The sequence below is a fragment of the Rousettus aegyptiacus genome, unplaced genomic scaffold (genome assembly GCF_014176215.1).
Source record: "Rousettus aegyptiacus isolate mRouAeg1 unplaced genomic scaffold, mRouAeg1.p scaffold_m13_p_15, whole genome shotgun sequence".
In the NCBI taxonomy this organism is placed as follows: domain Eukaryota; kingdom Metazoa; phylum Chordata; class Mammalia; order Chiroptera; family Pteropodidae; genus Rousettus; species Rousettus aegyptiacus.
In genome coordinates, this window is record NW_023416290.1 from 23,321,207 (window position 1) to 23,393,295 (window position 72,089).

Consider the following 72,089-nt stretch of genomic DNA (forward strand, 5'->3'; position numbering starts at 1 on the left):
CCCCTTTTACCTGCTTAAAAGAACTCAGAAAAATCTGTTTCAGGAAGGCAGACTTAGCATACTTAGTATATGAATTAACTGTGGCAGACAGAAGGAAAGTGAACAAAACTTGTGTGTTGGACTCCCCTCTGTGTCCCATTGTTTTTTGTGACCCTGCAAAAGTTTGTTTTACCACATGTTTGCCTTTTCTCATTGTCTACTTTGCCTTTGGAACCTAAGGCCCCTAATTTCTTCTCCTTTGTCCAGAGCAGCATGTAAACCTCAGCTGCCTAATGTGTCCTAGAGTCTCATATTTTTATGGAAACTTCATTATATACATATGTAATAAATTTGCCATTTCTCATTTTGGTCATTATCTTAGATGCCATGGCAGGTCTCAACAAGTCTCTATAGAGGAACCAAGATAATCTAGTCAATAACATTTTTGGATGGTTGCCAGCAGAGATAAGTTTGTTATTTAGAAAAATATTAATAATTTGACTTTATCTCTTTTTGGTAGTTATATGGTGTTGTGCCTGTTGCTTCTCCCAATTACATAAATCTATACAGCAAACTCCAGTTAACATTATGCTTGCTCAACAAATTGAACTACCCACCTATACCTTTCCATAAGAAGTTACTCTTCAAAGAAATTAAAGATCCTTCTCAGTGGTTGACTGATGACTCTCTCTCTCTCACCCTTTTGTTGTCTATAATTGGTCTAAAACATCTCATCATATGATGCAATCCCTGGACTTCCCTCCTCTGTGAGGCATTATCTCCTAGAAATAACCCTTTGTAGCAAGGTAGAATGCCCTGAACATATAGGCCATGTGAGCATAATTAAAATCATGCAGACATTAATCAGGGGTGTTTCTACAAAAGATTTCACTGAAAAGGTTTATAGTAGGCTGAAAAATGAGAAAAAGAGATGAATAATTAAACAGTTAATAACTATGGGCCAGTGAACAATAGAATGCTTATAATCCTGACTGTATGTTAGAGCTTAGACTCAACTTCTGGGCAGCTATTAGCCGACCACTAGATACCACCAAATCCTGCATTCAGGACTATTTACTACAGACAATCTAAAGTAGTACATATTGACCTGGTAAAATGGCCTAGATGATAGAGGCTTTGTTCATCTCCTCTTGCAACTGTATCAAGGTTATGATGGAGACACAGAGCAAACAGCAAGCAGAGTCACTTGGGTTCTGGATTAACAAAGTCCTACAACTAGGGAGAGAAATAAGAAATCACCTTGTAATGGTAGGAGGTAGGAGGGGGTGAAGATGTGATGCTGCCTACTCCCGCAGTTGAGTAGGACAGAGGCTACGGCAGCAGCAGCCAGCAGCTGCGTGCATTCCTCTTAAAGGGGCCGTGTTCATGAGCAGATTTCCATGGTGACAGTTCACTTTTTCTGAGCACCAGCACTGGATCAGCTGCTCATGGGGCACCAGGGACATACGGGAAGACATTGAGTTGTTGGAGAACAGCTGGAGGCAAGACTCTCCTGGGCACAAGTGCTGGTGATATCCATTGTTCTTCCGTTGAGCCTTCCTCCTTCCAGTATGCAGATGCAGTGCTGCCATAGCTGAAACGTCATCAAACTGAATAACAGAGGTCATTCTGCACAAAGGATTCCCTGACACTCCATCCCCTTCAATCTGTGGCCCTACCCAAGCCACAACCAGGTGTGTCCTCAGGAGTCCTATGCCTCTTGCTGACCTCAATTTCTAGCAAGGCCTCTTGAGGCAACTATAAGCACAGCATCTGTGGATTGCTTGCTGAATCTAAACAGGTAGCCCAAGAGGGGCACAAGCTGGAGTTAAACTTGGCCTGCAGCTGAACCCATCTCAGGACTGTGCCACTGGATACCTACTACACGAAGCCATGCTAATAAGACTGAGAGACTTAGGAGTTTTGCTTAGTACATAAAAGCAGACACAGAAAGACAGCCAAAATGAGAAGACAAAGAAGCAGAATTCATAGGAAAGAACAGATCAGAGCTCCAGGGAAAATGGAGTGGAATAATCTAACAGATGTAGAGTGCAAAAACTGGTTATAAGAATGCTCCATGAACTTAGTGGAAGAGTAGATGAACTCAGTGAGAACTTTAAAAAAGAAATAAAAAATATAAAAATACAAATGGAAATTATAAAAGAGAACCAGTTAGAAATGAAGAATATATTATTTGAGATGAAGAGTATATTAGAGGGAATCAGCAGAGTGGATGAAGAAGAGGATTGAACAACTGATGTAAAAAATGGAGAAGCCAAGGACACCAAATCAGAATGTCAAGAAAAAAAAGATACAAATATGATAATAACTTAAGGAGATTATGGGACAAAATTAAATATAAGAGCTTCTGGGTCATAGAGGTTCCTGAAGGAGAAGAGGGAGAACTAAAAGTTGAAAATCTATTTGAAGAAATGATGATGGAAAACTTCCCTAACTTGTTGAAGGAAATAGACATACAACCCCAGGAACCTCAGGGAGTCCCAAACAAGATGAATCCAAAGAGGCCTACACCAAGACACATTATAATTAAATGCCAAAGGTTAAATACAAAGAGAGAATATTAAAAGCAGCAAGAGAAAAGCAGTTATTTATCTACTAGGGAGCACCTATAAGACTGGCAGCTGATTTCTCAAAAGAAACTATGCAAGACAGTAGGGCTTGGCACAAAATATCTAAAGTGATGAAAACCCAGGATCTACAAGCAAGAATACTTTATCCAGCAAGGGAAATAAAAGCAAAAATAAATAAATAGGACTTTATCAAACTAAAAAGCTTCTGCACAGCAAAAGAAACCATCAACAAAGGCAAAGAGGGAAACATTGAATGGGAGAACATATTTTCAAACATTTCCGATAAGGGCCAAATAGCCAAAATATATAAAGACCTCATACAAGTCAACAATAAGAAAAATCCGATAAATAAATGGACTGAGGACCTAAACAGACACTTCTATCAAGAAGACATACAAATGACCAACAGACATATGAAAAGATACTCAATTTCACTAGCTATTAGAGATATGCAAATTAAAACCACAATAAGACATCACATCACACCTGTCTCTGTTTATTCTGAGAAACATGATTGCTCCCAGTTTATACCAGACAGTTTTTACTATGTATGTATATATGTCTTTATTTATTACTAAATATTGATCTCAGCTTTGGAAAGCTCATTTAAAACCATATAAAATGTTATTTTTCCAATAATATATAAAGTAAATTAAATATACCAGAGAGCTCAATATTATAAAATATTAACATCTGTTTAGACTAAGATAACTCCTGTATTTGAAACATTTCATTTGAAATCCTTTCTGAAACAATAATGCTCTAATATGCTCTAAATTACTCTACTTTGAATTGCTTTTAGTCATTATCAATCAGATTTTGAAGCAACAACTACAAAAAATTTTAAAATGTCAAGACCACAATCTTTCTTATTTTTAAAGTCATTTTTGTCACATCTGAATTCAGGTTTTTAATGTATTCAATAATCAGCATGTCTGATTTTAGTTTCAAGTATTATGGGAAATTAATAGAATATTAAAATACTCTCATAAACACAAGTACATATATCAAGGTTGAGAACGTTAAAATTTGAACTTCAATTAATTTACATGTTTATGTCAAAGAGGAACGTTGTATCCATAGTTTAGATTAAATAATTGCTCTTAAAATCACTGAAGAATGAATAGCTTCCTTTCAGTCATAAACAATCAATATGTGTACAAAAATAAACATGCTTTTAATTCTTCTATCATTCTCTATTTTCCCCTTTTTCTTCCATCACTTCACACAAAATATTTCATGGTTTTCAGTGTAAAGTTTTGCAATTCTTTTGTAATTTATACTCTCAAGTATTTTTTTTATTGTTGACACTATTATAAATTGAATCATTTTCTTTTCTTAATATTGGATTGCTCATTAAAGTTGTACAAACATACAATTCATTTTTATAAACTAAGTATCCTACACCCTTGATGAACTTGTTTATTGGCTCTAATAGACTTGTGTGTGTGTGTGTGTGTGTCTACCCTAGGATTTTATAGGTACAGGATTATAGCAGCTTCAAATATAGTTTTACTTTTTTCTTTCCAATAAAGGTGACTTAAAATATGTTTTTATAAAGTAATCTGTTTGCTCCGGTCTTGTTTTTGTAGCATTAATATATGCAATATATATTTAAGTCACAGTATCTGTAACATCCAATTATACTACTTATTTATACACCTTATTATCTTAGCAATTCAAGTTATGTGACACATCATAGATATTGAATAAATATCCATTATATGGTTGAATTACAATGTTCCAAAGAAAATTAAAAATTAGAACACTTTGTATTTTGCAGTATATGTTAAATAAATACAAATAACGAATTGACAATTTTGTAATTTTGAAGCTACCCAGCAATATGGAATCAAATAATAAAATTTTCTATTCCACTAGGCTTAATATAAATTTTTTAAACCAGCTCTGGTCTAAAAAATTTAACAATTTACCCATAAAACGAAGGTCTCTTAATTTAAACTTATTTAAAGACAGAGTAATAGCAAATAGGTCTATAAATCCAGGTTGTCATATATAGCATAAGGACACAGCTGTTCAATGCAGTCAGTTTACAGAATGTAGTGTTCAGCTTCACAGAGCAGAAGCTCATGCAGTATATGATGAAGCAGTTTCTCCTGGATCTTTAATTTCCATTGAGAACCAGTGATGCTTCCTGTAATATAGCTAACACTCACCAGGGCAGGGGAAACCACCACATTCCTACTATGTCAGTGATCTTTCACACTCAGCTGAACACATCATTTTAGAGGATTATAATATCTGCTTTAAATTTTATAAAATGTCATCTAGTGACACGTTTCATTTTTTAGTAAGGCTTCTCTTTATGCACTCATTAATTATTTAAAAATAATTGAAGGTTGGAAGAATAAATTGTTATGACATGAGCAAGTCTCAATCGATCACCACAACCATCATAACAGTAATATAGCCAAAGAACACAGTTTAAACATTTTAAAATTTGACTTTTTATCAGAAAGCAGCAAGGTTACAAAAGGAGAATTTCTACAATTTATCAAGGATGGAAAATATGCATGTTTATTTTTAAAGAACATAATATGTATCTATATACTATAGTTTGAATTAAAGCCATTTAAATATCTCGATTCTTGCAAATGTGGCTATTATTTGAATATAAAATACAGTACTCCCCCTTATCTACTCCTTTGCTTTCTAAACTTTCATTTACCTGCTGTCAGCCATGGTCTGAAAATATCATTGTTAATCTCTTATTTTGTTTAATTTATAAGATAAACTTTATCATAGGTATGTAGGTATAGGAAAAAACATAGTATATAAATGTTTTGATATAATCTGTGTTTTTAAACATCTGCTGGGGTGTTTTGAAATGTATCTCCCAAGGTAACGGGAGGACTACTGTATATGTTAAGAAAATAATGTTGCAATTTAGAGCATCAATTCAGGAAATAACTCTTATACTTTAGCTAGAGTATCTAAAATATATCCAATAAAAAGCCAGCCTGCAAAAAGATCCCTATCTACACTCTTACTTTTAAATGGATATAGCTTACTTAAAAACTGGCTGGTTTTAAACAGCCATCATAATCTTTTATTCCAAAAGATGTTGTTAGTGCCCATGTGACTCTATTACATCATTTTATTATTTAAAAATTTTTTTCTTCTATAACATTGGTTTGTATATATTTTTTTATATTAGAGCAGCAGTCCCTAACCATTTTGGCACCAAGGACCAGTGCTCCTATGAGAATCTAATGCCTGATGATCTGAGGTGAAGCTGAGGAGGTGATGTTAGTGCTGGAGAACAGCTGCAAATACAGATAAAGCTCCACTCACTGGCCTGCTGCTTACCTCCTGCTATGGGACCCAGTTCCTAACAGGCCACAGACCAGTACCATTCCTAGCCAGGGGTTTGGGGACCCCTGCTCTAGAGTATAAGGTCAGTGAGAATAATGAGTGTTGTCCTAATTTTGTTTTTTAAAATCTTTCTGGTATATGCTATATTTTTATGCATAAGGTAAATACCCAATCCACCTTCGATTACTTGATGACAGGCAAGTTAAAAGAAATTTTTCCCCCTAAATTTAACAGGAGCCATCTTCCGGAGGCATCTAAGATTTTACCTGTTACTACTCAGGACTTTAGGGGCATAAACTCCCTCCAGTCTTCTCCAGCATGACTATAATCTTAGGTCACCTCCACCATTAGCTCCTCCATTTTCACAGTCTCCATTATCTTATAGGTGTGTTGCCTTTATTTTGATTCTTCCTCCCATTGTAACCATTCTCAACCACTCCACTGTAGACTTTGTAATTCTTTATTTATGGCACATAAATATTCCCTAACTCAAAGCCTGTTGATTGAACACAAACACTTTAACTCTTTGCTTTAACATCAGCAAGTCCCCACCTCTACTTTTAAGGCAAAGCTTCTCAATAAAAATACTTCACTTATTGTTTACTCCCATGGCTACATTCAAACAATCAGTCTCTACTAAAATGCCAGAGAGCCTCTTTCTTCCAGTCTTACAAAATCCAGTTAATGTCCTTCTGTTACCCTAGTTATTATCATTTATTAATCCCCTAGGCTCTCATAATCACTAACGGATTTGACAATTACTTCAAAGTTTGTATTCTATTTCATTATATTAAGCCTATACTGTAACTTCAAAGCTTCTTATTCTTCAGAAATAAAATAAACCATCATTCATTCTAGTAAAAAAAAATCCATTGTCAAACTCATATTATCGCCTAAAATTCTACCATCTCAGAAATGTGAAACTCTAATTACTAAATTCTGTTCAACTTAATTTGTCAACATCTTACACTCTGTTATTCTTACTGCACCTATTTTTCCATCAAAACTGAAATATTTAATTGTTGTAGAATTTCTATCATTCACATTTACGCTATATGTCCAAGCAGTATTTCCATAATGATACCTCATTTTAGTCATTTTCTTGCCAGTTATGCTAAAATACTTTATTTTAATCTGCAGTTGGGAATTCACATATATGGAGAGCCAATTTAAGTTATACACAGAATTTTAACTAACCCCTAACCCTTGCGTTGTTCAAGGGTCAACTGTACTTAGTTCTTTAAATCTGATTTTTAAATCAGCCCATAAAACTTTAAGTTTTATTACCTAATTTCTGGTTTTCTCTTATACTATACTAGAGATGCTGTTTCTCTATAAATTCATGGTCTCTGATACCAGCTAGATCCTCAGCACAATAAACAATACTTTTTGAATCTCCCTTGTCACTTTCTTCCTCAAATGCCTATAATAGATGTTTCACACCTTTACCATTCTTCTATAACCACCCATTATGCTATCTATATTCCAGTTCTTTTCTCTATACATCATATTTTGTTAAGAAAATTGAACATGTCAATAAGAAAATTGACTTACCCATATCTTCTCAGAATCCTTCTTATTTTATCTGTTATTATAATTTCTGTATTTTGAAAAGTATATAATATTAATTTCTTTTCCACAGATTATAGGTATGCATTATTTCCTATACTAGAAAATTTGAAATAACAGTAACAAAACATTTCACTAGGAATCTTCTTCAAGTTGCTATCAGATTCTTATTATTTATTCACAGAATTTCAAAGAATAATATTCTCACTGGTTTCACTTAGTAATTTTATCTTCCTGAATCTAGTACGATTCAACTTCTCCCTTTAAAATTCTGCAAATGATATTATAAAGAGATCATCAGTGCTTTCTTAATAGTTAAATCTAAGAGATTTTTTCGGTCATTTTTTTTTTTTCTTTACCATCTTGGATTTTTGTCTTTTGGACCATTTTCTTCTTTGAGACACTCTTTATATTCTCTTAGTTCTTTATTTTAATAGGTAGCATACAGTTGGATCTTATTTATCTACTCTAATATTCTTTGTCTTTTAATTGGTATTTTTAAACCTTTCGCATTTAGAGTAATATTAGCATAGTTGGATTAACACCTAACATCTTTGTAACTGTTTTCTATTCATTGCAGTTGGGCTTGTTTTTCCCATCCCTTTTTCTTATCCTTTTCTGCCTTCTTTGGTTGTAATAGATCATTTAAAATGATTCCATTTAACCTTATCTTTTACTATATAATTTGTACTTTGTTTTTTAATAATAGTTTTAGTGACACTTTAGAAATGATTAATATATATATATACATTTAATTTGTATGTTTGCATTAATTTATTTTAACACAAGAAATACAGAGCTGATATCAGAACAGAGTCTTAAATCTGTGGGTAATTTTCTCTCTTGTATCATTTTTCTGCAACAAAGGCAAAAAAACATGTTTTACATTTATAAAATATGAAAGAAAATTCTTTAGTATTTTTTTGGAAACGTTGAAAAATATAACCTTTAAATTTTATTAGAATAGTATATAAACAAATGATAAATAAAAGAAAAAAATTATTCCAAAGTAAATCTTAAAACAGTTACCTAAACATTCAATTCATATCAATTATTCCCATAAATATTTTTAACATGTAAAATAATTTTTACTAAGAAACATGGGCTTATTAATCATTTTAAAATGAAAGCAATCTTATATTATCTATCAAATTTTAAGATGTTAATCTCTATTTACTGAAATTTATTTTGTGTTAATAAATGTAATATTTTAAAACATTTTTAGATTTACCCAAAGTCTGAAAAATCTCCATTATAGCTCATGCAATTTTCTCTTTTAGCATATTATTATTATTCATTTGTCACAAATGAACTAACATTAGTACAGTATTTTTAACTATCCATATTTTATTCAGATTTCTTAAATTTCCCCTAATCTTTTCCATTCTAGGATTTTATTCAGAATATCACATTATATTTAGTTAACATTTTTTTAAAGTTTTCCCTGTAGATTCTTTACTTTCTCAATCTTTCCATTTTTTGATGATCTGACAGTCTTGAAGAGTATAGGTAAGATATTTTGTAGAATGTTTCATAATTGATATTTGTCTAATTATTTTTCACATGATCAGTTTGGGTCTCTGAGTCTCTGGGAAGAAGGCCAAAGAGGTAAAATGCCATTCTCAAACCTCACATCAAGAGAATAAACTAACAAAATGACTTATTATTGTCCATGTTGACCTTGATCACCTGGCTAAGATGGTGTTTGTCAGATTTCTGCACTGTAGGTTACTTTTAATACCCCTCCTATATTGTACACATTGGCACCAAGTAACCATGTGCAGCCAACAATTAATGGGGAAGTTATGCTCCATCTCTTTGAAAACAGAGTTATCTACATATATTATTTGGAATTCTGCATTGGAGATAATATGTTCTCTTCCATCAATTAATTAATTGTATAAATGTATCTATGTATGCATGTGCACAAGTAAAAAAAATAGTATTTATTTTATTCTATGGATTATAATCCAATATTGTGCTACTTATTTTTGTTCAAATTTTCTCAGTTTTGGCCACTAGGAGCTCTTTCAGTTGACTCCTATGCCTCTTTGACATACTACTGTTATTTTATGCATGTATATGTGTGTTTTGTCAGTACATTTGTGTGCTATACTTTCTTACTTCCTATCACCACAAAATGCTCCAGGCTTATCTTGTATATATTGTGCCTCAGTCTAGAAATCAGCCATTTCACCAACTATGGTTCCTTAAATTGGTGAATGCTGTTAGAAACCAAGATATGAGTACTAAGTGTGCTAGCGCTACTGGCACATAATTGTTTTCAGGCTCCCTTAAACTGACAGTACAAGGAAATATTTGTGTGTATGAATATTATTATATGTATACATCTGTATTTATATTATGATATATATAGGTTTATATTGATATCTTTGGCTCTAATGGATTACCACATGAATCATTCTAGCTTTCTACTTTGCTTGTTACTAACCTCCCACTCCAACAGTGAGAAACCTGTCTCCTGTCTTCTCCATCCATTTAAATAGTTGTTCAACTCCAGCATACATATATAGTGGTTTCAGAATTGTTAACCTAGATCCCATGAAAAACAAGTCTATCAACTAGAGTACAGTAATTAAGTACAGTTTCTTATGCCTTTTATCTTACAGACTTTACTCATTTACCAATGAACTTAAGTCAGCATCCTTTCCTCCATTCCCTTTAATGAGATTGTTTCATAAATTTTAATAAATCCTTTTATCACATTCTGCATTTTATTTTAGGATCCCACTATCCTTTAATGTTTTCTTTTTAAATTTGAATACATTAAAGTTTACTCTTCGTGCTACAAATTTATCCACCATTATAGTATCATGCAGAATAATTCCACTATGATAAAACAAACAAACAAACAAACAAACAAAAACAAGGGTTTCTGGTCAAGATGGTGGAGTAGGCAAATGCTGTGCTTACCTCCTCCTGTGATGATATTAAATTTACAACTAAATTATAGAACAATCAATCTGAGAACCATTCAATGATTAGCTGAAAAAAAGTCACAACAAGACTGGTAGGAGAGGCAGAGATGCGAAATGAGCTTGCCCCATACCCACATGTAGTGGTCAAGAATTGGAAGGAATATTTTGCCTGCAGAGGTTACTCCCTGAAGACGGAGGAGTTCCAGCCCCACACAAGGCTTCCAGCTCCCTACAACATCTGGCTATGAAATTCAGTGAGGATTCTGTCCTTCTGAATGAGACAAATGGTGGCTTGAAACCTAGGCATCCTCTTAAAGGGCTCATGCTCTTTCACGGTCACTCCGAGGCACTCACTTTAGGCTTTAGCAGAGGGACTTCAGCTCGAGGGGATGGAAAGGAGTACCAGAGACATACAAGGAGAGACTGAGTTGTGTGGCTTCAAGGCAAGGGCTGGCAGGAAAACCACCATTGCCCTTAAGTTCTTAATTTTTTTCTTTAGGTTTGGAATTTCTTTTGTTGGCAAAATTTGAGAATGTTTGAACTAAGCAAAATAACTTTTGGACTGGCCTAAACCAACATTGTCCAACAAATAGTTATAAAGCCAACAAGAAAGCAGACATTGTGACCACAAAGACTGATGATTATAAACATTTTCTTTTTTAGAATTAGTAAATAGCCAATTAGCTAAAGAGTAACTCAGTTGGTTAGCACCAATAGAAATCCCTTTCTTCTATTCATGTAATCATCTTTTTTTCTTTTTTCATGAAAAACAAACAAATAAAAACAAAACAAAAACAAAAATACTTTGCCTTCACCCTGTAATTGGGACACTATTTGGGTTTTTGCCTGAATCTGTGCTTCCTCATTTGTATTTTTTTTATCCTCAATAAGCACGTGTTGCCTCTCATTTTGCCTTTCTTTTTTAGGTTCACATTTGTTACCATTGTAATATAATACATGGAATTCAGAATTGCTATAGATTGTATAGCTAGTAATTGATAAAGCTGTATTTGGGTATGGTTGCCTCCAAAAACAGAATGCCCTTCACTTTACCACGCTGACACTAGTTTCATGACAATGTTAGTGAAAACTCATTACCACATGAGGTTTTATATAAAGAATGGGGAAACATGTTTTTATTCCTACTGGTTTCCAATTAGATTTATATGCCTCGTTTAGTTGCTAGGAAGATCAAAGAATATATGGAACTACCTCTGCAAATAATAAAGCACAATTGCTATCCTTCAGATATTCAGATTACTTTATGGCTAGAACCCCCATAGCTAAAGACTTCTTTAGCTACTTAATTCACTGGGTTAGAACATATATTTATTATGTATATTTTACGTATATTAAAATAGCTAACTATACAGCAGTTAGTATCTTTTTTATTATATGCCAGCCACTGTGTTGGAAGCTTTTGAAAATCATTAAAATAAACCCGAATGATAGTTATTGGTTGTGTTTTTATTTATTTCTATCCTGAATTTTAGAAAAATGAGATTTAGATTTCAGTTAATAGCTCCAAGTTACACAGATAGTGTAACGTAAAGGTGAGATTTCAACCCATACATTCTAAGTTTATAGCTACAAAGTAAAATTATAGGGTTAGGTTTATATATTTTATCTTCATGTAAACCACTTAATGTTTAATTATTGTCTTAAACTGCAGCCCAGAAAATATATTATATAAATAGTTATAACAAGTCTTGAGAGGAAAAAAAATGTGGTGTAGATGATAGAGGCTCCATTCATCCCCCTTTTGACCAAATCAAAGTTGTGATGAAAACAAGGAGCAGCAACAAGGAAATATTGCCTGGGATCTAGATGAACAAGCAACACAACTAGGGAGACATCCAAGAAATCACCCTGCAATGGCAGAAGGTAGAATGAGGTGAGGACATGGGGGTGCCTGGTCCCAAGCAGCTGAGTGACACGGTGGCTGTGGCAGTAGCAGATGCCTCTTAAAGAGATCTAGCAGATTTTTGCAGTGACAGATCTGCTTGCTCTGAGCACCAGCGCCGATTCGGTCGCTCGCAGGGGACACCAGGGACTTATAGAGAGACATTATCTGAGTGAGGGCTGAGGCAAGACTCACTATGCACAGAAGTGCTGGCAGTATCCATTGTTCCTTATTGAGCCCTCCCCTTTTCCAGTGATCCAGACACAGCGCTGCCATAGCTCAGACATCATCAAACTGGATAACAGAGGATTCCCTGAAACCCGCCTCCTCTAACTTGCAGCCCTGCCCAAGCTATATCCAGGTATATCCTCAGCTGAGCAGCATCTAGACTCACATTGGAGCTGGCCTTGGTTTCTAGTGTGGCCTTTTGAGGCAACTATAATCACAACATCTGTGGATTGCTTGCTGAATCTTAACAGTTGGCCCCAGAGGGGCACAGGCTGGGGCTAAACTTAGTCTGCAGCTGAACCCCTCTCAGGACTGTGTCACTGGACACCTACTTCACAAATCCACACTAAGACCAGGAGACCTAGGAGCTTTGCTTAGTATGTAGAAACAGACATGGAAAGGCAGGCAAGATGGGAAGACAAAGAAGCAGAAACCATATGAGAGAACAGAACAGAGATCCAGATATAATGGAGTCAAGTAATCTAACAGATGCAGAGTTCAAAACACTGGCTATAAAGATGCTCAATGAACTTTTGGGAAGTGTAAATAAGTTCAGTGAAAACTTCGAAGAAAACATAAAAATGGAAATAGAAATTTTAAAAGGGAACCAGTCTGAAATGAAGAACACATTATCTGAGATGAGAAGTATATTAAGTAGAATAAACAAAGAAATGAACAAAGTGAATAAAGAAAAGGATCAAATTCCCTATCTAGAGGATGGGAAAACCAAGAACATGCAATCGGAATGGCAAGGAGCTTATGGGACACTATTAAGAGTCAAATATTTGTCTGGTCGGCATAACTGAAGAAAATCAAGATGTTGAACAACTGTTTGAAGAAATAATGATGGAAAACTTCCCTAACCTGGTGAAGGAAATGGACATAAACCCCCAGGAAGCTCAGAGTGTTCCAAGAAAGAGAAACCCAAAGAAGCCCACATCAAGACATATCATAATTAAAATGCTAAAGGTTAAATACAAAGAAAGAATATTAAAAGCAGCAAGAGAAAAACAAATAATTACTTATAAGGGAACACCTATAAGACTGGCAGCTTATTTCTCAAAAGAAATTATACAGAACAGAAGGGATTGGCAAAAAAATATTCAATAGGATGAAGACCCAAGATCTACAACCAAGAATACTTTATCCAGCATAACTATCATTTAGAGTTGAAGGACAGATAAAGAGTTTCCCAGACAGAAATAAGCTAAAGAAATTTATCAGCACCAAGCCAGTATTAGAGAAAATGTTGGAAGGATTTCTTTAAGAATAATAAAAAAAAGTATAAAAACAAAAATAAAGAAAGATAACAACTACATTTATCAAATATCTTAAATGGAAAAGAATCCAACTAAAAGATAGAGTGGCTGAAAGGATAAAAAAAAACAAGACTGTTACATATGCTGCCTATAAAAGACTCACTTCAGATTAAAAGACACACAAAAACTAAAAGGAAGGGAATGTAAAAAGATATTACTTTGATGGACCTAGAGGTATATAAGTCAGATAGAGAAAGATAAACACTGTATGATTTCACTTATATGCAGAATCTAAGAAATAAAAAGAACAAACTAATCAAAAATAGACTCAAAAATATAGTGGACAATTTGGTAATGGACAGAGGGGAGGGTGGTTGGGGGGCTGGGAGAATGGGGTGAAGAGTTAAAGAAGTACAAATTAGTAACTGATGGATTGGGGGCATGCCCTAGGAAATGCAGTTAGCATTATTATGTTGGCTAGGTGGAGGGTCAGGGGAAGGAGGAAGCAATTGTGGGGATGGTTTTACAAACTATATAGATGTCTAATCAATGTCCTGTATATTTGAAACTACTTAAAATAAATAAATTTTTAAAATAAAAAAATAGAAAATAAATAATTGTAACAGGTCTCAAAGGACTTAGCACAATATTTTATGCAAGTAGTTTAAATTAATTAATTTTGTAATTAATAAAATTCAAAGCACTCATTCTACTGTGATGGTATTGCATATGTTTATTGAAAATGCTAAAAGTTATTATTCTTTCTATTGCTGTATATAAAATTAACAGAAGCTAAAACTAGAAGTACCCATTTAAAAAATTATTGGAGTGACATTGGTTAATAAAATCATATAATTTTCAGATGTTCAATAATACATCATCCATATATTAATTACATTGCATGTTTACCACCCAAAATCAAATCTTCTGTCACCATATATTTGAGTCCCTTTACCTTTATCTGCTTTGTTCCTCCTGCCTTTGCCAGTTTTAATATGGCAACTTAAAGTCATGCTTTTACATTACTTCCCAAAATTAAGAAATTTTTAAAACAGGAAACGCAGAATATAAGGAAAGAAAAGATAAAAATATTAAAAATAGTGAAGATGAAATAGAAGTGCATGGAGACATTCAGAGAAAATACTCATGATGATGGCTTTCAGAAAAAGTCAAAATATCACCTTATTCATAGGAAGTGGTGCAGTTTAAGTTTCAAAACCATCAACACATTATAATAATGACAAGTATGAGGCTGGTGAGGAACAATTTCCTGATTTCTATTTAATTTGGAATTTTAAAAAGCAGAGAAAATAGACAAATGAAAATTCACAAAGAAAAGTCATCTTTTGAAAGAGCAATACATCTATAAAACACTGGTACAGGAGAAATACTTTGTGTTGCAAAGAATGCTGTATAATTGGGAGAATATGGCTTTAAGAACATATACACATACACTGGACCCGATGAATTAAAAATTATTGTTTGTCTAGAACACATAACTCTGACTCATTCTACATACAAGCTCTTCCAAAAAAATATTTTTAGAAATAATTTATTTAAAAATGATTAAAAATAGAAAAAGGAAAATACAGACTATGTTAAATATTTTATAAGAAACAAAGGAGTATTGATAGACAAATTATAGGCTGAGCATACACAACAAAAACTAAAATGTTACCAAAGAGCAGGAGAAAATTTTGACTAAATATATTCACATAAATACGAAAAGCAAGAAAAATAATAAAGTATAGCTTTTATAAAACATAATTAAAAGGCACAAATGAAACAGCTGAGGGCACTACAGAGATTTAACAAAAACAAAACAAAATCAGCACAAGTAAAAAAAGTAAAATCATGATGGCAATCAAGACCAAATTAGTTACAATTTAAAACAGAGTAAAAATCATAAAAACAGCAAGAAGAGTGTAAAGAGAGAAGCAAGCAAACAAAATGAAAATAAATACATTAAACAAACCAGGAAAGCAATGTCAGTGAAAATGACAGATTAATGATTTCAGAATTATCAGAATAAACTTTTTCAGAACTTTGAAAATTAATGTTTTTAACAATCAAGAATACTTATTAAAAATAAAAAAAACACTGACTATTGGTAAAAACAATAAGCGTTGTGGCAGTTAAACTTCTATTTTCATTTCTCCTTCTAGTTCCATAGTTGTCATGAAAACAATCAGACTGCCATTATAACAAAAACCAGCCATTTTGCAGTGACTAGAGAGGATACAGTATGAGCTCCTTCAAGCTCAGCTTCTAAAGACTTGTAATTATTTGAATTGTCTGATGATTATGTATAGGACACTACTCACAAGGGTGTTATTATTTGATCTAATTCAGAGCTTGTCCTGTAGGAGTTCACCTAGTCACCTAGTGTGAACAGCTTTACTTTGAAGGTATTTGACAAAAAAAAAAAAAAAAGAAAGAAAGAAAGAAAAAGTCAGAAACAATTGTTTAATATTGCAGCCTCCATAGGCAGTGATTTAATAGTTAGGGAAAAACTAGAGTAACCAAAAAGCTTCAAAGAAAAAGCTGGGGAAAGACATCCAAAGATGACTGGAAAATTTCGATATATTCCTGGGAATCTATAAGGTCATATGCATCTTCCCAGTAAATAACCTGAGAAGATACTGAGCTCTTAGAAGAAGCACAAGTATAAACATTCATTAAGCAATGATTTCTTAGATATGACACCATAACCACAAACTCAAAAAATTTTATTAAATATAAATTGGTCTTTACTACAATAAAAACTTGTGTGCTTCAAAGGATATTATCAATAAAGTAAAAAAACAACTCACAGAATGAGAGAATATATTTGTAAATTATATACTTAATAAGGGCCTAATAGCCAAAATATATAAAGAACACATAACTCAAAAACAAAAAAAATAAATAAGCCAATTTAAAAAGGTATAAAACATTTGAACATTTCTCAACAAAAAGATATAAAAATGGCAAATAAACATGTGAAAAAATGCTCAACATCATTAATATTTAGGGAAATGCAAATCAAAACTTAAGTGAGGTACCACTTCACATCCACTAATTTGACTAAAAAAAAAATAAACAATAACAAATGTCAGATGTGAAAAAATTGAAACTCGCATAAATTTCTAATGGAATATAAAATGATGCAGTACTTTAGAAAACAGTTTCTCATTTTCTTAAAAAGTTAAACATATTGTTACTATATGACCCAGCAATTCTATTCTTAGGTATATAATCAAGAGAAATAAAAGCACATTCACACAAAATTTGTACATGTATGATCATAATTGTGTTGTTCATATTAGCCGAAAAGTGGAAACAACCCAAATGTGCATCGACTGATAAAAGAATAAACAAATCGTGATATATTTATGAATAAAATAATATTTGGATATAAAAAAGAAAAAAGTATACATTTAACAGAATGAATGAATTTTTTAAACCATCATGATAAGTAAAAGAAACTAGACACAAAAATTTATATATTGTATGATTTTATTCATATGAAATATCCAAAATAAACAAATCCATAGAAGCAGAAGGTAAATTTGAAATTGCCAGAGTCTAGTGAGAAAGGGGTAAGGAAAGGTGAGTGCTAATATATATGAAGTTTCTTTTTGGGGTGATAAAATTGGAATTATATAGTGGTGATGGTTACACAACTTTTCAAATATACTAAAATCCACTGTATTGTACAGTTTAAAAGAGTAGATTTAAAAAATTTATTATGAAAAATGTGAAAATATAAGGAAAAATGAAACTCAGATATACAATGAATGTGTCCAAGGAAAGAACTAGAATAGTAAAACAGAAAAACAAAATATTATATCTACTATTACAGAAAAATTTCCAGATATAAAGAATTATTTGAATTTTTATATTTAAAAGAAACACTATATGTGTAGGAAAGAAAAATGACACTAAACAAGGAACACTAAAATATAAACTCATGAATTCGCTTAAAAAATAATAATTTGGATAGCTATATAAGATATTATACTTCTTATCAAAAGGCAGGAGTCAGCTATACCTACATTCTTCAAGGTTAGAATACTTTAGAGCAAGGTTTACAAAGTTCTCTGGGAAAGACATAATGGTTCAAGAATTCCATATGTAGTTAAACAATAGTACAAAGGCAATGTCAAAATTGAAACAAAACAAAATAAAACAAATACCTAAAATATGAGTGCCCAGGGAGCATTATTCATATAAATTTTTCTTTAGAAAGCTATTAGAGAATGAACATCAGCCAACCAATTAGTGAATTAAATTACTATAGCAAAATTCCAGCATTGAGTTCCAGCATACATAATTATTTGACTGAAGTAAGAAATAATTATGGGAATTTTGATTACAGAAAAATGTAAAAATTGTTAACATTGATGATGTAAAAATGACAGAAAATTTCTAAAATTAGAGGGGAAAGAAGGTAGAAGTTTCTGTACATCTTTGTTTTTTTTTCATTTTTTAAAAAATAGCTGGTTTACAGAGATATAATTAAAAGCTGCTAAGCTATATGATAAATTGTACATATATTAAAGTCATAAAGATAAAAAATAATGTAAGCAGTTAAGTATGTTGGTGGAGAAAATAATAAAAACATTGTACAGAAGCTTACAATCTTTTTTTCTGAAATTCTTATATCCTAACATTTCTGAAGACTGTAATTATTTAAATTATCATTCAGTTCAAAACTTGATCTGAATGTGAGGCTGTGTGAATAATCATATATTTACTATAGCAATATTAATGTGCCTAATTCTGTATATTGATATGTAATAAATACATGGTATCGACACTATGTTATCTTCCTAAAATTGTAAAAATTTAATTCTGGACATGTGGCTCCAAGGGTTTTGGCTAAGAAAGGTTTATATTAATTCCATCATTTTACACAATATGAAACAAACAGATATCATATAAAAAGGTGTAAAAATATTTTTAAAGTAGTGATCACCTTAGGTAGCCAGTAGGGTAAGTAGTAATACATAGCAACATTTTAAAGGAGAAAATCCAGAAAGCCAAATGTATGCAAAATATATTTTAAAAACTATAAAAATAGAAGTCACAGAAGAACATATTAGCAAACACATAAATCAAACACACTTATATATAAATTAATATAAATAAGGTAAATTTATATACTAAAATAAAAAAATAAAAATTGAAATTTAAAATGATATCTAACTTTAAGTTGTAGATAAGAAATAGCCATAAAACAAACAAAAAGTATACAAAAAACATTCCGGACAATAAAAATGACAAAAAAGAACCCACATGTATCATAACCTTAGTAAGGTAAGTGATTGAATTCAGGATTATAAATAAACAAGTAAATATCTGATATAAAGAAGAGTACTTTACAATGATAAGTTTTGTAATCCACAATGCAGATCTAACAGTTATGATTTTGTGAGAATAACATAGTATCGACATTATAAAGTGACAGCTACAGGGAATACAGAGAAAGACAGACTATATCAGCTATAGGAGATAAATTCACCTTTCTAAATTTGTGGCAGATAAAATTGATTAAAAATAAATAAGGTTAGATGCCATGCTAAAAGCCAAAATGGCTGCCCCCAGGAAGCCAGCACTGCACAGCTAGTGAGGGTTGAGAAAGAAGCTTCTGTGGGAAAGGGGGAGGAGGACTCTGGAAGAGCCACGGGTAGGACCAATGCCCCCTGAGCAGCACAGTCTTCATAGGAAATCAGATATCCAACAAGAATTAACAAAATTAAGAAATACAGGATCTATGGAAACATGGCGGAGTGAGAGACATCCCCAGGTCTCTATACTTAAACAATAAGCCGAATATCTAAAACTCAACAAAAAATGCCCAAAACTCATGCCAGCATGTCTGAGTGTAGGATCTGTGTATAAGAGCTACCATAGCTCAGAACCCTGGGTATTGGGCGGTGGATAGGGAGAAATAAAGAAGCTGCCTCTCGCAGCTGCTGGAGCTCCTTGCAGGAGGAGGGGGAGGGGTGAAGGTGCAGCAAGTTCATGCACCAAGTTCCCTGAACATTCCTGCCTGGAATAGCTGTGAGCTCCCCGTGGCTGGCTGGCTGGCTGCAGGGCCCAGTCATCAGGGCAGAAAGCGGAAAAGTAGGACAGGACCACAGAGAAACAACAGCTGGTTTTTGCCGGCCGTGGTTGCAAAACCAAGTCTGAGCTGCAGCTCCAACTCCCAACCCAGAAGGCCTTTCCTGCCATGGCCTCTGAGACCAATCACCGCAGAGCCCCAGGGGAATCTGAGCAAACGCTGTCAAGATTGTCTCTGACACGGACAGGGACTGAAACTGAGGGTAGCGACTGTGATTAAATATCTACAAGAAAATTTAAAAGCATTAGTAAGACTTTATATAAAGCAGGGATCCAAGAGGCTTAGACACCACCTACTGTAAACCAAAAGAAAAGCACCTTCTTTGCAACAGGCTAAAGAGAGACCTTTATATAATAAATCTTCTTTCTGGAAAAACAACAGAATACATTTCCATTAATGCCCATGCCGAGAAATAGTCCATTAAACACCATGAACAACCAAAGTGACAAGGCATCTCAGAAAGAAAGAGAAAAATCTCTGGAAAATGAGCTCACAGATATAGAAATATGTGACTTAAATGGCAGAGAATTCAAGATGGTACTTCTGAAAAAAACTCATCAAGATCCAAAACAACTCAAATCAACAATTTCAGGAATTGAAAAACAACTAGATGAGCAGAGCAAGGAGATTGAACCCCTTAAAAAAAAAAAAAAAACAAATAGAACTTCTGGAGATGAAGAACACACTGCAAGCTTGGAAAATAGAGTTGACCAAATGAAGGACAGGATCAGTGATATCAAAGACAGAAATCTAGAAATAAATTAGAAGGAAGAGACAGAAACCGAAGAATAAAAATTAATGAAAGAGAAATTCAAGAACTAGCTGATACCATCAGAAGAGGAAACATAAGAGTAATGGACATCACGCAAGTCAAGGAAAAGGAGCAGGGAGTAGAAAGTATTTTTAGACAAATAGTGGATGAGAATTTCCCAAATGTAAGGAATGAGCTGGAGCGTGGAATTCAAAAAGTCAACAGAATACCCAAATATCTCACTCCAAAAAAGGCCTTCATCGAGACACATTGTATAAAAATTATCAAAAATCAACAACAAAGACAGAATTCTCAAGGCAGCCAGGGAGAAGAAAATGGTAACTTATAAAGGTAAATCCATTAGATTGTCATCGGACATCTCCGCACAAACCTTATAAGCCAGAAAAGAATCAAATATTTAAACTATTAAATGAAAATAACTACCAGCCTAGAATAATGTATCCAGTTAAGCTTTCTTTTAGATATAAAGGGGAAATTAAGACTTTTCCAAACACACAAATCTTGAGGGAATTCTCTACTACGAGGCCTGCACCACAGGAAATATTGAAAGGGGTCAGTTCACCTAAAACAAAATGAAAAAAAAAAACCATAATTAGGAGTAAAGTGAGTATTGAGCAAATAGAAACAGAGTCACTTGTGAGTCACTGTCACAAGACAATGGGATTAATAAATTTTATTTCTTTACAATAAAAAGGGTCATCCCTTCTGCAAGATATAACCTCTATATAAGTGACATTTCCGAGACTGTCAACCTCCTGCTGAACCTACAATTTGCTATTCTCGGATTCAATGCAGATCCACAGCACTGATGTAGTACATGGTACATAATAGGTGTTTAGTAAAATTACTTGAAGAATCAAAAGAAAACACATAACCCATGACTACAACTTAGCTGATAGTTTTGCAAAACAAACCCTATTTACTAAAATAGCCTGAAATTGCTTTCCCTTACTTATTTCAAGGCCATGTTATAAAATTTCACAAACAAGGAAATTGATAGGACTTAAACAGCATATAAAATTTATAATGAAATGTTCTGTAAATGTCTTTAGATATAAAATTGAGTTTTCTGTTTACTTAACCAGTATTTGGATTTCCACCTCCAGTTACATTTTAAAATCTTGTGATAGACTATTTCTCCCATTATAACATCTCATTAGACATGCTTAAAATAAATACACATGTATTAAAAGTGACAAAAATATGAAACAATAGGTAACTCCAACAGTGACTCACTTGTGTATGTCAGCAACCCTTACTAAGAACAGGGCATTATAAGCTTAAATAATAAGAGAATTGCTATAGCAAGATAGTAATAAATGTTCAACATATATAGGGACAAATTGAGATAATGACTGAAAAAGAGGGGATTCAAAGACCCAATTTCACAAAGGGAAATAGAGATAAGGCATGCACAGAAGAAAATAGACGACTGTATATATAACTATCCTTTACATATATATAATGGCAATCATACACAAAAGATTCAGAACTGTTATATATAACATAAAACAAGAAGGGCCAGAGAGAAAACCCACAAAAGCCAACCAAAATAAAGAAAACAGAAGCACGAGGACAGGGAAGCAATGAAAACACTGAGCCACCAGAAAGCAAAAGATAAAATGGCTATAAGAAGAGCTCATTATTCAATAATCACTCTAAATGTAAATGGACTGAACTCACCAATAAAAAAGGCACAGAGTTGCAGAATGGATCAAAAAACAAAACCCAACCAAATGCTGCCTTCAGGAGACACATCTCAGCTCCAAAGATAAATATGGACTCAAAGTGAAAGGTGGAAAATGATATTACAAGCAAATGGCATTCAGAGAAAAGCAGGAGTAGTGGTACTAATATCAGACGAAATAGACTTCAAACTAAAAAAAGTAAAGAAAGATACCGAGAGACACTTCGTAATGATACAGAGAATCATGCACCAAAAAGACATTACACTTATTAATATCTATGGTCCCAATCAGCTCTGAAATATGTAAAGCAATTACTAACAGAACTAAAGGAAGAAGCAGACCAAAACACTATCATAGTAGGGAACTTACGTACTTCACTGTCAGATATGGACAGATTATCCAAACAGAAAATCAATAAGGAAATAACATTCTTAAATGACACATTAGACCAACTGGATAAAAATTGATATTTACAGAGCCTTCTATCCCAAAACAACCACTTATACATTCTTCTCTAGTGCCCATGGAACATTCTTAAAAATCACCCACATAGTGGGACACAGAGAAAGACTCGACAAATATCAGAGGGTTGAAATCATACCAACAAGGATGTTGTACTATAGTGTAGGAGTTAGCACATCTGCTTTACATGTAGAAGGTCCTGGGTTCGCACCACAGTGGGGCTATAGTCCATGGTCTACAGCCATGCCACTCTCGACAAGCCTAATGTCTGATCTCGGAAGCTAAGCAGGGTCAGGCCTGGTTAGTACTTGGATGAGAGACCACTTAGAAAGACCAGGTGCTATTGACATAAATAATAATAAATAATAACAAAAAAAATCATACCAACCATATTCTCTGATCATAATGCTTTGAAACTAGAGGTCAACTGCAGAAAGAAAGCAGAAAGAAGCACAAATATATGACTATTAAACAACGTGCTACTGAAGAATAATAGGGTCAGAGAAGAAATAAAAAGAGAGATCAAGAGATACATAGAAATGAATGATAATGATAGTACAACATATCAAAACTTTTGGAACACAGCGAAAGCGGTCATAAGAGGGAAGTTCATATCATTACAGCCCTTTCTCTAAAAATAAGAAACAGCGCAAATGAACAACCTAATGTTTCATCTTAAAAAACTAGAAAGGGAAAAACGAATGAGGCCTAAAGTCAGCAGAAGGAAAAAAATAATCAGCATTAGAGCAGAAATAAATGAAATTGAAAACAACAACAACAACAACAACAACAACAAAAAACAGGAAAAATAAATGCAACAAAGAGCTGGTTCTTTGCGAAGGTGAATAAAGTTGATAAACTCACTAAAGAAAAAAGAGAAAGGACACAAAAGACAAAATCAGGAATGAAAGAGGGGAAATTACAACTGACATTGCAAAAATACAAAGGATCATACAAGAATATGATCCTTGAAAATGTATTTAACATTAAATTTAATAACCTAGAAGAAATGGACAAGTACTTAGGAAAATACATCCTTTCTAGACTTAATCAAGAAGATCTAGAAAATCTAAATAGACCAATCAGCAGCATGGAAATTAAAACAATCATCAAAAATCCATCAAAAGTAAAAGTCCAAGACCAGATAGTTTCACCACTAAATTCTACCAAACATTCAAAGATTTAATGCCTATTCTCCTCAAACTCTTCCAAAAATTCAAAGAGGAGGCAATACTTCCCAGCATATTTTATGAGGCCAATATTATTCTGATATCAAAACCTGGTAAAGATAACACAAAAATATCTGTCATGAATACAGATGCAAAAATCCTAAATAGATACTAGTGTACTGAATACAGTAACATATTGAAAAGAGTATACACCATGATCAAGTAGGCTTCATCCCAGAGGCACAACGATGTTTCAACATGTGCAAATCGATTAATGTGATACACCACATAAACAAGTTAAAAAATAAGAATCGTATGATCATATAAATAGATGCAGAAAAAGCATTTGGCAAGATACAACATCCATTTATGATCAAAATACTGAACAAAATCGGTATAGAAGGAAATTACCTTAACATAATAAAGGCCGTCTATGACAAACCCTCAGCCAACATTATACTTAATGGTGAAAAACTAAAAAACTTCCCTCTAAGATCAGGAACAAGGCAAGACTGTCGACTATCACCACTCTTATTCAATACAACACTGGAGGTACTAGCGAAGGCAATCAGACAAGAGAAAGATATAAAAGGCATCCAACTAGAAAATGAAGAAGTCAAACTGTCACTATTTGCAGATGGTTCTGTATATAGTAAACCCTAAAGAATCCACAAGAACACTACTGGAAACAATAAGCGAATACATCAAAGTCTCTGGATACAAAATTAACGTTCAAAAATCCATAGTATTCCTATACTCTAATAACGAAGCATCAGAAAAAGTGAAAAAAATAATAATTCCTTTTGCAATTGCAACAAAATGAAAAAAAAATAGCTAGGAAAAATTTAACAAAACAAGTGAAAGATCTACATAATGAAAACTATAAGAACCTGTTAAAAGAAATTGAAGAGGATACAAAGAAATGGAAAGATATTCCGTGTTCTTGGATTGGAAGAATCAGCATAGTTAAATGACCATATTACCTAAAGCATTATATAGATTTAATGAAATCCCAATCAAAATCTCATCAACATTTTTTAAAGAAATAGAACAAAAAATCATCAAATTTGTATGGGAGCACGAAAGACCCCGAATTGCCAAAGCCATCCTGAGGAAAAAAAAAAAAAACAAGGCTGGAGGCATCACTCTACCTGACTTCAAATTATACTATAAAGTGACAGTAATCAAAATGGCATGGGATTGGCAGCGGAACAGATACATGAACCAGTGGAACAGAATTGAGAGTCTAGAAGTAAACCCATATTTATATGGGCAAATAATTTTCAACAAAGAAGCCAAAAACATACAGTGTAGAAAGGAAAGCCTCTTCAATAAATGGTGCTGGGAAAACTAGAAAGCTACCTGCAAAAGAATGAAACTAGACTGCTGTCTATCACCACACACCAAAATTAGCTCAAAATGGATTAAAGGCCTAAATATGAAACCTGGAACAATAAAACACATAGAAAAAAAACACATAGGAATGAAACTCAAGGACCTTGGAGAGGATGCAGAGAAAAAGGAACACTTGTGCACTGCTGGCAGGCCTGCAAATTGGTACAGCCACTATGGAAAACAGTATGGAGTTTCTTCGAAAAACTACAAATTGATCTACCATATGATCCAGCAATCCCTCTATTGGATATTAACCCTAAAGACTTGAAAACCCATATCTGACAAGATATTTGCACACTGATGTTTATAGCAGCATTATTTATAGTGGCCAGGACATGGAAGCAGCCGAAGTGTCCTATGGTAGATGATTGGCTAAAGAATCTGTGGTACTTATATACAATGGAACATTACTCAGCCATAAGAATAGATGAAATACTGTCATTTGTGACCACATGATGGACTTTGAGATAATCATTCTAAGTGAAATAAGGCAGACAGAAAAAGTTGAAAATCACATGATATCACTTATATGTGAAATATAAACCTAAAAACAACAAATGAACAGGACAAACAAACAGAGACTCATGAACATGGATTATAGGCTAGTGGTTATCAGAGGACTATAGACTAGTGGTTACTAGTAGGGTGGGGGAGAGGGTGGGAAGTAGATGGATTAAAGGGGTCAAATATAGGGTTTAGGGGAGGGTGAAGTGGGTAAAGAGGATCAAATATATAATAGCCGAACAGAACTGGACTTTGGGTGATAAACACACAATAGAATATACAGATGTCAAATGATAATGTACACCTGAAAATTACATAATTGTATTAAGCAATGTTACCTCAATAAACTTCATCAAAATAAATAAATAGATAGATAAATAAATGAATAAATAAATAAAGTTATAGAAAACCAAGGTTGATAATTGAATAACTCAATAATTCAATAATTGAGTCTTTATGGTAAGAGAAGTATGAACCTCTCATACTGATCCAAAAATGGCTTGAGAGAACAAGGAATGGAGATTCCCTTGAGGATTTTTTTACTATGGTTAGAGGATGGAGCCAGCATGAGGGTTCCTATTTGCAAGAAGAGACTGGCGTGGTTCAAACTTTTCACTGATAGCAAAAGAGGAAATACATAGGATCTTTTTTTAGCTTTCCCAGATGTAGGGACAAAGAGAAAGAAGAAGTGAATCTTAAAATTTGTCTGCAAACAAACAAAAAAAAATGGAGTAGGACTCTACTAAAATTCACCTCTGATGTTTAAAAAATAACAGAAACATGACACTATTCATGTGATTAAAATTAAAGCTGGTTAAGTAGATCATTATGCTGCTCTAAGAGGCCCATAACCTGATGCTAGGAAGGAAAGTAAAATTTCATTGAATGTCTTATTTAAGAGCCCAATATTGTATATTCTTAGAAGTGACATAAACATCTTGATCAATAATGCCTATCACTCTGGAGGAGATAAGGAATTCCTTGTTGAGGCCTTGCATTGTGGTTTTAGTGGGTACAGAGATGTGTGACCTTGTTTATATTTGGGGTATCTATGAGGCAAAAGATTCTCAGAATTCTTTAACTCAGAGAGTGAAACTCTTAGGTAATTGCTCGAAAGTCTGAAAATATTTTCAGATGAGGCCATATGTTGGTTTGGGCATCTAATGCTAAGATGGCTACCTGAAGTTTGGCCATTTGTGCTGATCCTTGGTACCTGTTCTTTATTAGGAACTTCCTGGTTAAGGGATAAGAAGCAGGAACCCCACCCTGTGCAGTGAAGTGTGTAAACACCCAAAGTTATTTATTCCATTAATACTAAGGGGTTCCCCAGGAACCCAAGGATTCTGAGAGAGGGGTGACAACCTCTTAGCATGTGGCAACTGGCAAGGGACTGAGGATAGGAGAAGACATCCCTTCCTGTTGATGGAATATTTTAGATATCTCAGGTTTGGCTCCATTCTTTATTAAGGAGGACATAGCAGCTTAGCTTGCAGGGTGCACCTTCCATGACCTAAGGTATATGGGCAGTCAGGTACAGAGGGTCTCAAGTTTAGGGTCTGTGAGAGCCTATATTTAGAAAACTTAGTATACAGCCAGCAATTACACTCTAATGGTGTGTAGCAAGGGATTAAAGACTACTGCTTCTTTTATCAGATGCCTTTGAACAACTTGTGCTCATCATGGGATGTCTAAAGAGCCCAGAAGTCATGAGAGGAAGTTGCTAACACCTCTACTGTGAAGGTTGTTGTTTTTTTGTTGTTGTTGTTTGTTTGTTTGCTTTTTGGCAGAGAGACTAATGGGAGTGTTTGCTGTATTATAATTTGGACAGATTCTAAAATGTTTTGTTGGAGGAGTTTTCCATTTAATGTGGGGTGATTTGTAAATAGCAGCATAAAGAGGCTTAAGCAAAATTTGTAAATATGAGGAATATGTTCCCTCCAGAGACCAAATGCCTAAAAGGAGTTGCAGTAGGTGATGATAGAGTCAGTAGCTGTTTCTTAACAGTATCAGAGATGGAGCAGACCCTGACTTACCAGATAATTTTCAGAAATTTAACCGACACATGTGGGACAATGGCCCACTTCCTTTTTGTGAGATCCTTTTTATTACTGTATCTGAAAGGTAAGATCTTGCCTGCAAATACTGTTTGTGATGGTAAGGCTGCTGCTGCTACTGCTGCTGCTGGTCATTGACTCAGCATCCTGATAAAACAGTGCCTATTATTGTAACTACCTGGACTAGTAAGTTGGACCATCCACCCAAATTTGATTTGTATGTCAAGACTGATGACACAATCTTGTCATCAGTCACAAGATGACACTTACATAACCAGGAGAGGTCGAAGAGATTTATTAACTTTCTCAACAGGGTGAGCATCCCAAGCTGATTGGAAAATGGCTTTAGAGAGCAAGGAAAGGAGAAAGACTTAACATTTTTATTGTGATTATGACTGAAGTAGGAATGAGGGTTCTTTTGTACTCATACGGGTTTGGATAGGTTGAATCTCTCATCGACACCAGAAGCGGGCAACACTTGGGCTCCCTAATCAGCTATCAGAAGTCAAGCATCAAAAAATGGAGTCAGGTTCATTCTTGCAGGAGGCCTCTAGAAGCTGAGGACCTCAGTGCTATAGCCATAGGAATCTAATTTTTCTGACAATCTGAATCAGCTTGGAAGAGAACTGCTACATCCAGAAGTGAAGACAACTCAGCCAAACCCTTGCTTATAATATGTAATATGTAATTTGTAAGACCCTAAGCACTGGACCCAGCTAAACTGCCCACATTTCTGATCCATAAACACTATGAGATCATAAGATTGTATTGCTATTGTTGCCAAACCTGTAATAAGTTTTATGTAGTAATAAAAAAAAAATAAATGCAATATGTTACACAATTCTTTAGGGGGAAAAAAAAGTTAAACCTTCCTCCCCCCCAAACATTTATAGAGTGGTTTCAAAAAGTGATGAAGTATTAATTCACAACATTATCTAGCAAAAGTAGAATGTAATTAGAAATTTATAACAAAAGTAGAAAATAAACCAGTAACAACAAATACCCTTTTAACTAAAAATTTAAAAGTTCCTTAAACAACTTTTGAGTTAGAAAAGAAATAAAATCAAAATTACAGACAATATAAAAAGTAACTGAAATTAGAATACTATATATCAGAGCTTTTGTTTTATAGCTAAAGGTAAGAAAAATTTGGAACCATAAATACTCATTATTAAAAATTTTCAAATGGAATAAAAGTTAAATGAAAAATTAAAAAACGATAACAGAACAATATAATAAATCTTGGAAAGTAAAATGATAGATAACAAGGTAAATATAAATTTTACAAATACAAAATTTTCAAAAAAGAGTAGAACTAAAAAAATGTAAGCTGGTTATTTGTGACAAATAAATATACAAATATTTACCACTTAGCAAAGCAAAAAAGGCTAAAATATTTAAAAACAAAAAATACGATTATGGGAAGATCATGACAACACAGAAAATCATAAGAATTCCAAGAGATTATTTTGATCAATTACATGCAAATAAATTTGATAACTGTATAATAGGTAATGATAACATGAGAGAGATAGAAAATATTTAAAGAGCTACCCTCTTGTAACTTCACATTGTTTCTAAAATGCTACATTGGCAGGTGGCTTTTCTAAATAATTATACCAAATAGTTAAGGTACTGAAATGCTAATGTTTCTAACCTTTTCTAGAAATTAGAAAAAAATAAAATATCGGAATTTTTTTAAAGACACAGAGCCAGTATTGAAGCTAAACTTCAAAATGATATTACAGGGAAAGTAAATTACAAATCAGTTTTGTAATTAAATAAACCGAGTCGTATGCTCAACTCCATAGATATTTAAAATGTACTTAAAACATCACTATCCATCTTTTTAAAAAAGCACTTAAATATAGGAATAGATATATACTTTCTTAAAAGGTTGCATCATGATGAATCCAAAAGCAAAATACTTAATGGAAAAGCATTTAAATATTTCGATTATAGCCAAAAATAAGACAAGGGTTTTGGATCACCACTCTAAGGGTCATTGCAATGCAAGTCATGGGTACTTTTTCAAGGAATACAATGTGAATGATGTCCCCTTCCCAAGTAGTACAGTTCAGGCATGTTGGCTATTTTTATTTGTCATTGCTCTAGATATACTGGTCAACACAGTTAGAAGAGAGGAAGAAATGAGATGTAAAATACAGAAAGTATAAGTAAAACAATTTTTTAGCAGATGATATAATTATTCATTTTGTAATTACCAAAAAATCAACTGAAAAGCTATTATAAATGACATGATAATTCATAACACATCTAGGTTAATTTTATATATATATATATATATATATATATAAAATCATTAGTCTGAAGGATGCAATCAAGCAATTGTAAGAGGAGATGGAAGGAAATACAAAATATCTAGGAATATAATCACCACTGCCTGAAACACAAATCAGTACGAGTCAAATTTTGAAACACTACTGTAGACACGAATGAAGCCCTGAGCAATGAAAAAGCACACTTAATTTTGGGAGAAAATAATAAAGTAAAAATGAAAATATCCGAAGATAACCTTGAAAGTTAATTAGTCACAATAAAATAACATATCTTGGGGGGGAAGAAAAAAAAAGCAATGTTTTCAAACCTCATATGGAAAAATAAGCAAAAATAGAAAGGACAATTTTGAAGAAAAAATAAAGAAAAGACTGCTTTTGGCAAAATGGAGTAGATGTATTTCTTCCATTAAAATTAAAACTCTGGACATTATATGTAAAACAAGTATAAGAAATCTCTAAAAGATAAACGGCTAGTGTCTTTAAGAGCCAAGATGGTAAGTTTTCTGGATTCAGAATCTCATAATATAATACTCAAAATAGCCAAGGTTCTATCAAAAACCACTCCTAATTCCAAGAAACAGGAGGTCCCAAAAAGAATGAGAAAAAAAAAGTCAATAAATGTCAAAACTAAAATGAAACAGAAGTTGGAATTACCTGACAAAGATTTTAAAGCAATTGTAAAAATGCTTCAATGAACAATTACAAACATGACTGAAACAAATTAAAGAAAAAAAAAAACAGAAAGTTTCAACAAAGATAGAAAATACAAAGAATCAAATGAAAATTTTAGAATGGAATGAAATAAGCAAAATAAAAGATCAAATGGTAAGCTAAACAGTAAGATGAAGGGAACAGAGGAAAGCATCAGTGAATTTGAAGACTGAACTATAGAAATTACCACTCATAAAAAGAGAGAAAATTGACTTAAAAAAATATAGACTCTCAAGGCCTTGTTGCACTACAACAGAAATTTAAAATTTGAGTCATTGGAATTATAGAAGGAAAGGAGAAAGTATGTTTGCTAAACTTTCTCTTGAAATTTCTAAGTTATGATTGACAGTTATAGCAAAAATTAGATATTACTACACATTTAACAAAAAAACTATAATAAGAACAAAAAAGTGACAACATCAAATCTTTGGGAGAATGTGGAAAAACTGAATCACTCATACTTTGTTGGTGGAAATGTAAAATGGTACAGCCCATCTGGAAATCAGTTTGTCAGTTGACCCAGAAATTATACTGGAATATTTAAAAAGTTATGTTCAAACAAATTCTAGAGAAATGAAGAGTTATGTTGACACGAAAACAGGTGCACTAATGTTCTTATCAAGTTTATTTAAAATAACCCTTTCTGGAAAAATATCTTCAAATGAGTGAATGGTGAAACATACTATGGTGCATTTGTCTCATGGAATGCTACTCAGAAATAAAAAGGAATAAACTAGGGTTCCCGTCAAGATGGCAGAGTAGGAAATACGGTGCTAACCTCCTTCCATGTCTTCAAATTTACAACTAAACTACAGAATAATCATTGAAAATCACCTAAAGTCTACCTGAACAGAGGTCTATAAATAAGGACATACAGAAGAAGCCACATGGAAGAAGAACCACATACAGAAGAAGCCACATACAGAAATGCAAAATGAGCTGGTCCCACACTCACATGTGGTGGTTAAGGGATGTCTCGGCTATGGAGGTACCCCCTAAGGGGTGAGGGGTCCCAGCCCTTCATCAGGCTCCCCCGCCCCCGGTTTCAGTATTGGAAAGAGAGTTCCTTACAACTTCTGGGACCCCACGCATTCCTCTTAAAGGGACCATGCATGGATTCGCTCGCTGACAGATTCCAACTCTAAGCTCCAGCACCAGGGCAGCTACTCCACAAAAGGCTCCAGGAACATATAGGAGGAAACCAAATTGTCTGGCTTCAGGATGAAGGCTGGAGGGACAGCCTTCTCTGAAACGAAAGTTCTCTCCAAGGTCATTGTTCCTTTGCTGAGCCCTCCCCCTCCCCATTGTGCAGATTTAAACCTGTGCTATATATAAATCTCCATCAACATAGCTAACAGTGGTTGCCCTGCCCTAGTGATTCCTTGAGACCCCTCTCTATCCAATTTGCTGGCCCACTCAAGCTGGTTCCAGTGGCTTTCCATACGAACAGCCTGTTTTAGTTCGTGCTGTGGACTTTCCTAAAATCTCTCAAAGGTTCACAAGCCCCAAATAAGCAGTATCTGTTCTCAGTATGCTCCGTACCTCTTGCTAAGCACCCCCAAGTTTAGCCCCAAATTGAGCAGTGGTTGGCCTCAGTTTGTAGCTTAGCCTATCCCAGGCATCTCCAAGTTCAACATAAGTGGCAACCATCTGCGGATCACTTTGTAGCCCATACCAAGTGGCCCAATGGCAGTGGCTGAACTTGGCTTGCAACAGAGCATCTCCCAAGAGGCCCAAGAAGAAACCTACCTGGATTCCTACTTCGGACCACATCAGAGGACCACTCAACCACCTTCACAAATGACACACCCAAAGGGCAGACTGGGCAGGCACCAGAGCCCTGCCAAAAGGAATCCTGCTCCATAGGGCCAGAACCTGGATAACAGTTCCTCCACTGTAATCATGGCCAGTCCTCACAAGCAAATAGCCCAAGCGTCAAGCCCTCCCACTGATGTACAAACAGAAACCAAGGCTCAACTACAAAAGGGGGACACATACAAACCATGCGAAGGACACACAGAGAGCACCAGCTTCAGGTGACTAGGGAGACTGCACCACTAAGCTCCACAGGACACTTACTGCATAAGGCCACTTTCCAAGACAGGGTGACATAGCAGCTTCTCCTAATGCACAGAAACAAACATAAGAAGGCAGCCAAAATGAGAAGACAAAAAAACATGTCTCAAAAGAACAGAACAAAACTCCAGAAAAAGAACCAAACAAAATAGATACAAAAAAATCTACCAAATGTAGAGTTTAAAACACTGGTTATAAGGATACTCGATGATCTCTGTGAGAATTTCAACTAAGGAATAGGAAACATAAAAATGAAAATAGAAAACAAAAAGAATCAGTAAGAAATGAAAAATGCAATAACTGAAATGAAGAATAAATTAGAGGGAATCAATAGTAGATTTGATGAAGCAGAGGATCAAATCAGTGATTTAGAAGATAAGGCACCAGCAAATATCCAATCAGAAGAGCAAACAAAAAATCTAATAAAATGAGGATAGTTTAAGCAGCCTCTGAGACAACATCAAGTATACCAAAATTCATGTCATAGGGTTATCAGAAAGCAAAGACAGAGAGCAAGGAACTGAAAATCCATTTGAAGAAATAATGACTGAAAACTTTCCTAACCTGGCAAAGGAAATAGAAATAGAAGCCCATTAAACTCAGAGTCCCAAACAAGATGAACCCATAAAGGACCACACCAAGACACATCAAAATTAAAATGTCGAAGCTTAAAGACAAAGAGAGAATCTTAAAAGCAGCAAGACAAAAGCAACACTTTTCTATAGGTAAGCTCTCATAAGACTGTTAGGTGATTACTCAACAGAGACTTTGCAAGCCAGAAAGAACTGGCACAAAATATTCAAAGTGATGGAAAGTAAGAACCTACAATCAAGATTACTCTATCCAACAAAGCTATCATTTACAATCAAAGAATAGATAAAGAGCTTCCCAGATGAGAAAAGGCTAAAAGAGTTCATCACCACCAAATCATTGTTATAAGAAATGTTAAAGGACTTCTAGAAGGAGGAGGAGGAGGAAGAGGAGGAGGAAGAGAAAAAAGATAAAAAACATAAGTAATAAAATAGCAATAACTACATATTTATAAACAATTACTTTAAATGTAAATGCTTTAAATACTCCAATCAAAGGCATAGGGTGGCTGAATGGATAAGGAAAACCCTTATAGAGACTCACTTCAGATAAAAAGATACAAACAGACTGAAGTAATAAGATGGAAAAGATTATTGCATAAAAATGGAAACAACAAAATAGCTGGCATAGCAATACTTATACCAGATTAAATAAACTTTAAAATAAAGATTATAACAAGAGACAAAGAAGGACCCAGTAACAACATGGATGGACCTAGAGGTTATTATGGTAAGTAAAATAAGTCAGACAGAGAAAGACAAATATCATATGATTTTATTTATATGTAGAATCTAAGGAACAAAATAAATGAACAAGCAAAATGAAAACAGATTCGTAGATGCAAAGAACAAATTGGTGATTGTCAGATTGGAGATGGTTTGGGAAAATGAATAATAAAGAGAATGAGATTAAAAATATATAAATTTGTAGTTAAAATAGTCATGGAGATGTAAAGTATAGCATTGGAAATATAGTCAATAATACTGTAATAACTATGTATGGTATCAGATGGGTACTATATTTATCAGAGTGACCACTTTGTAAGTTATATAAATGTCTAATCACTATGCTGTACACCTAAAACCAATATAACATTGTATGTCAACCGTAATTAAAATATAAAAATTATTTTAAAAAAAGAAATGCATTGTTGACACATGCAACAACTTTGAAGAACTCAAGGCAATTAGGCTGTGAAAAAATAATCCAATCCCAAAAGTTTATATAATTTATATAATGTGTGGCTCCATTTACATATAGTTCTCAAAATGACAAAATTATAGAGATGAAAACAGGTCAGTGGTTGCCAGGTGTTAAGGATGGTAGAAAGGACAAAGTATGGGTATAACTACAAAGGAGCAGCAGGAGAGAGACCTTCCTGGTGATGGACTAGTTCTGTATCTTTGAATGTGGGATGATCACACGAATCTACATGTTATAAAATTGCATAAAATTATAAACATATATTATACCAATGTCAAATTCTTTCTTTTTATATTGTTCTATAATTTTGTAAGATAAAATCATTAGAGGAAGCTGGGAGAATGTCACTCAGAACCCCTGTGTATTATCTTTACAACGTTCTGTGAATCTATAAATATTTCGGAATGAAATGTTAAACAAACAAACAAAAAATAATGAGGAAAAACTAGCTCCTCTAAATATTGGTATAGATGATATAATTATGATAATCACTGACATGTGAAGAGCCAGACAAATCAAGAAAACCAAAAATAATGTCCAAAGACAGATACAATAAATTGAGAAAAAAATGTTTCATTTTAAATCATTGGAGAAATAACATATTAATCATCAAATTATGTTAAAACATCAGAATAACTGAGAATAGAAAATGTTGAAAATATTATATCTCTTGCCAAAATAAAGTGCAGATAGACAAAAATAATATGCAAAAATTGAAACTACAAAAATTCTAGAAATATGGGGAGAATTAAAAAATATTATAAGTGGAAAAGGATTTCTAAAACTTCTGAATATTATGAAATAATATATATATGTAGTTAAATTTTTCCACATAGAAAAAATTTCTTCACGACAAAGCTCCATTAACAAAATTAATTTCAAGCAATAACCTGAGAAATCAATATGACACATCAGATAAAAAGATTTACTGTCCATTCTTAAAATATAAAGTATTCTTATAAAAGCTATGAATGTGTTCAAAGTAAAGGAAACGCAGATTCCCTCTTAAATGAAAAACAAATGTATATTGTTGTTTATAATAAAACTTTCAGTAGAAACTATTGAGATATGACTTTCCTAGGAGGTTAAAAAGGATCTACATTTGCTTACACATTATGTTAGCTGAGATAGGGAGCAACAAGCTCTTGCATGTATTAATACAGGGATTATAAATTGGTAAAAATTTTATAGAGAGAATTTGAAGACTGACTATTAAAATCTAAAACCAACCCTTTGACCAAAAATTTTATTTTTAAGCATGTATTCTACAGGCTAATTATTGTACATGTATGAAATGAAATGTATGAAATAATGTTTTGGTAATAATAAAAGATTGTGAGAAAAAACTAAAACTCTGTTTATAAGAGATTATTTTTAAACATTAGAAGCCACTTATAACCATGAGTATCTCTAGTAAGGCTGATGTAGAAAGTTAACTATTTTCAATAAAAAATTCAAAGCACAGAACGGTTTGGTAGGCATGTCACCATAAAAAATGCCCATGTTTATAGCTATATCTATATGTCTTTTGTAATTTTGGTAAAGTATCTAAAATAATGTGAATCTGACTTACAATTGTTTATTCAGAAAATGCAAACTGGATTTAGGGGTAAAACGAAGGGGGAGTCATACCTTTCAAATTCCTTTCTTTGTTTCATTTGAAATGTATACTGTATGCACATGGTGCTTATTCTAAATAAATTATTTTTTCACAAAATGCATGGTCTGTTTTCTGATTGTTAGAGGTCCCTGACAGACAAGAATCTTGTTTTATCTCCTGTTGAACCACAGGTAGCTAAAACAGTGTTATACACTTAATATAGTAATATAGAGGTATACTTGTTTAGGAATGAGTGATCCTTGACCATGCATGTGAGTTAGGGGAAACTTCAGTCTCATGTCATGTATTGGGTTGCTGCACATCTTCACAAACACACACACACACACACACACTTCTCCTCATCCCTGACCTATGGAAATGACCACTGAGTCCCACATAAGTAGTCATGGGCCTTAAGGTGAGCATAGAATTTTAACTAATTCTAATAATAGGACGTGTCACCTATGCAATTCTTAGCACTGATGAAGAATTTTCAACTCTATAATGTTTTTATACTATTTTCTATAATTTAAAAAAATTTATTAAAAATAAGATTTACCTCAACCTGTGAGCACAACACAGCCTTGGATACAGTACACGGAAACAATGAGAACAAATGAAATAAATTGAATAAGGGCAATTAATATAAATATGAAAACTTTGTATGAACACTTTCCAACATAAAAAGCTTTAAATATGAGTTTTCTATAACTGCTGCTAAATTTTATCCCATTTTTAGAAACCTTCGGGTAGGCATGGAATGTTTTAAACATTATACGTTTTAAAAGAATGTGAGACATTGAATTCTTTCTTAAAAGATCATTCTTAAAATATAAAATACATTGTATTAAACTGCATGTAATAACAAAACTCACAAATAAATGTTTTCCTTTTCTTCTTCCTTAAATCCAGTTTAAATATTTCTGTTGTTTCACTTTCTTAAAGTTACAGCCTCAGTGGTTATTTTTAACTTCAGTTTACTAATTGTTCTTCCCTTCTACCTACCTGGCCAATTTGCAAGCTTCTTTAGCAGGCATTTAGTATGCTTTAATTCTCTCAGCTCTTTCATTGCGGAACAAATGTGATTATCTGCTTGCCCTCTAGTCATTGGTGGAAAATTCTTCCTCCTTATACTTATGCGAAATGAGCATATGTGAGACTAGAGTTCAGCTGAGTATCTAGCACATGGCCAATATATAATCGCTGAATGAATAAAACAGATATTGCCATTAGGATATCCTTAGCAAAGTCAGCACACATCTCCACTCTCAGTGATTCTCTTAATCTACAATGATTTAATTCACTACTGCTATTTTTGAAAATTAAAAAAAGTATGTTATAGGCCAGTTTTTTATATTTATTTTAACACCCATAGTATCACAGAATCTATGTATTTATATCTATATCGATGTATTTTTTAATTACATATATATTCAGATAAGCATAATATGTGTTTTATATGATAGTTGGGCAATGGAGATAAATTGAGAAAAATTATCATTCTTTTAGATTGAACTTAACTCTAACATAGGTCATGAGTGAATTAAGAACTGAAAAACAGGTAGTATATTTTAATTTAAAACAAGCGATTTTCTGTAAACATTAACATTTGAGGGTGTAGAAGTGAGGCAGACAGGTAGTGCAGGAACACTGCCTCCCCATCCAGGATATGGCTCTATAAATCTTTCCTTTCTTTAGACCTCCCCCCTTGTTTTCGTCCCAGCAGGATAAATAAGCCAAAACCAGCTTTTCCAGCCTAGACTCCATCTTTGTCTAAGGCATGACCTTTGGCTAATTATAATATCATTATTATCTAATATGCATTGCAAATACTGCCATTCCCATTATGCAGCTGACACCGTGGGAGTTCCAGAAATACCATATGAGGAAGGAAAAGCAGGAACCCAAGCTCCCCGCCTACTGGGAAGAGACAACAAGGCTACATCAACACTATGTTTTCTGGTCTCCACATTCAGGGAAAACAAAAAATTAATAACCAGCTATCTTGGTGTGACTTGCATGCTCCCTCTCTTTCTCCTGAGTAAACCTGCACTACTCCCTCCTCCTTTGAGTGTATATTTTAGTAAATTTTGCTCTTTCTCACTTGCTATTTGCCTTGCCCTTGAACTCTTTCTTGTGGAATAGAACAAGAATCTTTCTGAGAACAGAAAAACTATAAGAGTGAAAAATTCTTCTAAATTTCAGCTCTTCCTCCAATCTTTGAAGTGGATTGATTATACATATTCAACTCCTAACCCTTTTTCATTTGAAATAACTTTTCCATATTACATGATTTTTTTCCTCAGAATCACTCACATGCTTTCTCAGGCTAATTGTGCTTTCCACATTTACAATTATAACCACAGCTAAACATAGTAGCTTGTTTCCCAAGATTTCATAAGAGGACGGCTGCAGTTTTCACCAATCTAATAAAACTTTACTCTGCATATCATATACATATCATCAGGAGACCTTAATAGAGAATAAGATTTTTAAGTCTTAGCTCTGGACCATTGATTTAAGATTTCTGGAGATGGAACTTCACTATTTGCATTTTATCAAACTCCTGTTGATTTTTAGGCATATCAAATTTTGAGAATTACAGGGCTGCAGCTTTGCTAAGATAAATTGCTATCTCTTCAGGTAACAACCAAGGCTTTTGCAGAGCTGTTATACCATAATGATACACTTTCAGCCTTTCTCTTTTTCTGTTACCTGTCACTTTAGTTATTTAGCATTAAAGAAGTTGTTACTGACATTTGAAGAAACAAAGTGTTTCATCTAAACACTATAAATAAATAATTGGAATAATTGGATGAAAAAAGATTTGGCAGATTGAAGTTTAATACTTTCTAGAATTTTGAAAGGAGAAAGAATATTAGTGTGAAAGGGGTTTTAAAAAATGCTTAATGGAATGATTACTTTGAAATTAATTGGCTAGTTACGAATTGGCTAAACTTTTGAAATATGTTTAAGAAAAATTAATTCACCTGCAGATTCCCAAATTTTGACTCCAGTCCTACACTGCTTCTTTGAATGAAGTCTATTTTGCTTGATTTGGAATCCTACTCATGTGAGTTGAGAATTCAGGACCTATTGAGCTCTTATATTCACCATCAGACTCAAATGTGCTTCTTAGCTCAAGGACCGCGATGAATGACAACCCAACATGATAAAGCTAGGAGGATGTTTTCTGCACAATAGAGAGAGCTATATGATCTCCTTCTAGAATATTAAATAGTATCAGCTGTAACAGGAAATAAATGGATATGTGAAATCTATTTAGGATGACAAAGAACAAAGTAATATGATCAGTTTACTTTGCAGAATTTATCTGTCTTCACTTTTCATAGTGAAATTTAGTTTGAAATTTAAAATGGATAGCTCCTAAATATACTTTTTAAAGATTTCATAAATATTTTTAAGGGTAGTTTATTTGAAAGTAAAATATTTGTTACTCTTCCTTGCAAATGAATTTCAAAATCCTAACCTTTAAAGTGAGTTGACATACAAATCATAGTTCCAGTAACCATTCACTAATTTGAAAACCTTTGTTAAGCACATAAAAAGGATAAATATCTATGACGTTAACACTCCAATTGGCTGTTAATGAAATAATCACAATAGTACAAGGTTTAATATATTTTAGTTTACAATCTGGAGACAAATAAATTTCAAAATATCTAATTTAAAATGAAGCAAAACTTTTATATCCCACATATTTAGATAAAACTATAACAAAAATAAAAATCTTTTCTGAATAAATGAAATATGTACTTGATTATAATGAATTAAAAGGTATTTAAAGCTTGAATAAAAGTTGTTTGAAGTACCATATTCGAAAAATATTATATTTTTTTACCCTCTCAACCTTTTGGAAACTAAGTAATTATACTGTAATAGCAGAAAATTTTTTAGACACCAAAACTGAAATACATTCTTTCTATATAAACTATTGAGGAAGGACAGTAACTGTAGGACTCTCCTTTTCTTGTTCTTTGATAGTAAATAGTTCTAATAAGACAAATTTTTGCAAAGAAACTAGAAAAGAATTTTTAAAATAATAGAAACTTATATATCCATTTGGTATAAGAGGTGGAAAAAAATAATAAAGTAAAACTTACTTACCTTGTTAGTTTGGAAAATTATTTCAGAGACTGGAGACACTCATTAGGCTGTGCCTCACAGGACTCAAGGCATTCATAAGAACTGTGAGAGACAATGCTGATTTTACACGTATGCCACTTGCTATGCAGTGTGATTTTAAACAATTCATAGATCACCTTGGGGAACTTTCAGAAGAAAATCCCCTAGACCTCACCATTTCTTATTCTGAGTTTAGCTGGAAATAAACCAAATATTGTAGACAATTTGATCTCCACTAGAAAATGTGTGTATTCACAGGAGAGTTTTATCAGATTTGTGTTTTATGCAGATGATTGTGACTAATCCGAAGAGGACATTCAAATGATAAGATCTAAAAAGGGGTGTATGAATGCGATGGCAGTATTCCTCAGGAGAAATGGTGAAAGTTGAGATTCAGAAAGAGCTGGTAGAAAAGAAAGTAAGTAGGTAGAGACAGGAAATAAAAAAAAAAAAAAAAAAAAAAAACCCTGAAAAGTACTTGGTATTGGAGTGACTACGAAGAATATCAAGAATAACTTGCTACTTGTTTGAGCTGATTAATGATAAGGCCATTCTCTGAGAGAGGAGAAACTACCAGAAGATATTGCAAGGTATTAGATCATGAACTAAGCTTTGACACATTCGGTTGAAGAATATCAATGGGAGGTTGGATAAATTATGATTCTTTACATTTCTTAAATTTCTATGAGTTAAAAGTTCAGCTCTACTCCATGCAACCTGAATGAAGATTTCCCATTATCTCTCTTTAATAACAAATAAAATTATGCAATTTAGTATCCCACAACCCTAACTTGTGCATAATGTATGAAGTACCAAATAGTCTTAAATTCCAAATAGAGAAATTTTACTCCAGTGCAAATTGCTGAATTGGCTGTTGCTGTTTTATTGATAAAGGATATGGGGGTCAATAACTCAGAACCTGCTATCAAAATCATATCTCAAAAGTAAAATAGTGAATCTCAACATATAAATTCACAGAACCTGAGCAGAAATGATCAAAACTTTGTCACATTTAATACAGATATCCTAGCCAAATCAAATAATATATTATAATATCATACTAAAATGATCATAGCACATCTAAAGTCATTTGGAGTTATAACATACCTTTAACATATTTAAACTTTACTATTTATTATCTACCCAATAGGCAACAGAGCCAAGCAGGAAATATTTTAGCTAAAATCACAGTATGTTGAGACCTATGTGTATGTTACTTTTTAAAGACAGCCCTAAAGTAACTGAACTGTAGGAAAATTACATTAGAAGCAATTAACTAGAATTTACATAGAAAAAATCATTTTGTTCTCTTTATTTTTATCATCTTAATTTTGTAGAAATTCAGGGATAGTATGCAGGAATACGTTTATTTTTCAAATTATTTTATAAGAACTCACATTAACATTACTTTTCAAGAAGATTCCTTTTATTATTTCTAGAATTTCTGCCCTCTGTCTCTCTATCATCCATCCATCTATCTATCTATCTATCTATCTATCTATCTATCTATCTATCTATCATCTATCATCTATCATCTATATCTATCTATTATATATCATCTATCTATAGATAGACAGATGATATGTTGATTATCTATCTATCTATCTATCTACCTATCTACGTGTGTATGTATGTATGTATGTATGTATCTATCTATCTATCTATCTATCTATCTATCTATCTATCTATCTATCTAAACTCACATATATATGTGTGCATCTGCATTAATTACTCTAAAATGATTAATAACTATATGGTCATGATAATATGTTCAATTTAAAATTCCATGTAAAATTCAACTACCTTAAGCAATAACTTTCAGCAACAGTAACACCAAACTAATACAAAAGCAACAATTTTGATGCTTTGGGGAAATTTATTAAATAACTTAATCAAGCAATGTCTTCACGCATACATTAAATAGTTAAGTAAAAAGAAATTTGTTGATAAAATAAAAATAAAACCTCTCAAAATTTATCATTTTGTTTTATATTTTTATCTCAGTTTAGAAAAAATCAGCCTTTAATGTTATTTAATTTTAGACTAAAGCCAAGAGAGATATATAGTCCAAAATTTAACCAGCCTCTACAAATATATAAAAAATTATAAATGAAAGCAACAACCAGAAAAGCAATAATATGATATGCTATTGAGCCAAAGTAATATTTGAGTTCCTTCATAGACAACAAAGTGATGGAGGGCCACTGAATCGAAGGAATGTATGCCCCATTCAGAAAGTATATTAAATGGTCAATAGTGTTTATCATAGACAATGGTTAGTCTTGATATTTTCTCATAGTTATGTAGTTAAATAAGAAGTTTTACTAATAAATGATGATGTATATTCTAAGGAGTGTTTAATGCAACATTAGCCACAAAATACTGCAGAAATATCTACCTCTGAGTAAGTTTAGCATCCTTAATTTCTAAGCATAGCATCTTGCTTTGGAAAATATTTGCAAGTATATAGATACTTTTAAATTGAAACACACTAAGTATTATCTACCCAATATTGAGGAATGTAGAAATTATTCACATTCAGAAAATTATTCCAGCGCTCCTTTATAAATATATTTATTTTTTCTAATTACGCACAAAAATTGGTTTTATCAGAAAATTTGAGAAGATACAGACAAAATATAAAGAAGAAAATGTAAACCAACCAAAATCCCATCCTCAGAAATAGCCAGTTACTTTTGTGTTATATTCTCTTCTAATCTATTCTTATGCATTTATACCTTTTCAATACAACTAAAATCAAACCAAATATAGATTATCCTGCTTTTTTCACTTACCATTGCATCATCATAAATTTCTGTGTTATTAAATATTGTTTAAAAGCATGAATTTTAAAGGCTGCACAATAACCATTTGATTATATGTACAGTAACATATCTAACAGGTAATGGGTATGCTTGTTATTTCCAGTGTTCAGGATTAAAAAGAAAATTTTGCAACTCTTTTACATGTTTGAATCCAATGTCCTTTAAACTATTATGTTAGGCATCAATGCTTGTTTTAAGGTATAACAAGTCATTCAACAGGCATAGGGTCTTACAAACTACAAAAAAAAATTAAAACTTTCAAATTTTTTTTGGAAAAACAATATGGATAATGAAAAGGCTACTACATTTGAAGACTCATTACTTTAAAAGGGCGTGTGCTTCTAAAAACATACTTTTCTGATATTCTCCATGAAGCTAATATCATTTACATCAATAGTCTTAATTTTGAAGAAAATGTTTGAATTTTCATAAGTGGCTGCTGTGATCATGTCTAAAAAAAGAGATTTCAGGCAGGTTTTTGTCTTCTTACAATGTAGAAAAGTCACCTGGAACAGCTCTAGTGTTGAAAGGTGTGATTCACATTTGTAACAGGTAGAGTTACTTTGATTGTCAGAATCAACAATTAGTACTATTTAAAATAAACAATATTCATTGAATTACAATATAAAAATAATTAGCTGAGAAGTGCTTATATGTAAGTTAGGTTGCCTTTATAGTCAAAGTAAACTAGAAAACAAATGAAACACATAGATAATTCAAATTAATATCCTTGATAAAGAGAGTAAAGAATATATCTATTCAAAAATTAGTCTTATTTTAATTTTAAAAGTATCAATATTTAATTGATTCTATTTTAAATTTATTATACATGAAAATTAATCAAAACTCATGCTTTAATATTAGAGTCTATGAACTCTATCATTTATTATTTTTATTTCATTCAGTAGCTGGTTACTAGTATTAGTATTAGTCATTGTATAAAAAACAATAAGTACTTTGAAAAAACCAGCAGTGGGACTAAACTAGATTGTTTAGGACAGCAGCTGAATAGTTGTTATTTGTTTCCTAAAAGTATTGAAAAAACACACTTAGAAACTTGACTCTGATTCTCAACCAGTTCCCCTTGCCAAACAAAGATTAAAATTGGCATATGACTTTTTAATCACTCTCTAGTAATAGAATGAGAGCGTGCTGACGGCTAATTAGAATGAGGGAGCAACTAATTTTTTTTTCCTCTCCATCCCACAAGTATGCTTTGTAAAAAGTCTTCACTATCTTCAAAAAATAACTGTTTTATTCTTATTTGTCAACATAATAATTACTACATACATTGTTTCATTCACTAAGTAAGAAACATTCTTATTAAAAAAGGCTGAAATTTACCCATTAGCAGACACTTCTTTTCTTACATTTGAAAGCACAGGTTCAAAATAAAAAAAGAATTTAAACCACCAGGCGGATTCTGTCAGTTCGGGTAACCCTATCAAATAAAATTTATTTTCCTCTCTTATCAAACACACTTGAGATATTAAAAACAAATAAATAAAAATAATGAGGGTGCTACTGATAAGAAATAAATCAAATACCTTGCTGAAATTTGTCCTCATCTATAAAATTAACAGAGTCAGAACCAATTAGAGAGCTAATTGAAGAAATTCTTGCCCCTATAGAGGAAATAAATGATAACAAATGAACAAACACATGACAAGCAAACACACACATATTATTTATCTCTAACTTCTCAAGTAGTGTGATTTGAAATGATTTACTATTTACTTCTGGCTCATAAATTCATAAATTGAAAAATTAAATAAAAGTCTTCCAGAATAAGGCATATTACATTCTTGACCAATACAATAAATTATTTTCTACGATGGCTCTCCCCCTCCCATAAATACAGTTATAAAATTTAAAATATGTTATAAATGTCACATTAAAAATCTTAGGAAGTACAAATCAAGAATTATTACATGTATGTACTTAAATAGCTTACAGAAGCTATCAAATTTAGAAATAAATTATTTTAAAAAAAACTGTGTGTATTATCATACTTGTATTTGAAACCCATCTCTTTTAAAAAGATTAGAATATAAAAATAACTTCTGTAGATATAATAACAACAAGTAAATGATTGTAGTTGAACCTTGTAAAAAGAATAAATCAATAGATATTTCCAACTCTTAAAATAAGAGTTTTTTTATATGATGCTGGCATATTTTCGATAACTGATACTTTGGTTTTAAAATAATTGTTTAATTTAATGACATTTCTGAATTTTCTTTAAGAAGCTACAGTTTTCTATTAAACTATGAATAGTCACAGATAATAGATAAAAATAACACTGACTCAATATATGCAATAAATGCTGATATACTATCCATAGCAGTAAATGGAAATTAGAAAACCCCTGAAGCATAATCATGCTATCCTTGCTTTTCTAAGGAATAAATAATATTTTATTTATATAAAATTCTCAGTTTTTAATGTATCTTATTAAATGTAAGGTATTATAATTAAACATAATTATAAAATCTAAGCTGATTTTCACTTTTTTATGTTACTGGCTCCATCAATACAATATAATATAGTTAAAACAAAGAGATGAGAATTCCTTGATGATAGTGATTCAGAGAGGTCTCTGATGAGTTCTATTCCTATTTTCTTCACTATCACGAATAGTTGTTGGTGTTTTCCCTTAAGTTTCGACCAGGACATGATACATAAGTTACTAATATCTCACAGACACCTCAAAATAGATCCTCTAGGTATATCTTCTAATGCTGATACAACTTACTTCGATAATACTGATTTTTGGCCAGAAGGCAACCAACAGAAGTTACCAATGCCATTACTTTCCCTGTGAGCAAACACCAGAGAGACCATGAACAACAGTCTGAGAAAAAGTGACTGGTAAAGAGAAATTGATATTAATAACATGGAATTTTCTTTTCTTCTTTTCCATATGAATAATAGCTTTTTTTTTTACAAAGCAAAATTATAATTTAATACCATTTAGTAAATATCTGATAAAAATAATTTTAAAATTTACACAAAATTATAATCAAATATATTGCAATCTTTTTATATATTTTGAAAAGCAAGAAAAAAAATATGTATCCAAATACAATGTCCACAATTTATTTCACCTGAAACAAATCTAAAGGGTGGAGAAAAGATATTAACACAGCTTTGATAGAGTCACTCATCTATTTGTTTTCTCCAAATTGTTCTTTTAAAATAAAGGTGATGCTAAGATTTTCTCAGAAAATGCAGTTTGAAACAACCAGTTTTAGTGATCCAAGACAGATCAGGTGACTCTGGCAGGTTAGGAGACACTTTGCAGTGATTATGAGTGTAGTCTGAGACCCCTGAGCATACCTTATATTTAGACGACCAAAGCATGATCTGTGGGTAAACACTGGCCAGTTGGGCACACAACCAACCAGAGGAAGTGTGAGGAAGCTCTCTTCCTTTGACCATATCAGTGTGCCAAGTAGGGCTGCATATAGTAGGGATGAACTTGGTCCAGAGGTTGTTTTGCACTTTTCCTCTATAAAGTCACAGCTTATAACTGCTGCTTTCTACAGGGAGAGGGGTAAGGGCCATACATCCTCTCAATATTGAATATAATCACACATTCTGAGAGAAAGCACCATGCTGAGCTCTACAGGGGGTGCTACAGAGAGGCTGAAAGACAGCTGTGGGAAATGGACATACCCATAAACAAAGGGTATAAATCATGGGTCTAAAGAGAAATAATGTGATTTTATCACATTATATTAATATTATTTATTGATACAAAAGCAAATTTTTATTCTAATTTTTAGTAATATTTCTTATATAAACTATTCTACCATTTTATAGACTTAGTTTACCTATGGATCCAATGTGGCCTCTTTTTATATTGAGGGGATCCTCTCAATTGTTCTTTCAATTTATTTGGTGGCTATTGGTTTTATCAGCTTATATCAATTTTGGTAATGTAACATTACTATAAAATCATATCAACTAGGTTCAAATTTATTCAAAACATTTATTTTAGTATCCCGTTATGGTTCTATTTAAATGTCTATTCCACCTGGTTATGGCTCCTTTGTGTTGCTGGTATTATTTATTTCTCCTTTTCTCCTTTTTTCTTTATTAGTTTTGCTGAAGGTTTCTTTATTAAATTAGTTCTTTCAGAGAACTATTTGGTCCCTTTGTGTCTTGATTTTATATTTTATTATTAATTCTTAATTTTATTATTCCTTTTATTTACTTTAGAATTATTCTTAGTGTTACTTATTTCAAAATATTTTGTAATTGCCATTATATTTCTTGAACATGTGAATTATTTAGAAATGCTTTTTTACTTTCCATATTTATATATTTTTAAAAACTTTCATTAATGATTTATAAGTTCACTGTATTGTAAAGAGAGAATGTTTGAGAATTCCAATAGAGATGATGGAGTAGGTAAATTCTATGCTTGCCTCCTCTCACAACCACATTGAAATTATAGCTAAATTACAGAGCAACTATTGTTGAGAATCACCTGAAGTCTAGCTGAACAGAAGTCCTATAACTAAGAATATGCAAAAGAAGCCACATCAAGATTTATAAGAGGGGCAGAGACTCACAAAGGACTTGTCCCACACTCATGTGTATCTGTTGAAAATCAAGAGGGACATCTTGGCTGTGGATGTTCTCCTTGAGAAGGGAGAGGTCCAAGCCCATCACCAGGCTCCCCATTTCAGTGGTCCAGTGCCAGAAACAGAAGACCCCATAACTTTTGGCTGTGAAAACCAGTGGAGATAGTGGCTGAGTGAGATGACGGGCTGCTGAAGTACCAGGCGCTCCTCTTAAAGGGCACATGAATAGACCAACTCACTAACAGACTCATTATCTCTGAGTTCCAATGCTGGAACAGCAGCATGAAAGTGCCAAGAACATATAGAGAGGAACTAAATTGTCTGGCTTCAGGGTGAGGGCTGGAGGAGCAGCTCTCTCCCGACAGAAATACTGGCAGAAACCTTTGTTCCTTCATTGAACCCTCTTCTTACCCAGCATGCAGACACAGGCTGCCACAATATCTGAGTCCCCATCAAGCTGGCTGACATTATTTGCCCTGTCCTGGTGATTCCCTGAGACTCCACCCTACCCAATTTATGGGCCTGCCCAAGCTGCTTCCAGTAGCTTTTCCATACAAATGGCCTATCTTAGTTCATGTTGATAACTTTTTAAAAATATCTCAAAGGTTCGCAAACCCGGTCAGTTTCAGACCACACCAGAGCACCACTCAACCACTTCAACAAATGACACACCCAAAGGGCACACTAGGAAGTCTCCAGAGCCCTGCTAAAGGGAATCCTCCACCATAGGATCATCCCCTGTACAACAGCTTCTTCACTTTAGTCATAGCCAGTCCTCTCAACCAATTAGCCTCTGAGGATCAATCCCTTCGATTGATGTACCAATAGCAACCAGGGCTCAGCTACAACAGAAGGGCATATACAACCTACACAAAGGGCACCTCTGGAGCACCCAACTCAGGTGACTGGGAAGACTGTGCTACTGGGCCCCACAGGAAACTTACTTAAGTCTACTCTACTAGGACTAGAGGCTGTAGCACCTCTACCTAATACATAGAAATAAACACAGGGAGGCAATCAAAATAAGAGAGACAAAGAAATATCCCAAATAAAGAACAGAACAAAGCTCCAGAAGAAGAACCAAACAAAATGAAGACAAAGAATCAACCACATGTAAAGTTCAAAACACTGCTCATTATGATACTCAATGACCTCGGCGAGTATTTTAACAAAAAATTAGGAAACATAAAAAGGGATATAGAAAATAAGAAAAAGTCTGAAATGAAAAATGCAAAAACTGAAATGTAGAAACATTGAAAGGAATCAATAGTAGATTCAATGAAGCAGAGGACTGAATCAGTGATTTAGAAGAAATGGTAGCAGGAAACACCCAGTCAGAACAACAAGAAAAAAAAAATCAGAAAATGAGGATTGTTTTAGAGGATAGTTTAAGGAGCCTCTGGGACAACATAAAGTATACTAACATTTACATCATAGGGGTACCAAAAGGAGAAGAGAGAGAACAAAGAAATGAAAAATAATTTCAAAAAATAATGACTGAAAACTTCCCTAACCTGGCAAAGGAAATAGACATTCAAGCATAGGAAGCTCAGAGAATTCAAAACATGATGAAACCCAAAATGCCCACACCAAGACACATCATAATTAAAATGTCAAAGCTTAAAGACAAAGAGAGAATCTTAAAAGCAGCAAGAGAAAACCAGTTACCTACAAAGGAGCTCCCAATGAGACTGTCAGCTGATTTCTCAACAGAAACTTTTCAAGCCAGAAGGGAGTGGCATGAAATATTCAAAGTGATAAAAACTAAGAACTTACAACCAAGACTATTTTACCCAGCAAAGCTATCACTTAGAATCGAAGGACAGATAAACTGCTTCCCAGACAAGAAAAAGCTAAAGAAGTTTATCACCACGAAACTGGTATTACAAGAAATGTTAAAGAATTTCTTTAAGAAGAAAAATGATAATAAGATAAAACATATAAATAATAAAATAGCAATAACTACATATTTATCAATAATTACTCTAAATGTAAATAGATTGAATGCTCTAATCGAAAGAAATAGGGTGGTCAAATGAATAAGAAAACAAAGCCTTTACCTATGCTGCCTACAAGAGGCTCACTTCAGATCGAACGACACACAGAGACTGAAAGTAAAGAGATAGAAAAAATGATTTCATAAAAATGGCAACAAAAAATGTTGGGACAGCAATACTTATACTAGACAAAATAGACTTTAAAACAAAGGCCATGACAAGAGACAAAAAAGGACCCAGTAATTCCACTTCTTGGTATATTTCTGAAGAAACACAAGATAACACTTCCAAAAGACATCTGCTCCTATATGTTCATTGTAGCATTACTTATAATAGCCGAGATATGAAGGCTACCTGGGTCTTCATCATTGGATAAATGAATATAGAAAAGGTGGCACATATATACAATGGATATTATTCAGCCATATAAAAGAATAAAATCTCGCCGTGTGCAACAACATGGTTACACCTAGATGACATTACTAACATTTAGTACTAACAGTGCTAACATTTTTATTGCCTTTTGTCCTAAAATTAAATTATACTAACATTTCTCTTTGAGGGTAACAAAAAGAGAGTTACTGCCTAACTGTGATGACAAACTTCAAACCAACATGGAAGGAGTTATCATTCACAAGTCTGTTTGGACAAGTTGAATGGAATAAGTCAGATAGAGAACAAATGCTATGTAATTTTACTTATATCGAGAATCTGGAGAACAGGATAAATGAACAAACAAAAAAGAAACAAGCTCACAGATACAGAGAACATTTTGGTTGCCAGATTCAAAGGGATTGGAGAGATGGGCAGAGTGGGGAGGAGAGTAACGGGTACAAATTGGTAATTACAAAATAGTCATGGGGATGAATAGTATAGCCTGAGGAATATAGTCAGTAGTATTGTAACAGCTATGTACAGTGTCAGATGGGTACTGGATTTATCTGGGTGATCACTCATAAATTATATAAATATCTAAGCTCTGTGCTATACACCTGAAACTAATATAATATTCTATGTCAACTATAATTGAAAAATAAAATATTTTTTAATAAAGAGAAAAAAATAATTTGTATTCATTCTTTTAAATATTTTGTGGAAATGACTGTTAGTACACACAGACACAGGAAAATCCCCACGACTGAAAATCTACTTCCATAAGAAGCAGGCTGGCCACTCTTGTCTAGTAATTAATGGAGTTTATTAAGGGAAACTTACATATGAGGCCCGTCATGGTTGACTGCAAGAAGAAATGAATCCCCTACACCTCATGGTATGCACCAGAGAATTATTTGGGGTAAAGGGGGCAAATAGTCACAAGTACTAATATAAGAATTCTGCCAGGTACAGAAATTATTTTACAGGCTTGACCAGGTCAGGACAACAAACAGCACATAGCAGGAGGCAAGTAAAAGGGGCTAATTTATGTTAGAATGAACATCAGTTATTGTCAGATGATCTTTAAGGGAGGTTTGCAGAAAGCTATCTCTGTTCTGCTCCAGATTCAGCTCCTGGGACAGACAGTGATCACATCTTCCACAACGGCTTTCTGTACATTTGAGAGTAATCTTCATTTACTGCATACAATCATTATTTTATATGTGTTCATTAGATTTTTACTTTATTTTGTTAAACAAATAATCTGTATACCTACCAATGTTTCTGCTTGATCTACCAGTTTCCAGTGTAATTGCATCATCTAATTCTATCAATTTTTGTTGCATATTATTTTGATGTTCTTTTCACACAAAGCATAACTGTAATATCTTCTCTATAGGTCTCTGCCTCTCTGCTTTTGTCTTCTTTTATCAGCATTAATGTTTTACTTTTGCCCTACATTCTAGTTGGTCTAATAATAATATTGCTGCACAAGCTTTTTTTTGTAAATAATCACAAGGTATATCAATTTGCATCTCTTTATTTTTAACTCATTGTACTATTTCATTTTAGAAATCACTTATAAGCACCTGTAGCTATATTATTTTTCCTAATTTTACACATAAGCGCATACTTCTTAAAATATAGGTGTAATCCATATTTATTAGAATTAATCATATATTTTAACTTATTTTTATCATCTTATTCTCTTTCTATATAATCACATTTCTCCTTACACAGACCTTTATCTCTCTACCCTTATATATCAATATATATTACATTTTTATTTTTTTATTTTATTTTATTCCTTGAATGAGTATTCTGATTTTTATACCATAGGTACTCAACTCTAAGTTTTTTAAGAAATCCATTCTGCAGTTGCATTGGACTTTTCTAAATATAGAATTTGCTTTATTAATTCTGTACTGTATTCAGAATGTACATTTCACTCAAGAGCTCATCTTCTTTTTCATTTTGAAGAATTCTCAGCTATTGTTTTCTTCAAACGTCACTTTTATGCTATATTAATTGGATCTTATCACAATAATCCATCATAAACACACATGTGCACATACACCAGTCAGTAGCATAAGACAATAAGCATATATTTCTTATATCGGTTGATACAGACAATAAGCATACTTACACATTTGCAGACTAGCAAAGAAGATCCTCCAGGACAGGTCTGCGGGTTCACTGAGATTTAAATGATCTAGATATGATTCCAGGCCATGAGCCTAGTTTTGGTCAGTTTCATGTGTCTTTGATTTGTCTGAGAGCAGCCAGCTACCTAGTGCATGTTCATCACCTATGGCTGGATAAAAACGCTCAGAGGAGTTACTGAAAATATTCAATGACTCTTTAGGTCTAAGCTGGAAACTTGTTTGGCCTATATTCAAATGGCCAAACAAATCAAACATCGAAAACCAACATTAATGGAGTAGGCACATATATTCCTCTTATGAAGGCTTGGAAGTATAGGGGGAGTACATATTTTCTGGACCCTGATTTAATCTACTATGTATATAATTCCCCCTATTCTCTATTTCTGGATCTCTTATTAGTGAGATGTCAGATCTTCTTTTATAGTTTTTAGGCTTTAACCACATATGCATGTGTACATTTAAGAAATTTATATAAAATTATAAATTATTTAGTCAATTTTATCTTCTATCAATGCTGTATTCTGAATGAATCTTGCAACATTTCTTTCAATTTACTACTTTTCTCCTTAAGTATTTCTGATCAAAGTTTTTCCTATCTGCTGAGATTTTAAAAATTTTATTGACATCTTTTTTTTTAATTTCTAAATAGTTTTCCACTACATTTACCTAATCTACCTCTTATTGTGTTTTTATGCCTTTTTCCTCCATAATTCCTTCATTTGTTTCTTTGATCATCCTTCGCATAGCCATTATAAAGTTTAGATTAAACCTCTCTATAAAATTAACTTAATTTTATATACTTTATGTCACTATTGTTTAGCCCATTAAATTTCTTAATAAGTTTTGGAATGTGGGTTTACAGGTTCATTTTGAGTAGGAGATAATTTTTGTTGTTCTCTGCCCCTCTGCATCACTCCTATCTACTACATCACTCTTCTCTTTCCTCACTAGTGGTATCAAGACTTTACCCATGGGACTCTAGTTTTTGTACTTTCTATTATAACAGTACTAACATTTAATTGAGTTGTTTCTGTCACACATTGCAATGTGAGTTCCTCAAAGGCAAAATGTACCCTAATCATTGTTTCTTTTACAATGGCCAGCATAAAACCTGACATATATATTAGTATGTGTTCTAGAAATATGATAAAATCAATACATTCTTCCTGTGCATAGTAATGAGGATTACATCCCTGACTAATAATTAAAATGCCAAGGCTCAGATTTCCATGCTATAACTATGACATGAGACTAATTTTTACCTGATTGTTTTCTGATTCATTTTTTAACATCTCACTATTAAAATTAGCTTCTACTACATTTTTACTGCCTTTTGTCCTAAAATTAAGTTATACTAACATTTCTCTTTGAGGATAACAAAAAGAGAGTTGCTGCCTAACTGTGATGACAAACTTCAAACCAACATGGAAGGAGTTATCATTCACATGTCTGTTTGGACAAGTTGCAATATGCTCCCAAATAATACCTCACAGAGGGAAGAGAAAAATTTAAGAATGAGTAAGTACTAATTAAAGTCAACTGCGACCTTTCTGAAAGGAGATCTATTTATTACATGTAAGGCACTGTTAGTCTTTCTAATTATATTGACATTGAATGAAGTAATGAATAGATATCAAATTGCTGTTTTGTAGAGCATGGAAATTCGTGGCAAGAAAAATGGTTAAGCTTGTAGATAATTTATCATGACCCTGTGCTGTCATGGACAATTGGCTGATGGAGCAATATGAGAAGATCAATATCTGACTGTTCTAGAAGGCTTAAACTGTCTAGATATAATTCCAATGTGAAGTTATAAATACAGGACATCAGGAATTTTAAATACGTAGTGATATCCAGACCAGTAAATGTGTCACATTAAACACAGGTTAGTCACCTGTAATAACTAATGCTGCAAAGAAATATGTGTACCAGGTGCTGTTAAAAGCTATAGCAATCTGTATTAAAATACTTTCATTTAATAATTGTTGAGGAGGGACTTACCAAAAATTAGTCAATGAATGTCTCTGGGCCTCCATATCTAATATATAAAATGGGAATAATAACATCTTACTTTGCTTGAGATCCAGTCTAGTCTCAAAATATATAATGTTATTGTTTCTTTAAATTTTACATTTTTCTGAGTTACTTATATCTATCAGTCAATTATTATGCTTGTACACAACAGAAACTAATTCCTTCTAGAAGCAAAGAAGCAATTAATTTATTGGAAGAAGAGTAGACAGTCCATGAAATCAATAGGAAACTTAGAGAGCTTGGTCTGAGAAGTAAGATCATTCATTGAGATCCTGAGAGCTATACATGGAGCTTTTTGGTCAATAAATCACTTAAGTTTTGACATGAGAAGAGGTGCAGTCAAAATGAGCATCTCATGACACAGTAGTTAAAAATTGCTACAACCTCACATTCTAAGAACTGGGCTGCTGGCTTTCTTAGACAATTTCTCTAAAAAGTGGGCACCCCAAATTCAGTCTGCCTTCTAACAAGCAATCTGTTTAGTTCTCCACTGAGAAAGTTGTTTTGCTCTGAGAAGAAGGGAAAACCATAAGAATGAAGCATTATAGCATGTTCACCAGAAAATCCTGGCCCTATGGACCTCCTGGGAAATAACGAGAATCTGAGATTTGGAGTGCCTTCTCTTACTGACCCCTGGCTCCTAAGCTTTCCCTGAAAATCTTATTTTTCAACTGATACTATGAAATATTGTGCGTACTGTCCTGAAAGCTATTTCACTTTCTTGGAGCAACCAAGAAAGAACTAGTCTTAGAATGCACTCAAGCAGGAGAGCACCAGCCCAGGTCATACCTAGACAGAATATGGTAAAGACCCTGCTATCAGCTATGACCAACCTCCAAGTCAAAGCACTCAGTGGAACTGACCTTATTGGCTAACCCTTGTTCAGCTTTTACCTAGCTACATAGTTAGAGGAGACACCCTTGTAGCAAAAATACTGTTTTTCATGATCTAGTCTCTCCTTTTCTTTTCAATATTCAATGGAAATAGTCCACCCAATCACAAACTACATTTCTCAGCCTCCCTTGCAGCTAGAAATTGGTGAGGGCAAATAAAGTATGAAAAATGTATGGTTCATCTTCAAGGTCATATCCTTAAAGACCAACCCATTTTTCCTGGACTTCCTGCCAGAGGTAAGTGGTCAAAGCTCATAGGGTGTCATAAATGTTCTTACATAAGAATTAAATACAATTATCTTTTTAGACATTGTGTTCTGTGCTCTTTTTACACAGCTTAGCCTGTGCACTGACCATTAAAATCACTTCGACTTTTGCAGAGAGAGGTACAGAATGCTGGATCCCTTAAATAGAATGGATCCCCAGGTGCTGGACTGCCAAGAGTAAAAGCTGCTGTCACCATTATGTTTCATTGTCCTGATTTTTACATGTATTATTTTTTAGCAGTTTTAGCCATATTTTTCAATTTATGCCATGTGCATTTACATTGCTTACCTGACTTATAAGTCTTTTTCTTCTCTCTTCCCTGATCTCTTTGAAGAAAAGAATTCAGTTCAATGACTTCTCATGTCTGTATAACTATTGGATGAAATAATGAGTCAGTTGCCAACTATGCAAATATTCAAACTTAAAATATAAGGCCCAGTTTTTATCTTCTCTCTTCTAGCCCACATCTTCCCTGGCCAGTGTCCAAACTTTAATCACAATATAAAAAACACCATTTGAACACTTATTAACAAGCACTGGTCTTGATTCTTGAGATTTTACCCACAGGTCACCTCCACATCACCTGAAAAGCCATCAGGCAGGTGAGTAACAACTGTGGTAGCCAAATTATAAGAACAGTAACAAAATCCCTCCTCCTCAGTGTTAATTTATAGAATGAGGAGAAGACAGTTTTCTTTGCTTGTGCAAAAATCATTTCTCAGGAGGTTCTCCTTTATCTCTTGGTCGAAATTTTTTAAATCATTGTCAATTTTTTTATTCTTATGGTAAAATATCTAAATTAGCATAATACCTTGCTGAACTCCCCATGACTCTAACACTCTAGTTTCTTTAGGACTGCAAGGACAGAGTCTGAAGAGATTGTGAGGAAACTCATGACAATTATTTTATCAAATACATTTTCCTCCTTAAATGCTGAGATATTTAAATAATCAAAGGCACTGAAAATAATAAATATGCTAGAGGCTAAAGGATTTGGCTTCAATTTTCTCTTGGTTTTATGATTTGAAGCATAGATAAATATTTGCAATTATCAAAGATAGCATTTCTAAGTAGTGAATTGTACGCCTGTCACATTACCTACTCTTGGTAATGATCAATATAACAACCATTTGCAGACCTATAAAAAAGTTTGGAGATATGAATGCATTTTGTCTTTCACATCTTCCGAGGTATCTGTAAAAGCCAAAAAAAAGTCATGGATTTTGATATGCCTCAGGATCCTAATGCATAGTGTATCTGATCAGATGGCTGTAGGTGTTCTCTGGAAAACAGAGAAATTTGCATACAGCTGTTATAGGAGCCCTCTCTCTGAAAAAAAAAAAAGAGAGAGAGAGAAAGAGAAATAAAATTTGAGAGAAGTTGAACTATGATGAACTTGTCTAAGTTAATTTCATGAAGAGCTCTGAAAATAAGACGGCCCTTCTGAATTGTCCCAAACTGAAGCAAGGGGTCAGAACTTTACCCTGAAAATGGCTAATCTTTGAATGTGGGCTGACCCAGGGGGAACACATAACAGTGGAAGGGTGAGCTTCCTTCTAAAGATAGAAATTCTTAGAGATCAGCTACAACCCTCTAAGAGCAAGCAGTAATGGTACCTGGAGGATGAACACTTTTGTTTTAAGGGGAATCTAGGCACACAGCCAGGTCCCCACAGTTCACCACTTACATCACTAAAATTAAATGCTGTGAATAGTAGGTTCATCCTGTTTGAAGAAACCTCTATGGGGACTCAGATAGGTCTCTTTTCTTGAGAAAACTTATAAGAAGGGGAGTGGGTTAAGTGTAATTCCTGCCACTGCAGCTGGACTTGTGTCACATTGGATAGCCATCTTCTCCATCCTTTACTGTGCATCTTATATTTCTCTTATCCTTGGCTCACACCACTGCTGATTCATGTGCTTTACCAGGAGGACTGACCTAAATCTTCATCTTGAGTTTTTTTTAACCACTGGTCATTATGTCCTTTTTAAGGTTGAGGTGTTTGTGTGGGAAGGCATATTCCCAGAAAGGCCTATTTTTATGACTGGCTCTTTGCTGGCCCCTGGAATGTTCTGTCTCATGAGAGAGTTTGCATTCCAGAGGCCTTGAGCCATGCTGTACCAGTGGTCTGGAGCATGAGTAACTGAGAAAAGTCATGCAGATGCAGATGCCTACGTGACTGACCCTTAGTAAAAGCCCTGGACTCCAAAGCTGAAGTGTACTTCCTTGATTGAACACTTCACAAGTGTCACATCTTTATTGGGGAAATTGTGTCCCAAGTGACACTACTGAGAAAAGACACCTGGATATTTGCACCTAACTTTCTCCAGACATAACTCCAACCAGGGGAATTTTGGGAAGTCTATAGGATCATCTATAGGATCCAGCTGGTTTTTATAGAGAGAATGCAGTGGAATCAAATGGGTATATGATGGCAACCATCACTCATACATTCGTTGTATCTTTAGCAGTAATATCAGTCATTCTTACTATTTTGGCCATAGTGTGCAAGGGAACTTCCTTGCCTTTCCCACCAGTCACTCCTACACTGTAGGGTAATGATCAGTATGGTGGTTCCGCCACCCAGGGAAATGACCATAAGACCCAGTGGACAGAACAAGTATGAGCCAGACTTGGGTTAGGGCTCTGTTACTGACCTGGGTCCAAAACATCCCATTCTAACACAGAGGTCATAATGATGTTTCTAATCTTGAGAAATCCATTTCAACATAGTCCTTTTTTTTAGAAGTCCTCTAAATGTCTATATGTTCCCATTCCACAATGTATCAATGCTTCTTAGGTCCTTTTGGAGATGAACTACGGAAAATATTACCTGATACACTTTCCATGGTGGTATAGGATCCTAATTCATGGGAACCTGGCACTCCTTAAATCAAAGAGCTCCAGGTATAAAAAATGTCTCATCTATCTTGGCCTCAGAAACACTATATTCTATAAGCTATCTCACTGTAAGTAAGGCTTTCTTTTCTGCTACTCTAATTTTACAACCCATTATGATAATTGTACTCATCAAGATTCTAGTGGTTAAGTGCTACTGCCTGGCCTCCTTTTGGGAATTTTGTCATCCGCATTGCATTGGATAGTGAATTCTATAACAGGACTTCCTACTATCAGTCCTGAACTATAGAGAAAGTTGTCATTGAATTTATCAATGAAATTGATGCTTCTCTCTCCAACAATTCTGGATTTCTGTTCTACTTTGTATAGATCATTGTTACTTCCAAAAACATCCTAAGAACATATTGGCATTGTATAGTGCCTTTGTCAGGGTGTTAGATTCTGTATTATGAGAAAACCATCATTAGCAATAAACTTCCCCTGGCCAACTTTATGACTGGCAATCTTTGGCCCAGCACTGTAAAAATCCTGTTCTATTTGTATTCATCTGTGTACATGTAAGGCAAGTCATACAGCTCCTTTAGAGTATTGTCCCTTTGCACCTTAGCAGGTCCAGTATGTGTCAGCTAACTAATGTTAACTGATCTGAGTTATTAGTCCAAACACCAGAGTAAGAGGTAGTAGGGAAAATTCTGAAAGAGCATGTGATGCCTTGCAAACCAGAGGCCTATGCATCACCTTTAAACAGGGAGGAGTTCTGATATTAGCAAAGATAAGTTAGTATCTTCTGTGTACACAGGTTTTGCCGTCTCTTTAAAAAATTTTATTATTTATTTATTTATTTATTTATTTATTTATTTATTTTTATTGTTTTGGGCCTTGATTCAGATGTCTCTATCACAAATCTCAGTGTTTAGCGCTTTCCCGACCAGGGGCCTGGCCTTGCACAAGCAGACTTCCAGGGTTGAGAATTCAATCTTCTCTGACTTCTGATAATTTTTGCAGCAGAAGAAAATAGTCCTATTAATTGCTATTTCCTCTGGTCTTCTTACACACCCAAGCTATTACAAATGCTAGTGCATCCCCTTCCACCATTATTCTATTCCAGTTCACAATGATATCTGTTTTAACAGTTTTCCTGTGCACTAGTTTGCTAATCTTTCATTAAAAACTGGCTGGCTTAAGCAATAGAAATTAATTTTCTCACATTATAGAGGTTAGAAGTTCAAGATTAAGGTGTGGATATAGCTGGTTTCTTCTGAGGCCTCTCTTCTTAACTTATAGATTAACCTTTTTTTCTATCTTCACATGGTCTTCCTCTGTATGTGTCTGTGTTCTGATCTCCTCTCTTGTAAAAACTCTAGTTGTTCTGGATAAGGATACCATCCAAATGACTACATTTAAACTTAGTTAACTCTTTAAAGACCCTATCTTTAAATACAGTCACATTCTGAGATACTGGGGTGTTAGAGCTTCCACACGTGAGTTCAGCCCATACCATCCTCCTCATAACATCCTGTGAGAGCATGCAAGGTACTATCAGCGCTTTGCCTATCACCAGTGACAGGGTATACATTGCCAGACAGCTGAAGAGTAATTCAGCTCCAAAATCTCAGCCCTATTTTTATACTATGTTTGACTAAGTTCCCTGGGAAGCAGACACTGAGATGTACTTGAGGAGGTTTTTGGACACATCAGAAGGAAGCCTTGAGCATCACCTGTTCAAATCATCTACCTCTTCATCAATTTTATTATATCACTCAGACAACTCACCAGATAAAAGTGAGGTTTCAAACACAAATTGTATTGTGAAGGATAAAAAATTTAATTTTGAACATGAATTATTTATTTAATTAAATATCCAGAATTATATGTAAGCATAAATTTAGCATTGCTGTTATTGGAATGTAATATATCTATTTTCTGACATAAAATTTCACACACTGCAATCACTTTTTTTCTGATAATCCTTCAATTGAACTTATACAAAACAATTTCTTAGAATTAAACCAAAAATGCAATGACTTTAAAGTCAGAAACACAAGGTCCAGTTTTAATAATCTATTGGTAATTGTCAGAGCCCAAATCAACCCGACAAGTTGAAAACATTAGATTTCACAATATTTATTTAAAATAAAATTTAAAAATCTGAGACATACACATAAAAAGAAAGAATAGTTTTAATAATGGTATTTATTTTATCATATTTTTTACTCTATGCTTTATTGAGAATATAATTTTCAACTATGATGTTATTTTACTTATATGTTTTTCTCTTGCAAAAATAAACACTGCTAAACTTTTAGACAAAGTATTAACCTTTATCAGATTATTCAAAGCTCAAGAAAGAAAGGGAGAAAATTTATTTTTGGTAGAATTTCCCCAAGCTGTTACCAGAAAACTCACTTGTATTGCAACTCCATCTTAAAATTATAAAAGTTTTATATAATCAAGATCAGTAGCACAGGTAATTTATGAATACTTAACTCTAGATAGGCATAAATAATTAATGTTATATGGATCAGAGAGCACTTTTCTAAAGTATTATGTCTTTATGTATTCAAATGTATTTGTATTATGTCTAAGTGTATTCAAACTCAATCACAAAAAAATACAGAATTTTAGGTGTCTATAGAGTAAATGTTTGTAAAATAATAGTTGTAATGCATTTTAGGGAAAATATTGGGACAATATTTGCTGAAAAATGGAATTGTCTCAATATATGGAATAATCTTCTACTTATGCATCTATAACATTGAACTCAAAGGTAAAACTTGGTATTCTTTCATAAATCCATGCTTATTTAAAATTATTGGTAAATGTGTAGAAATATTTTGAGCTTTTACTATTTTTTGACTGAGTCTTATTTCCCTCATTAACTCATTCCTACTACTACATGACCACCTTATCTTTATTCCCACTTTATTAAGGGCCCAAGATGTTTTCTTTTTTTTTTTTTATTTTTGTTTCTATTTTATCCTACCCTCCTCTCCAAACCCCCAACAACATGGAATATACCTGGACTTGAGATCTGGAAACAAGAAAATAACATTGGAGGATAAGTGTAAGAGTCAGAGTGAGAAAATAGATCCTGTCATGTGTGCACTGTTTTCATTCAAGTTAAAAAAGGATGAGACAGACACTGTCCTTGTGGAACATGTCCATTTCTAGTGGAGCCACAATAGTGGTTGTTCAGTCAACATTATTACTCTGTGCAGTATAATATTTCAAGCATAGTGGGGAGGCAAAAGAAATACCGTGACATTAGGTTACATACAGTTCAATTGGTGGAGATAATTTGATACAAAGACACACAAAATAAAAGACTCTCTGAAAAAAAAACCATGAAAGTGGGTGGAAGTAGCAGTCAGAGAGCTGAGAAGACACAGAGGGAAGTTTCAGCATGGAGCTGATCGAGCAAATTTCCTGGAATAAGATTTCTGAGGTTAAGATTTAAGACTCTTTATTACATAAATAAATCCATTGTCTTTTCTTTATGGCCCATTCTCTCATGATGAGAGAACAAAACGTTTCTAGCTGAAGTAATTTTTTAGATATCCTATTGTAAGCAACGTGCTAACTGTAAAATCTCAAGCTAAGGAAAATAAAGTGCTTCAATCTTTGTCATATTAGTATTCTAAATGCACTTAAGTTATAATTGAAACATTTTTCTTTTAATTCTCATTTAATATGCTCGATAAGATTGATGAAATACCTTCAGTAAGCTGACCTTTTACTTTTTGGTTTACAACACAGCATATGCATTGATTCAGTATCTCATCTGGAATTCTTTTACTGTCTTCGTTTCTTACATATTCCAAATGAAGAATATCTAAACACAAAATGTGAATAATATATCATAGAATCACAAGTTATATGGTGTATGATATACCATTTAAGTATAATTTATAAATCTTTTTAGTGAGACTATAATTATTATATAGAATTAGAAAGATGTAATCCAGATTTCAGAATTGAAAGTTGGAAATCAAGACAAATTTACTTGTATTTAATGCCCACAACATATCATTTTCACTTACATCTTCACTTATATTGGTAAAGAAGGCTAATGAAATTCAGGAGCCAGTCCATTTAGGTCTGGATTTTGTCTAAACATGCTGGGGTAAGCTAAACAACATTGATTTCCTGGATGTCTTTATTTCTTATTGTGAACACAGGAATATTAAAATTTAAATATCCTTTAAAGTACTATATATAAGAATCTTTAAAATCTGTGTGCATTTGAAAAACATGACACGTTATACCACTTGTTACCAATTTGACTCAATAGTGTTCTCCTTTTACTTTTAAATTAATCTCTAATTGTACATTAGATGCATGTGAAATATCATGTACTATTTGCAATCTCTTTTATTATATCCCCATTGGGATGTGTCTACTGGAGTTGGGTTACTGAAGTATATAATCATATTAGAGAACACGAAGGGCCCCCTTCAATGAATGTCATTAAAACTAACTTCCCTTGATCGTTAAAATACAGCTTGCCTTTGTAGTAGCTTTTCTTGGTGAACACAGGAATTTTGTGAAGCACCTTATACTACAATATCTTTAATTTCAAAATTTATCTAGAATTACTAGCAAATTAGCAGGGCTTATGTTATCAACACACACAATGACTGCAAATTCAGTGATATTATCTTATAAAATATAATCTATAATGTGTTGAGAGTAAATATAACAGATTCCACCTTTCATATCTTATGGGAATACTCTGAAAGAGTCTGTTTCAAATTTTAATTAATTAAAATTTCCATAGAACAGATAAAATTTTTATTATTTTTCAGTAAATATTTATGAAAGCTTATTGTCAAAAATGCACAAGTCTTCACTAAGATTCGTGAAATATAAACATTTCATCAAAAACCAAGATCACAAAGCGAAACATTTTGTAGTTCTTTCAAGAGCCACAATAAAGAATGTCCATGAATTAAAACCATACATATGTTGGTAAACATTAGTATTTTTTCCCTACATTACAATTGCCTACTTAAGATCAACAGTGCTATAGATACCCATTGCCACTTTAGGGAGAAGTATTAACTGCTCAATAACTCACATATATGTCAAAGTTGTTTTTTTTTAAAGGGGAAAAGATTTAATATTTGAACTAATTAAATACTTGAACTTTTTCTAATATTAAATTTACAGGTAATTATTGCCAAATCCTGAAGCAATATTGGGGAATTCATTTTATGATCTAAAAATCAAGGATCTATTCATCATCAACTGATAGACTAAGATGAGAACAAATTTTTCAACATGTTGTTCAATGTAACAGTTATTTATAGAGTAGTTACTATGTGTCAGGTACTATGCTGCCATTTTTATTCTCAAGAATCACTTGGACTCCATTAAAGAAAGGCAGGGATTGAAATCATAAGTGCATTTTCAAATAGGCATCTACTGTCTATCATGAGTGTTAATATTTTTATGGACGTTGTTCAACAAGCATGATGAAAGCCAGTATTCCTTCTGTAAATTCTCAGCACCCATCAAATATTTGAGTTGCTTACACACAGACAGTAGTGATTCTCAGTCAATTAATTTCTTCAAAGGTGTTTTTTGAGCATATACTCTATCCTTATTATCATGCTGATGCATAAAGTTAACAAGACAAATTCCTTGATCTCATGAACCCTAGTGATCAAATAAATTAATAATATAGTTTCTAGCAGGGAAATATGCTACAAATAAAATCAAGGTAACTAGGCAGAAAGAGTGTTGGGGGCAGGGGCAGCTAATTTAGGTATGGTTATCAAAAACCAGTCTCAGAAGAGGGTCCATTTGGGCAAGAGTCTGATTGAAGAAGCAAACTTATACATTATAACAGTGTGAGGAAAATTTCAGACAAGAACAGCAAGTATGAATGCTCTGAGGTAGGGTAAAGCTTAGAAACAGAAGAAAAGAGCATTTGTGGATTCAATTGAGTAAATGAGAAGGAGAGGGGAGTGAATGACAGGGTATGCAGTCTGAGAGGTGAGTGGAAAACAGTTCATATGTGCACTTGAAGGACTTGTAAGAGCATTGACTGTGTTTCATTTTGAACATGATAAGGAGCTATTTATCAATATTTTATACAATAGCTAGTTTTACTTTCAATTGCTATTTCTAAAGGCATTTCTAGCTGTTCTATGAAATAAAAACTAAAGTGGGCAAAATGGAAGCAAGTAGATGAGTTAGGAAGTTAATGCAAATTTCTAGGATAAAGATTATAAGACGTTGGACAAGAATTATACAGGTAGAGATCCAATTTCACATTTTAAAGGTAGAACTGATAAAATGTGCTTATTAGCATAAGAAAATGATTTAAAAAAATAAGAATGACTGCAAGGTTTTCTATCTGAGCAACTGCTGATGTCATTGACTGAAATGAACTAGAGTGACAACTAATTAAGTTAGATGTCTGGTGTTTTGGGAGTAGAAACCAAAGGTTCTAGATTGGAGAAATTTGAAAAGTCTATTAGACATTCGAGTGGAGATGAAAACAGTTACCTGGAGCTCAGGAAAGAGTCCAGAGCTGGAGTTGGAGATGCTAATTCCAGGAATTACTAATGTAATATAGTACTTAAACCCTCAGAGCTTGAGTAAATAATTCAGTACAAGAAAATTTTACAAAATAGAACAAAGTAAGCTAAAGGTGGCAAAAAGAATGATCTGTCAATTGCTTAAAAACAGAAACCAATAATTTGCAATATGAAAGTCATTGGCGACTTTTACAAGAGCTCTAGGTAAGGCATGGTGTGGGTTTTCAATAACTGAAATAAGATAATAGCAATGGGGATGGACAGGAGGGAAATAATGTGAATGCTACTTATCAAAGTAAAGTCTACAGAACTCAGAAACCAATTGACCATAGAGCCAAGGATGACTCCCAGAATGAGATAACAGTCCCACTCCCTAAATAGAAAACACAAAGAAATAATTTTATTTTCAGAAAATTCAATTATTTCATTTTTAAATATGTTTATATTGAGGTGTCTGAAGCACACATGGAATGGAAGAAACTGGATAACAAGATCCTAGCCAGGATTAAAAAAATATACAAATAAATAAATAAATAAATAAAAAATAAATAAGCAAGCTTTAAGGAACAGAAATGCCAACATTTAAAGAATACATTGGGCAAAATGACCCTTGTGTTAGTTTTTCCCAAACTTCACCATTCTGACTCCAAATCTTTGCCTGGAGAACAGGCTGACCAATCTATAGTGTCTTCCATTGTGGTAAAACAGAGGGAAAAAAGTAGTTCTAGAAGAGTGTTAAAAATATATAGAGAAACATGAAATTTCAACAAATATTTATTTAGAGCAAAAAAAGAAAACTATAGCTTAACGTATTAGCTGACTTATTAAATCCTGAAGCAAACTGATCTTAGGTTGAATTCTGACTTTTTCTCTTGTTAGCTCTATAGTCTTTGGCAATTTACATCATTTTTATGACCCAATCTTCTCATCTGTGAAATGAGGATCATTAAACACACTGCCAAAACACTCCTAAGTAAGAAAATTATAGCAATACAGGCCTACTTCAAGAAACAAGAAAAATCTCAAATAAACAATCTAAACTTAAACCTAAAGGAACAAGACAAAGAAGAATAAATGAAGCCCAAAGGAAGCAGAAGGAAAGAAATAATAAAGAGCAGAATGAAAATAAACAAAATAGAGTCTAACAGAACAATACAAAATATCAATGAAACCAAGAGCTGCTTTTTGAAAAGATAAAGAAAAACCTCTAACTCATCATGAGAAAAAGAGAGGACTCAAATAAATAAAATAAGAAATGAAAGAGAAGTGATCACTGATACCACAGAAATGTAAAAGATTGTAAGAAAATACTATGCACAGTTATATGCCAACAAATTGGACTATGTTTAAGAAATGGATGCATTTCTAGAAAGATACAATTTTTCAAGACTAAATCAAGAAGAATCAGAAAATTTGAACAGACCCAAAGAAATAAAATTAGTAAATCCAAAATCTACCCCCAAAACAGAAGTCCTGGACCAGATGGTTTCACAGGTGAATTTTACCAAATGGTCAGAGAATGAACACTTATCCTTTTTAAACTATTCCAAAAATCTGAAGAGGAGGGAAGTCTGTCTCCCAAGCTCATTTTACAAGGCAAGTATCGCCCTGATTCCAAAACCGAAGACATTACAAATAAAAGAAAATGAGGCCAATATCTGTGATAAGCACAAATGCAAAATTCCTCAACAAAATATTAGCAAACCAAATTCAGCAATACATTTAAAAGATTATACGCCATGATCAAGTGAGAGCAGACACTACTAGATTTACTTGTTGCCTCGTAAACTGAGATGTGTGATTCAATTAGAAAATTTTACACTTTGTATTTCTATAATTTAAAAGAAGCATTAGTACACCTCAAAAAATTTAAGTAACATCAAAAATTATAACTACAATAATATCAACAAAATGTTTCAAGGTTTTTAAAAGAGCTACATGAATATATATAGTCGATGATTAGTAATTGCATCTTTAAGGATTCTCCCTTGGAATCTGTTTATGCTATCAGAAAAAATAGATTCAACCCTAGACTTCAAAATAAACTTAATTTTATGATCTGAAATATTTAAAGCAATCTTCAAATAATTTCTTGTTATTTTGAGCTATAGTGAAAACATATCCAAGACTTCAAATTATTTTTATTCTAACCTTTCAGAAGATAATGATTTCTAAAATTGAAAACTGAGAGGAAGTCCATTTTATCACTTCATAATTAAAATACTATTTCTGTAAATTAAAGTAAGAAAATGATCACTTAAAGTGGTCTGACAATCATTTTGCATTATGCTCCCTGAAGTTCTTGTTTATAAATTTACGAGTTTTATAATTGTTCTCATTTTTAAAAATTATGTATATTGAGCAAATAACTGCCAATTTGATACCAGTCTGCATATATACTATTAAAGCAGAAGCTCTTTCCCATTGTCTACCTAATTTTATATATTTTTAACTAACTTGGAGTTTACCAGTCTATATATATGTTTGTGTATGTGTGTATGTATATATATATATATATGTATATATATATGTATACACACACACGCACATATATAATTGTCACCTTTGTACTTGCATTTCATTCACAAGCAGATCCCAGTCCAGAAGTCAGCCCTCCTACTTGCTCTGACCTGATGTGAGTGCCTCACCCACAGTGGGTCATAAATGAGGAGCTGTGAGAAAGCTGGAGGAGTAGTCTATACCCAAAGGCACCACACAGTTTTTCTCTTGACACACACAGTGCCTGTCAGATTTTTGTTTTTCCAAATCTAGGATGCTGAGGTGCCTGCCTGCTGCTATTGAACAAAAAAGAAAGTCATCTGTCCAGGCTTACTCTTCTTCCCTGTCAAGAGGGGAATACTCCGGATGCTCAGTCTTTGGCACTGAATCTCCCAGAGACTGTCTGAGGACACTGCCTGTGTCCACTGCTATGGAACCACTGGCACCTGGACCTTTTGGCACACCTTGTATACACTTTGTAACCAAACTATATTTTTAGTTTTATGCACTTTTAAATATGGTTTTTGCATCCTGTTGCATGGCCTACTTCTATAGGTGCTCAGCCTGGGAGACGCTGAGAGATACACATGTTGCACTGAGAACCAATGCTTTTACTTCCGACCTTACCGCTATACTACCCAAACTTTCAGGACCATCTATTCCCTTTCTTTAGGAATTATCTAAGAAATCTCTTTGTCGAAACATGCAAAAGGGCCCCTGGAGGAGCAATGACATCAGAATATCAGATTCTTAGGATGTGATCATGGCCAACAAAATACCTGGGGCTTGGAGCACAGCACACTCACACACATTCCTCTAGAATTGGGTGCTCACTCCCCTCTCCAACTACTTCCCTGATCCTCTCTCCCTTGGCTTTCTGAACTCTCTCCCCCATTCTAACCTTTAGCACTGACAGTAGTGTCTGAACCTCTTTGCTTTTACAACACCTGTGGATGTGATCTGGCACATAGAAACCTAATTTGTGTTGGAAAAGAGGGAAGTGAAGCTGTGAAAGACTTGTAGGAAAAATGCAGCCTACGGGATAAACTTTTCTTCTCAGAATTATTTTTTCAGTTAGGAAGATTAGAAACCCCAGAGCATGTATCATTGTCAAATCATCTAAATATGCAACTCAATGAGTTTGTTGTTTTAGTTTAAATAAAAAAGTCAGTAAAAAATTATACTTTTAAAAAACACTATGTAATTCAAAGTAATTATGCCTCACATTTTCAAATATATTAAATACTTCAATTATTCTTCCTCAGAACTATGAGATAGGATTATTGGCCGGCACAGTCATGAAACCTGTAACTCATCCAAACAGATGGAAGCCTTGAAAAGTTACTGACTTGATCACTTCAACTATGGGACTCACCTAGTTTAGTCTCTAAATGACCACACCTGTGAGAATCCCCACATCAGAACTTGATGTATACAACACACAATAGGTTAAACTCACTTGTTTAGGTTAGCATAAATTATATACAATAACCATGAATACCACACAATTATTTCTCAAAATTTTAATTTTCTTCTCACTAACTAAACTCAAACCATCCTGTTTTGGAACATTATCCTCTTCTTTCCAGCCCATTGTTACTCACTGCACTTTCTAGTCTCTCATACCTAAATGTTACATTTTATTTCAGTGTAGGCTTTACCAATTCAGAGATTTAGTCTTCTTCCAATGTTTTCTTAAAAAAGGACTGCTTGCCTGCTTGACCTGTTAAACCGAGAGAGGGATAATCATTTTAGAATCTGTGTTCTCTGACACGATCCACATTCTGGGCCAGAAATTGACCATTCAGAGTGTGTGTGGACATTGTGGCAGACACTCCATTCTCCTGCTATATGTCCTGACTGCCCGCCCTTGATTGCAGCCACTGATCTGATAACCCCTTTCACAAACATTCTCAGATTTGTTTCAACCTGGGCACTATGGACATTGTGGGCCAAATAATTATGTGTTGTAGGGTTTTTTTTCTGCCCATTGCAGGATGTTTAGCTGCATCTCTGGCCTCCACTCACCAGAAGCCTCTAGCATCCCTCCAGTTATGACAGTCGACCATATCTCCAGGACTACAAATGTTCCCTGGGGGGGGCAGAATCATCTCATTGTAAAACCACAGGAGTAGCCTAATAGTATCCCACCTGAGCTTCAGCATGCCCCTGACATGAGCATTAGGAGTGGTGGGGAGTGCCCACCCTGACCCATTCCAGGCTGTACAAGCATGGAGCTGCCTGGAGGGCATTTCTAACCAATGAGGGATAGTAATCTGTGGACCAGTATCTCATCTCTTTCTCAGTGTTGATCACTTCTTGCCCAAGATCCAAATGCTTGCTTTAGTACTTATCTTGTGTAACTAAAATTCTTCCAAAGAAAGTAGCTCAGGACAACATCATTATACATTTTACAACCGCTATTAGTTGGACTACAATTTGCTAAAGCAAGCTATTACTAAAATCCCAATTCATGAAATGATGCTCATCCAACTGATCAATAAGGTTCGACCTCAGATATATGTCTAGAAGACATGAAGATGATCATTTTTGAATATTATAAGTTACAAGAAGATATAGATTCTAAAATAATTGTAGCGTTTATTTGCCTGTGTGCTGTTTAGATATTTAGATGCGGCTGTTTGATGGTTAAGTCATTGAATGCCTTAGCTAAACAGTTACGTAATATCTTATATTCTATATATTATAGAAAGATTTGTTCTTACTATTCCTGTTACTTAAATTTATACATGTATATGTACATACACACAGAGACATACACACTAACATAATATATGATGAGAGAGAACTCCAAAAAGCTTTGTGTATCTAGTTGCATCCCATTTCCAGGTGGCTTTTTCTCAGCTACTGGGAGGATAATAGCTATGATTATTATGTTTTTCTCCTGAGTAAGATCCAAATTTAGCTAGATACCGAGATAGCTGAATGGTTCATTCGTCATGATCAAATTGAAAAACATAGAAGAAAGTGATCTTCTTTTTTACCCCCAAATGTCTAGTTCTCTTTCCAAGTGGCATCACTTATTCATACTTAAGTAAATGAGATGGACATAGAGATGTTTTTGAAAATTCATAGTATAGTTCCAAACTTAAAGATATTGACAAACCAAAGGATTTCAACTACAGAAAAGGCTCTCAAACAATCAGAAAACTTCTTTTAGTTTAAAAATATTTGGGTTCCCTAGAGCAAAAATATATGCATGTAACAATAAAAAATATATGTAATAATGAAATATATAATACATATAAATAAATATATGACATATATTACATACATAATAATGAAAACATGTTTTAGCATGTTAAAATAAAATATATTTGAAAAGAAAAGAAAGTATTTTTAAGAGAAGAGAGAAAAGACTATGTTGTGAATGCTTACTAAAAATTAGATATGGAAGCACAGAAAATAAACATTGCAAATTAGTTTAATCCTAAAATACTTTTGGTGGTGCAGATGATGTTTATAAATTATGTACCTGTGAGTGCCAGCAAATGGGACTCCCTATGGTGGAAATATGTTAAAGTTTCTCCACCTATCTCACTACTTTACCTTCCATTCCATTTGGAGGCGGTTGCTGGGTAGTAGGGCACCCTCTCTCATTTACATGGTTATTTTGGAATCCCTTCCTTTGAGTGGAGAAATGAGGGAGTTTGGTTTATTTTTCTTTGAATCTAAGAAATGTAGTGATCAGTTTGAAAGTGACATTCACGAAGTCATTTTTTAGTGATAATTTTTAAAATAAAAAAAACTAATAAAACTTTGAGACAGGATATTTTTAGGTCACTCCCTTATTCCCTTTCTACTTGTCCTAAGATTATATATGTTGGATATTCATGATTTTCCTTTTGCTCTTCAAGAACCTTTACCCTTTTTATACATTTAGCAACTTCTCAGCAGTACTTCTACTGGGATTTAGCTTCCATTCCCCATCATGCAAGCAAAACAAAAAGGCTAAATTACACTTTTTAACTTCCCTTGCATTCAGGGCTTGGGTAAATGATCTCAATTCTGCAACTGTGATGTGCTCATCATTATAAGGCCAGTGAAGTATCTATTCTGGTAGTAGCAGAATGAAGGTTGACAGTAACTTCCAGTTTTAATGGTACTTGCCATCAAACTGAGGCAACAGTAGGCACTATCACTGGCGTCAGCATCCAATGGTCAGGAATAGTGATGCTGTCACTAACCAAATTCTGTGGTATGATTTTAACTGTAGTTTTGGCTAATCAACCCATATTTTATCCTGCCTAATTATACCGTATTATCATACCTTACCCTCTAAACTACTTAGAAATGTCAGGATCTACCTTTATTTTTCTTAGTCAATGTGGTGAATTCTTTGTAAGGTATGCACTATTATTCACCTTAGTATATCCATATCTCCACTATATGATTTTTTAACTCTTCATGTCATGAAATAAATCTGTTTATCC

The 72,089-nt window shown here is 33.5% G+C and overlaps 1 protein-coding gene across 1 annotated transcript; it reads right to left on the reverse strand.

Moving 5' to 3' along the window:
• Positions 1 to 1,425: 1,425 nt before the first annotated feature.
• PPDPFL (pancreatic progenitor cell differentiation and proliferation factor like) lies at positions 1,426 to 46,219 on the reverse strand. The gene is given in 4 exon segments (XM_036232727.1): positions 1,426 to 1,573; positions 44,700 to 44,850; positions 44,957 to 45,034; positions 46,165 to 46,219. Coding segments are annotated over 4 exon segments (432 nt in total).
• Between the last annotated feature and the right edge of the window lie 25,870 nt (positions 46,220 to 72,089).